Here is a 72,089-nt window from a genome sequence, read left to right as displayed (position 1 = left end):
TTATTCCGCTATGTATTTGATGAGTATGGATGTGTATGTGTATGTGTATAGGTCATTCGTATACCCTACGGGGTTGGACCCTCTTATTGTATTGTATCATATATGTATTAATTGATACAGAGATAGGTTAGGTTACTATATTCACACCTGGGACCCATCTGCGAGTTCGAGGCGTGACATCTGGTGCTCAGTTTTTATCTGCTGGCACGTCAAATACTGCTGCACGAATTCAACTATCTCCCTCTTCATTCTGCTCCACCAAAAGGTATCTTGAAGATCCCGATACAGTTTAGTGCTACCAAGATGAACTATGTACAGGGATCCATGAGCCTCCTCTAATATAGTCCTCCTCATCTCAGCATCTACAGAAACGCATAGTTTGGCATGGAACCTCAGGGATCCATCCTCTGAAATATTGAACTCCTCTTCCTGTCCATCTCACACTTTCTCTATTAACTCTACCAACTCTACATCATTCTTGTGTGCAACTTTAATTTTCTCCTGCAAGGTAGGTTATACCACCAAGTTGGCAATGAATGTCTAGTGATCACCCTCTATCAGCTCCATGTCTAACCTTTCCAAATCCATCTGGATAAGGTGTTGAATCTCCACTGTTGACACCGCTGCTCTTACTATTTTCTTGCTCAGTGCATCGGCCACCACGTTTGCTTTCGCTAGATGGTAGTTGATAGTGCAATTATAACCCTTGATGAGTTCCAACCATCTTCTCTGCTGCATATTCAAATCTTTCTGGGTGAAGAAATTCTTTAAGCTTTTATGATCAGTGAAGATCTCTCATTTCCCACCGTAAAGATAATGCCTCCAAATTTTCAGAGCATACACCACTGTAGCTAACTCTAGATCGTGCACATGGTAGTTCTTTTCATGCTCTTTAAGCTGTCTAGATACGTAGGCAATGACTCTCCCATGTTGCATCAACAAGCACCCGAGTCCATTTTGGGACGCGCCATTGTATATCACAAAACCATCTTCCTCTGATGGGATAGACAGTACCAGTGCAACGACCAACCGCCGGTTCAACTCTTGGAAACTCTGCTCACACTCATCGGTCCAATCAAATTTCACGTTTTTTCTTGTAAGTCATGTCAGTGGACCTGATAATTTGGAGAAGCCATCCACGAAACGCCGGTAGTACCCTGCCAAACCCAGGAAGCTTCTGACTTCCTAAACATTCACTAGTCTCACCCAACTCACTACTGTCTTTATTTCACTTAGATCAATCGATATACCATCCCTGGAGATCACATGCCCGAGAAAAGTAACCTATCTCAACCAAAATTCACATTTCTTGAATTTAGCGTACAATTTCTTTTCCCTCAGCACCTGCAAAACTAGTCTCAAATGACCCTCGTGCTCTTCAAAACTCTTCGAGTAGACCAGTATATCATCAATGAATACCACAAAAAATTGGTCTAAGTACCGACGAAACACCCAATTCATTAAATCCATGAACACCGCTGGTGCGTTTGTCAATCCGAACGACATTACCAAGAACTCATAGTGCCCGTACTTGGTTCGGAATGCTGTCTTTGATATGTTCTCTGCCTTGAATTTCACTTGGTGATAGCTTGACCGAAGGTCAATTTTAGAGTAGACTTGGGTCCCCTGGAGTTGGTCAAATAAATCATCAATTTTGGGAAGAGGATATTTATTCTCGACTGTTAGTATATTTATTTTCGTATAATCTATGCACATCCTCATGGTCCCATCTTTCTTTTTCACAAACAGAATTGGAGCTCCCTAAGGTGACACACTAAGCCTGATAAACCCTTTATCCAAAAACTCCCGCAACTGATCTTTCAATTCCTTCAATTCAACTGGAGCGATTCTGTACGACGCTTTAGATATTGGTGTCGACCCTGGTAGCAGATCCACAGTGAATTTGATCTCCTGATCTGGTGGTAAACCAGGTAATTACCCTAGAAAAATATCTGGACATTCTATGACCACTAGAATATCAGCCTTTTTCAATTCTTCGTTCAGAAGCTCTTTTATGTAACCTACATATCCCTGGCATCCACCCTAAATCAGTATCCTCGCCTGAATAGATAACACTAGCTATGGTAAAGCACACACACGTGAACCCACAAATTTGTATTCTTGCTCACCTGGGGGGGGGGGGGGTTTGAAAATCACTTCTTTCTAATAGCATTCTATGCTGGCGTGATTGGCTGCCAGCCAATCCATACCTAATATTACATTAAAGCCCTGCATATCTAATATCACGAGATTAGCTGGTAGTACTTTACCTTGAATGCCCACTAGAAAGTTCCTACATACTTTCCTACACCTCACAATAGATCCCCTCGGCGTGGCTATACAAAACTCAATGTCTAACAATTGTGCCTCTATCCCAGTTACTTTAACATACCCTGCCGATACAAGGGAATGAATGAAACCTATGTCAAATAAAACAACAACTTTATATAGTAAAACAGTAAGGATACTTGTCACGACATCTCCAGCAGTCTCAGCATTTCCCGACATCAAAGCATAAACCCTCGTCGGTGCTGTGTTCTTCTGCTGGCCCCTATGGGGCACCTGATAACCACCCCAAATTGGTCTATGAGCTGGCACGTGGATCGACGGTCCTCGACATGATCGTGCCATATGGCCAAATCTCCCGCATTGGTAGCAAACATTCTCTCCCAACCTAAATTCACTTGGGTGCCTCCAACCATATCTAGGACAGATAGGAATAATCTACCCACCCTAAACACCACTGTGCCCCATCATCTGCCTCTGGCCTCCTCCATATCAGTCTCCTCTCCATGGGCTTCGGCTGGAACTTGTCAAGAAACCTGGTGGCATAGGCCTCTTCCACTGGCTCGGTACTTCTACATCTATCTGCTCACTCTCTTATGCTAGTGTAGCTCTGTCAACCAACTCAGAGAAATCCTACATCTCCAATACTACCACCTGCTTATATATATCTCGTCTCAAACCCCGCTTAAACATTTTGGCTTTCCTAACTTCATCTAGTACTATATATGAGTGAATCGTGACAGCTCAATGAATTTTGTTGCATACTGCTGAACTGTCAATGATCCCTTGGTCAAACTCAAAAACTCATGTACTTTAGCCTCTATAACCATGACAAGATAGTATCATACAAAGAATATGACTCTGAATCAGGCCCAGGTCATCAGCGCTGGGATGGGTCTCTACTCTTCTAGCAATTTCGTGGCCATCCACCATCTTTCGGCCTGTCCTGACAACATATACGTGGCACAAAGGACCCTTTGCTCGTCAGTGCACTGGAGCACTGTTAGTATCTTTTCTATCTTCTGCATCCATTTCTCTGCAACTGCAGGATCAATTGTTCCCAAAAATGTTGGAGGGTTCATCTTCGTGATTTTTTTCTATCGTGCATCCCTATGTAGTAGATGGATCTCCTTGCTTCCTAGAGCTTCGGGCAATCTTAGCCATGACCTATTGAGCTACGCTGCGTAATATAACATCTAAGTCCTTATCTCTCATGCTAGACGGTCCTGCTCCATTATCACAACTAGCGTGGGCACTACTACCTCTTGGGTACCAAATTATTTTGAGAATCCGAACCTTACCATGCTACTCTAACTAAAATACCCCATACCTCTTATCACTAATTTAGGGTCTAGTTCTACCATATGTAAATAGAAATTGACGATAGTTTACTATGGTTTTCCTAAAATCGTCACCCGAGGAAAATCACAAAAACCACCCCAAAATTCCTGCTTTCAGACTGCAGATGTAATGACTCAAATAATAATAGTATTTAAATATTAAAGAGAAAGGAAAATGGAAATAGTAAAAGAGGGCAACAATAGATTTCGTCGAAGAACGCGATGTGGCACTTTGGGCTTGTCGACTACGGTGCACTTCGTCGACGAGAAGATATCGAGAGGATATTTGGGCGGCTCTGAATTTTGTCGATGAGGGAGAGAGTTCGTCGACGAGTTGCCTTCTAGACCTTATCGACAAGGCGACGTGGCTCATCAATGAAGGCTAGTGTATAAATAGGCCTAAACTTCATTTTTCGTTGAAATCTTCTACGCAAAACCTTCATTCTCTCTCCTCTTCAGTTATCCTTCCATCTTTCTCAATTTTTGGGTCCGTCTGCTGTCAGATTGAAGATCCGAAGCCACCACGACACTCCTAGGGAAGTTCTCTGCATATCTACTAGAGTGGATCATCGGTGGATGGAGTTCGGAATTCATCCCAAATTCAAGGTAAGGATTTCTACTCTATATTAGACTTCTTGACAGTTGTACAAAACATAGTATGCATAGAAATACTGAAATTTAATTATGGGAAATATCACTTTCAGGGTCTTAAACGAGAAACCCTATGGGTGCAGGACTGTTTTTCTTAGGGGCTCTTCAAGAATCAGGTAAGGGGATAAACTAAGCTAGTTGTTTTATGAAAATTATAAGTAAAATTGTATAGCATTTGATTTCATGAGAATATGTGTATATAAATATATATAAATATATATATATATATATATATGAGTATTATGTTAAACAATACTACTGAAAATGATGATATGTTTTGGATATACATATGATACCCATTTTTTGTGGCATAAGTAGATTTTATGATGAATTACCATTTTCTAGGAATATGATAATATTATGGATTTTTATAATGGAAAATCGGCGTACGGGCCGAGAGTTTTATATGTTTTGCCGGTGTACGGGTTAGGCTATGTGTGTGATTTGCCGGTGTATAGACTGAGCTATGGATATGTTTTGCCAGCGTATGGGCCGAGCTATGAATATGTTTTGCTGGCGTATGGGCCAAGATATGATAAAAATATGAAATGTTGGCGTACGGACCAATGATTTTCATGATGTATATATATATATATATGCAAAATGATGTGATGATATTAACTTAGTAAATATTAGTATGAAATATCCATGTATCATAGTTTGATTATATGTCATATGTTATCAGAACCTGGTTGGCTTGGTTTAGGCTAGTACTTGTACGGTACCGCTGCTATGTGTTCATGATCATCATGATATTATGTTAATGCTGCTGTATGAAGTAGCGTGAGGACGGATAGTCGATGTGGTTTTAAGAAGTGTGAGCGCCCCTGGTGTACGGACCAGGTTTGGCAGACCCATCAGACTAATAGACTGTACTTTTGACTTGGCAGTGGTCGGCCAACCATTGTCAGGTCTCGCCTTCAGGCCACACAGAGCAGTCATATGGGAGTAATACATGACAACAACCAGCTAATCTACTAGGGTTGCTTTTGTATTATTATTATTATATGAGATGAACTACACTATGAAAATCCAGCATGTTCTGCCATGTTATAATTATACATGTTTTCCCAGAAATAATACAGACATATTTACTTGATATGCTTATATATGCTTTTATGTATAACACGGATAAACTCATGTTGCCACACACTAGTATTAGTTTATTTCCCTTATTGAGAGGTGTCTCAGCCCAAATTATATGAACATTTCAGGATCCTTGATAGGAGAGTGGATAAAGCTCTGCTAAGGTAGCTACAGTTGGTTTGCTCTTTCTAAAGGGTAAGTGTTTTGGTAGGGTCAGATGGATTTTATGAAAAGTGACCCTAGGTTTCTTTTGGGTTGTGTATTATATATACATAAATACAATGAATGTAGTAACTCTGGTATTGTGAAGAGTGATGTTGGGTTATGATATTATATGATTTTATGTTTCCTATTGCTTAGGCTTACGTACTATATTTTCTAATGTATCCTTGGCACCCACGGGTTTAGGTTGATTATGATCTGTTGGGTTTGTTCTGTTGGTTTTATTATAAAAGGAAAAAGAATGTATGAAAATTAAGTAGGTTATTGCAGCAGAGCAGAACCCTAAATTCTTATCCTAATTTTCCAACATTATCTCACTGATATTCTATTTTATCCTAATTCATATCCTTCCTCAAAATCCATTTCTATATTCTGGTATTATTTTCTCCTACACTTTAGAGTCTATAGAACTGAGCAACCTAAGCTCTGATACCAAACTGTAACAACCCAAGAATCTATACAATTTTTTTAATTAAACCTTACTATATACTGAAGCTTAATTTACTCTGATACCCTTCAATTATCTACTATAACATCTCAGGTCCAACAAGAGCACTGAGGAAACCTTGCTCTTTTTGCACACCTACATAGCGAAAAACATAAAACTGTACATCCATATTTACAATACCAGAATTCAATAATTCCCCAAGATATAAATACATAAAAACACATCTCCTAGTAACATCCACCAAAATCTTGGAAAACTACACAAAAACACATCTCCCTAATAACACTTACCCCACAACCAAGGCAGTGCAATAATCCCTCTATTGGCGAGCCTGATTTACTCATCTAGCTCGATGACTTGAAAAATGTTAAATCACTGGAATAAGACAATATTCAGTAAGAGGAAATATGTTATTATTAGTGTGTGGCGACTGAGTTCCATAAATACTATACTCATAAATATCTAAAACTGTAAAAGCAGGTAAAACAATATACAATACAACTTGCATCTATTATAGTTTAAAATACAACTATAATATTTGAGTTTTCTACTTTTCCATACTTCTAATATCATAATATATTAGCCGTTATTCTGTAAATCTATATACAGATGCATAATTGTGATATTTACCCTGGAAAATTGTACGTCATGATTTAACCCCTCATAACACGGTTGTACAACCTATAGATGGGACTTAACTCTAGTTGGCCTACCAGGATAAGTCAACCATAACTGTACTAATTCTCAGCCCGACCATCTATAATCCCTCCAAGACACTGTACTAGTATCTACGTCGTCAAACAGGACACCACAACCCAATTCTCTAGGGAGCCTGCAATCTCTCCAAGCACGGTTGACAATATCCTCCACACACTATCAGAGATGTGTGGTTGCACTCTAATCTATAATAGCAACGGTACTGTGCTCTGCTAATATCTGTTGTAATCCATCATAGTATGCTACTATATAATACTATTTTCTATATATACATCTTACTATTTCATCATGATTCTAAAATAACCATAACACCGAAAATTGTTCTGAAAATACTGTAATATCTAAACTATAATAGTCGTAATAACTGATCTGTAATATCTGAACTTTATAAACTCTATATCATAGTGTTATAGCTTTAAAATTATGGGAATCATGGTAATCTGTAAATGCTATAATATATCTGTTTATAAATATCTGTTTGTACAATATCTGTCTGTAAAATATACCTAACTGTATATAAACTGTAATTCATAATTTTGTATAATCTGATAAAACATATTTCTACATAAATACTATAAATCATAATAATTTGAAAATTGTAAGATTTCTGTATTGATCTGATGTTGACTTTTTGAGTTCGATCTCTCGTTTTGATTATGACAAACTACATATTACTAATGTGTGTGCCTAGTACTTGAACATGTCATTAATTTTGTACACACACATGAGAAATGATTGTTGGAAGCCTGAAAGACTTAAAGATCATACTCCTAGCATACTCCATGGAGAATCCGAAGAGTAGAAGAAAGAAGAAGAACATTCTTATTGTAAATGCATTTATGTTTTAAATTTGGTCAGCAATAATCTATATCGATTTGTAATAATCACTGCATGTTATGCATGTAGGTAATTGTAAGCTCAACAAGATCGTAGTTTGATCATAGGGCGCCAAAGGACCTCAAGGCACCCTTGGTTGACCGACGCCGAATTTTTGGAACTATCTCAAAATGGCCTTAGAAAGGACCTTAGGTCCCTACACATACGCACAAATAGTCCCTATAATAACTTTCTCAATAAGGGGATCAAATTTAAATAAATTGAACATAATTGGCATATTTATGAGAGGTTGGGCGACCAAACCCTAGGTGTTCAAATCACCTCGGGCACCCGAACCATTGGGATGTCAACAGTTTAACCAGGTTTTAGGCGATCGAACCTAAAATGACCCTATCTTCCCTAGGCAACTGAACCCTTAGAAAGTGACTTTTCATCAACTTGGGCTACAAAAATTTTCAGTTCAAAATAGGCCTCAGGCGATCGAATCCCTCTGTTCGGTTAACCGAACGTATTCTCAGGCACCTGAACCGCGCACCAAAATTTTTTGACTTTTGTTCAGCCAACCAAGTTTGAATTCGAGCACCTGAACCATTTAAAAAGCCTTTTTGTGTTGGGACTATTCAAGCGACCGAACTAAAGTTCAGCCACCCGAATCTTCTCGGGTTAATTATTTACCGAGGTTAAAAGGGTTAGACCGGGCTAAAAGTCCTAATGTGCTTTAAAACTTTCCTAATAATACCCTACATGTCCTAAACGGTCATAATTTGACTTTTGTGGATGAATATGAGTTCATTTGTGAGGATTAGTATTAGATTAGCAAAAATCATTAGGAAAAATCCTCTCTATTTTCAAAATCCTATTTTGCCCAAATACTCTCATTTCTTCATTCTCTTGATACATTTTAGTATTGTGAGAGCATATTAATTGTGCTAGTGATTGTTAAATATTACTAATACTCCCATTGCCTTGATTGTTTATTGATATTGATTTTGGGGGAGTTTAGTTAAGTTTATCCCATAGATTTGAACATTATAAGTCTTGTGTTAAGATAAACTAACAAGCTTAAGGATCTTTGCATTGCCATTGAAAGATTCCTATAGTTTTGATTTTGTTGTGCAAATATTTTTCCAAGCTATAGTATTTTCAAAGTACTCTTGTGCTTATTTCATTGAAGGAAAATATTTTCAGTTAATTTTAATATTTGATTAGCATCTTTGAAACTCTAGTTTGTTATTGAGATTTGATATAACTTGTTTCAAAGATATAACTTGATTAGATCACTTTTGAGCATACTTGTTATCACATCTTGTTGAGTGTTGTTTGCACAAAGATACACATCACCGAGCTTACAATTTCCTATATTGTTGATGTATGGTTGATTGAGTAAATAGTGTGTATTGTAGTACATACCTGCTTAGTTGAGAAGCACATTTTTGTGTACGTAAATTCATATTTGTTGTATTCTAAGCGTGGTCTTGAAGAGGGAAACTAGCCCTGTTGAATAGTCTCAGACTAGCTTAGACCCGGTTAGGAAAGTTAGGTGCACCATCCTGGTAAGGTATAGGTTGAGGTCAGCCCCTCTAATTGACCTGGTTGTAACCGGTGCTGCTCCACTCGTTAAGTGAGAATTAGTGGAATCCTCGGGCTTGTGAGCTAGAGGTGGGGACGTAGGCAGTATTGGCCGAACCCCGATAACATATCATGCGTGTACTTTTTATTTTCGCAGTTTATATTCTGCACTTTCATTTAAAGCACATGTATGTATTTTGTTTAGTTCATTATATGTTATACATGTGTTAATTGGGTTTAAGATTAAATAGAAAGACCCTAGGTTTGTGTAATACTGCTATTGGATTGGTTGACCTGGGAATAAATTTTTTAAATACCCAATTCACCCCCCTTTTGGAAATACACCAAAGCTAACATCTGATAAGGTCTCATGCCACACAACTAAATGAAGAAATATTTCATATTCTGAAAATTGTATCTTCTAATATACAAATAATTTGCGTAGTGGATAATAGTCTAGAAAAATATATAATTTACTAATAAAATTTTAAATTTCCTAGCATAACATATTTCCCTTATCTATCTGAGTGGGAGACTTGCCTCCAATTCAACCCTCACACCCTCGATGTACCAACCTCAAAATCCTGTAATTACATATATACAAATTCTCTAATAAAACAATGAATTACCCAAAAAATCATCATACTCACATTTCCTAAATTTGCCTTTACGTAATTTCCTAAACTATAATTTACTTGAGTTTGTGGAAAAATAATCGCTGGGGTCCTCAACCCGTGCCTGCAGGGTCTCGAAAATACCCTAATCCTGAAATCATAACACCCTAATTTTATTCCACAAAACACTAGTATATTCTCATACAACCCAAATTTGGGCTCAAATAAACTTGGTAATACTGGAAATAACAAAATAATCTACTTACCTTGAAATTGGGATGATGCCCAAACTTCTCAAATCAACATTCTGCTCCAGTTAAGTTGCAAAGAATCTCCCCAAGATCACTGTGATAGCTTTTGATCGTCGAATTGGGGAGAAACGAAGCCGAAAATCTAAAGTGAAGGAGAGAGCACCAAATTTTAAAGAGAGAGAAAATAAAGGGGGGGGGGGAGAGAGAGAGAGAGAGAGAGAGAGAGAGAGAGAGAGAGAGAGAGAGAGAGATTTTTCATGCTGAATTCACGATTCTGCGTATTTATAGCTGTCTTGAAACATGGCTTTGCAGATGAGACGCGCCACCTCATCAACGAGTACAAGAAAGAGGTTCGTCGATAAACACATAACCATCATCAATGAATTTCAGGCCCTGAAATCAGCCCTCTCGGTAAGTTCTCGTCGACTCGACATGTGTCCCTATCGACGTGCCCAAGAAGACTGCTTGTTGACGAACACTCTGCATTCATCGACGAGACCTTGCTGAGTCTTCCTTTGAAATTCCCTTCTCTCTCCTTCCATTTATTATTTAATTGCTATAATTTTTCGGGTCTCTACACCCTATATTTAGGAATATTGGCTGGAAAAACTATGTAGTATACCAAGCTAAAGGCATGTTTCCCAATCTTATCAAAATTTTTTATGCCAACATGATTAATAGTGACAGTGTTTTAACTACCGAGGTTAGGGGCAAGAAATTTTTTTTAACTCTTTAGATTTTAGCTCCCATACTGCATATCACACCAGGAGAATTTGAATGTCCTGCATTTTCTCAATCCTAGATTTTAAAGCAAGACTTCACACTTGAAACATTTTTGCCTTTGATTATGGAAAATGAACTTGTGTATTTTGGACATCCACCGTTGTATAAACAATTGAATCTCCAAGCCCAAATCCTTCACAAAATCATTTCGTATAACATCTTACCCAAGACTGGTTCTTTCGATCATATTTCCTATGTTGAGTGCTTTGTCTTATGGTGTTTACTTAAAGGAAAGAAACTTGACCTATCCAGTCTTATTTTGAAGTGGATATGGATAAAGTTAGAAGCATCTATAGTGACCCTTCCATATGGAGGTGCATTAAACTTCATCTTTACTTAACTTGATATCACTACAACTTTTGAGTTGTTCATAAAACGTACTCATTATGATCTCTTCAACTCCACAACCCTTAAACAAATGGGCTATGACAAGAGTGATCAAGGTTGGTACTTTAAAGGAGGAAGACCTCAATGAGCACCAGTAGCAGCAGCTCCTCCTCCTCCTCTAGCTCATGACCAAGGACCTTTTGCAGAAACTCCTTCATGGTTCATGTCATTTCATAGTGAATTCTCCACCTTCAGCAAGGATATGAGGCTAGGACTTTAGACCCTTCAGGAGAAGGTATCCTCCCTTGATCAGCGCCTCACTTATATAAAGGAATATTAGGCTAGTTTTATCCTGAGGTGTTGATCCTATGGACACTAGTTCAGCCCCTCGCAGTGATGATGAAGATTCTGAGAAAGGGAGTGACGAAGGTGATGAAGAAGAGTAATGTGATGAAGAATAGGATGGTAATAAAGAAGAAGAAGGAGATGACGAAGAGAAAGGTGATGAAGAAACTGCAGAAGAAGATGATGATGCTGATAGCTGAGTTTTAGACTTTTTTATAGTGTACTCTTGATGTCAACACTTAGTTTTTATGTTGCCTTGCTTGACTTTCCTATGTTTGTAAAACATATGCTCTTTTAATGACTTTTTGCATTTTGCTCCTCGATTTTTTTTAATAATGTCAAAGGGGGAGAGAAGTTTTGAGCAAATATGATGGCAATTGTGATATGAATATAATATATTTTGAGCAAATATGATATGAGTATTGATATGGATTGTAAAGAAAATATGAATGTTAAAGGAATATAAATAAAGTAGTTAAAGCACACTACATGATGAAATGTACTTGATTGTATGTGCTCATATGCTTAATGTACTTGATTGTGTTCATATACTTAAGTGTGATTTTTTGAACTTACTCATACTAGATATCATCAATTTTCAAAATTATTAAAAAGTATGCTTATTGTAAGGGGGAGCCTTGTTTTGATGATAACAAATGAAGGATGATTTAATATGTGTTGTTCAAGTAATGATGTTTCAGGAATACTTAAAGACAAAGTTCAAAATAAAGAATAACAATGAAAGTCCAAGATCACTAAGGACTCAAAAGCAACATTCATTAGTGATGCAAAGGAAGTTCAAGCGACACCAAAATGAGTAAAATATATAGTAATGTAAAGCTGACTTAAAGCTCAAGTCAAAGGGGATTCAAAGCAAAAATACCATGGAAGACTTCAAGTTTAGAGTGTTTAAAGGCTTAATACAAATGATGTAAGTACTTCATAAAGAAATATCACATGGAAATATGTTGAAGCTCTTTAGGGATCATTGTAGACTTAGAGACATTATTTTACAAAACCCCAGATAAAGTTTTTATAAATTAAGGCAAGAGAGCAAAGAGTTTTTGAAAGCTAAAACTGAAAACCCAGAATTTTAACTGCCCAAACGACTAAAGTTTATCTTCAGAAGACTGAAGAATTTCCTTAGAAGACTGAAGAATTTCCTTAGAAGACTGAAGATTAAGTTCAGTCTACTGAAGAATTTTTGGATGAATTTCTGAAGAGGCAGTGTATCCTCAGAAGACTGAACTTGAAGTTCAGAAGACTAATCCATGTATGCCCAGTCAACTAACCTTGTTTCTAGTTAAAATTTAAGTGTTTTAAAGAATTTCAAAAGACTGAACCCGATACCTTAGTCTACTAAACACTGTTAACCCTTATAATTTTTAAATGTTTTAAAATTCAAACTCAGGTTTCTTGTGCCCCAAATTTCATAAAAACTTGGGAAATACTCCCAGTAATCTTGAGCAACACGAAAATACTTTTATGAGCCTATAAATACATGCTTTTAGCAAATCAAACACACTAAGAAATTGAAAATCTACTCTCAAGATGAAAGCTCCATTATTCTCTCAAAGCTCCCTCTTGCTCACTTTTTCAAATTTGAATTACTTAGAAAATCTGAAGTGCTGACCATCCTTCTCTGAGTTCTAGACTACTGAATCATTGATTCTCATCTAGAGAAGGACTTTGGTGAAATCACTCTTGAGCTTCAATCTATTTCTTTTGATATTTGATATTGAAGTATATAGTTCTTTCAATTGTACTAATCTACTCTTTTGAGAGTGTCATTGTACGCAGGATTTGTTTCTTGTCTTTTGTAGTTATTGATGATTCAAGGATTGTTTGGACTGTTGGACCAAGTGTGGGGGTATCGCTTGGAGAGGGGGCTCTACCCTTAAGGAGGGATTTGTAAAGGTTTGCTCCACTCGGAAAGGAGTGCTATAGTTGAATCCTTAGGTGGTATTGGCCTAAGGTGAGGACGTAGGCTGGGGATAAGCCGAACCTTGTAAAAATCTTGGTCTCACTCTTACCCTTCTCTTTATTTTTAGAAATATATATATATATATATATATATATATATATATATATATATTGTGTGGTGTGTATGCTAAGTGCAGGTTGCTGAAAATCAAAAATCGAGATTAAGAAGACTCTTAACTTAAGAAAGTACGTTTGATTAAACTTTTTCGGAAACCCAAAAGGGAGTACATTGTTTAATAGTTTGTGAAAATCTTAGTTGAGAGAGTGCAAACAATTTCATTCGCTACAAGGGTTGAAACAAACATATATTCACAGGGCTATAAACAAACTCTACCTTGAGTTCTTAATAGAGTTGAAAAGTACTACATCTTCTTTTTGATTGAGTATATTGTGTTTGATTATTGTTTATTTGTGTTGAGATTAAGTGTGATTGTGGATTGATTAAATAACTAAGCTTTTTCTGTGTGTTTGCTGAATTAACAAGAGGCTAAAAATTCTTAAAAAGAATTAAAAGAAAATTTTAATAAACTAATTCACCCCCCTCTTGGGACAACACCTTGTCTTTCAAAATATATGCTTTTCAAAGATCTCAAGAACCCTCAAATGATATCTCATAAATATGTTTTAAAGATAAAGTGCAGAAGATCTAGGGTTCAAACTCAAAAATAATTTTACAATAAAATACAAATGAGCTTATGAATCTTGCTATGAAAGTGCAAAAGATTCACAAGCAAGAATATGTTTCTTCAAAGATATTTATCAAGGAAATATGGTGAGAAACTCAAACTATACTCTCTAGGAATGATTTTGAAATATAAGAGTAAATGAGAGTGAATGATATTTATTGTGAAAAATAAATGCCCAAATGAATGCTCTCCAAATGAAAATTTTCAAATAATGAGTGTAGGAGAGTATAAAATGAATGAATCTTAAAAAAATATTTTCAAAGGATTTTCTCTCTAATCTCTCCTTAAAAATTTTATTATGAGGGGGTATATATAGAGTTTGGGAAAAAAATGACCTTTAGGGACACGCTCTTCATTTTAGAAAAGTTTAATTGAAAAATTGATGACGATTAGCGCTATAAAATTACACAAACCTGAGAGGTTCGGATGCTGGTCAGCTAACCACACACAACAATTTCAAATTTTAAAAAGGGTTCGGTCGGTTGTGGAAGGTGCCAGTCGGCCAAGCAAAGGGTGATTCCAAACCGTTATAGGTTCAGTCGACTAGTTTTAAGGCCGGTCTTCCGGTTCTTGAGGACCGGTCGGCTGAGGCGTTTTTGAACTAAAATGGTTGGTCCACTGAGGCTTCCTGAAAAGCCAAAAGTCAAGTCTAGGCATTAGAACATAGATGCTCGCAACTCAGATTTTTTTCCATTTTTAAAAAAATTCTCCCCCTTACAAAACATTTCAAATACTTTTCATTTTGCTAAGAAAAATTCTCCCCCTTTTGGCATCAGCAAAAAGGATATGCTAAGTAAAAATATGGCCTTTAAATACACTTAGCAAAGAGAACCCCTTTAAAAGATTAAATATAAAAAATTTAGCTCAAAATAACTCCCCCTTTATGTTTAAAATCTGTGCATTTTTAAGGACATCTTTAGCTTAAAAGAATTTCCCCGCTTGATCAAAAAATAAATTGGGTATAAAAGGATTATTACTATTTTGAAAAGTATGACAATTGAGCACACAAACACAGTATAACTAGTCATATGAGATTAAGAAAACATGTTAACATGATCTGACCAGAATTATCCTCAAACCATTTCAATTTATCCAATATTTAAGACCCACAAACGAATGGAGTTCAGAACATGCGGCATATGATAACTAAATGTAAGTTTGAGTATAAAATCGATCTAACTGGTTAGCAAGCATTTTTACATGTAATCACTAAACCAGTAATACAATTATATATATAAATGCTAAGGCAAGACATATAGGTTTGAAAAAAATTTCTTGCCCAAAAAAATATATATATCTCCTTCATGATTTTCAAAAATTACCAGGGACGATGCTTGTTGAAAAAGAAACTTTAATATAAAGCTCAAGCAAGCAAAGTTTTTCTAGTTAAGTAATATAAACACTTCATAATCTAACCAAAAAAGGACCACCATCTATATATCTTAAAAATTTAACAATCAAATACAAGATCATATGGCTACACAAGATGACTATGGCTAAACAAAATATTTCAACTTAAGATTTTCAATAAGATTATCACACTTAAACGCATGCCACAATGAATTCAAAGTAGATCTAAGCAAAAGAAATGTTGGTAAGCAAAACAAGATGGAAACTTAATTTTGGATGCTCCCCCTATCGATTTGAATATTTGCTTAGATGAAGTGAAATGCTTATACTTATCAAGGATTAATTTCATTTAGAGTGTGAACTAGTATAAGCAATCGTTCTGAAGCTTTCTACACAACTATATTGAATATTTATCAACTATATTTATCCCTGATCAGTATTGTCATCCCTATAGGCAACAAATGCATCAGAAATATACCTGAAACCTGGTTGTTTTCAATAAATAGTTCATATAAAGCATGCAACAACCAAGATCCACTACCTGCATGCAATTCACATCACCGCATCTACCATGTAGGTGGCATTCAATACAACTATGCATTTCAGTAGACAATCAACTCAAGATATTCAGTATAGCTCAAACAACAGTTCATATAAAAAATAAAATAAAACCATCCATCAAGGAAATTTAATCATTTAATGCATTATGGATAGTAATCTACAAAGCTATTTTTAATAAAGGCATGTGATTATGAGCATGAGAGCATTTAACAAAGTCATGAATACTTTAAAGAGAAATGCTCCCCATGAATTATGCACTATTTCAATCTTATGCCTTTCCCATTCTTCAAATTCTTAGCCAAGTACTCTAAGGTTTTCAATGATTGAGACTTGGCTTTACATTCTTAGGCTTAGAGGACCAAAAAGTCACAAATAATACCTATTCAGGACCATAAGCCTATTTCTGCCTCTTTTCTTGTGATTCTCAACACGTGAGAGGCTCAAATTCAACTGGCTTTTCATTTTTTAGGTTAGTGCATAGGTTTCTCAGTTATTTGCATTTCCATATATGTTGAAACCTATAGCAATCATTTTATCCATTCAATCAAATTCAAAAGCTCTAATTGATTTGATGTTAATTTGAGAGCTTATGAGAGGAGTAGGATAAATCCTATTAAATATTTAAATCACTATTGAGCTCTAAAGAGTATTTAGACGAGATTACAAGTGGACAATATTCAAGTTATTTTCGTGTTGGAAAAAATGTCCACATCTTTTAGGCATAAAGCATTTAGAAGTATGAAATTCTAAACATAACTCTTTTTCGATTGGAAGGTATCCTTTAGATATGATCACAATTTAGAGTAACGATATGAACCAAGGGGAAGGTAGAGTCTTTTCCGAATGTGATAGTGAGATGGAAAAGGTTTCCTATGGTGAATCAAAATTAGAGAATTGTTACATTTTAAGCATAAATGGAATATTTAATTATGACTAGATGAAACCTTGATTCCCTTAACAAATGCCCCCAATTTTGATTACAAGAAGGATGACTTTTAATGAGCACTTACTAGATTTGGAATTTATAATAACTAGTGCTAGAGTGATGACTAAACTTTGATTAAGGCTTTTATATTCAAAAATGAGTTTAGGATTAAATGATATATAGAGAGATAGATTCCCTAAAGCTCAAATATGTGCCAAGGACAAAGTATGCTTAACTTAAGATATTTATATTTAAGCATGGGTTAAGCGATAGGAATTATTTATCAGGCAAAAATGTCTTGTCCATTTGGAAGTGGAATTTCTTTAGCATGCTTTTAAGATTTTTATTTAGGAAAGTTTATGATTTATGTTACTATCTTAGAAATATAAGGTTTCAGAAAATTTTACCTGTTAAGCCCATAAACTTTACTTAGAATAATTTAGAGGAATGGCGTGGATTATGTGGAGACTAATGTCTCACTCAAGCAGAGATTACCACATTCCTTTTCAGTTCAAGCTTTGCATGTTGTAGCCAATAATTCCATATTTTAGCCCAACATTATGATATATATATATATATATATATATATATATATATGTATGTATGTATTAAGTTCTGATTGGATATCTTTCTTGAATTTTCATATTGGCTTGATTTACTGACATTCTTAGTATACAAAATAGTGTAAAGTCAATGCATATACTAAGTTTTTACATGTTAGGTTCGAACCACTTCCTAAGATTTTTAGTCATCACTTGCCCCTATAGCTAATATTATGCTCTAAGGAAGAATTTAATAATTATTTAATTCTATTGGAATCCTTTCTTCCTCAAGTCATAAGGGGTTTGCTTTCATGATCACCCATATCATCTCTTTGCCCAAGCATTTGGCACTTCTAGATAGGCAATTATGTTTAATGTGCACCTTCCTTTTGCAGTGTAAGCAAGTATTGTATATATGAGAATGTTTATGCTTACTAATTCTATGTTTGCACAAGGAGGCATGCCTAAGGGATTCACACGGTGAACCCTTTTTGAAAGAATTATTTCTTTTAGCTCCAAAAGATTTATTTGTTTTATTCTTTTCACTTGCAACCTTTGATAATATAACAGGATAATATATCATTGTTCTTTCCAAGAAAATGATTTTCAATATCTTCTTATCCTATTTCTTTTCTAAGATGGCATGATATGCTTTTAGACTTTCTAATTGTTTTGCCAGCCTTCTACTTTCATTTATCAAGAAGATTTTATGCTTAGATATTTCAACTAGAAAATTATGTATTCGAAGTGAAGCCTTTTCTAGTTCTCTATGTGAAGGAATGCTTACATTATTAAATTCAACACATGATTCATTACAAGATTTAACACAATACCTACTACATGAATCATTGCATGCAACATTAAAAGAATTATCAATAGAATCACTAGATGATTCAATGCATGAAATATTGCAGCATTCAGCACAAGAATTATCTATAGACGTAAAGAAAGAATCATATATCTCATCGTCTTCTAATTTTATAAGACCGCACCTTTCTCTTTTTAGATCATTCAAACTTGGAAATTCGGGAGTGGTGGTCTCTTTTTCCTTAGGTACTCCGTACCTCCTATCTAGCTCTTCCCATATTTTCCTTGCACATTTACATGCCATAATTTCACGAAAAATATTAGGATCTAAAGCACGATAAAGCATATCCATGGCATTTGAATTTGCATGCACTAAAGTAGTATCATTTTCATTTATATCCATACAAATTCCTTTAACAGTTATTTGTCAGGCCCTCAAATCCATTGATTTTATAAAATAAAAAAAAACGCTCATTTTTATTTTCCAGGCAGTGTAATTGATACCACAAAATATTAGAGACCTAGTAAATGACTGTCCCTCACCTAATGGGGATACACCAATATGAGTCATTGTGATCTTTTACAAAAACATTTAAGTCTAGTGCAATGAGACTCTGATACCAATTGATATAATTGGTGTAATCCCTACAGGGGGTGAATTGGAGATTTTAAAATTTTAGGTCAAGTCTATTCAATTTCTATCCACAACTAGTATAACTTAACCTAGGGTTTGTCTAAATAGGTATTAATATATCAGATATATGAACAACAAAATAATGTGTGCAAGTAATACAATTCTAGTATATTCCAACCAAACACAATTTAATATTTAAATTCACAAGAAATAATATCAACGGGAAAGATAAGCAAGCGACACCTGTGAAGTAAAGAGTGTAGGGATAGGGTGACACAAGATAAATTATTGAGGTTTGGCCAACTGTGCCTATGTCCCCACCTTTAGCTAACAAGCTTGAGGATTCCACTAATGCTCACTTAACAGGTGGAGCGACATCGAGTACACCCTCTCCTTATGGGGTGAGGAATACCCTAGCTCACATTCATAGGGTTGAGTCCAACCTATAGTTACACCTTACAAGATGGCGCTCCTAGTTCTCCTAACTAGGTCTAAACCAATCCGGTGCAAACTTTATAGGATGGTACAAATCCTAGCTTTCCTAACTAGGTCTGAGCCAATCCAAGACTCTTTACAGAGCGAGTCTCCCGCCTCAGACCATGCCTAGAATACAAAGATATTCAAATATTCTCTATACAAATAAACGCTTCTAAAAAAAATAGAGATGTACAAATTTTAGCACTAGATGCACTCTCACATGATATCAAATTAAAGCCCAAGTGAGTATACGATTTTTACTTAAAAATATTTTTGTAATCTTTGAATAAATATATATATAGTAAGCACTTCAAAGATTTTGTTGGAGTTGGTGTAATCCCAAGATGGGGGATAAATTGGGTATTTAAAAATTTTCTCCTATGTTCAATTTAACCAGTAGTTAGTAATACACAACCTAGGGTCTTTCTAAGTAAAACAAAAACATTCAAGTGGTAAACTTTAAATTGTGGAAATTAAAAGCAGACTCAATAAATGTTATCAGGGTTCGGCCAATACTGCCTATGTCCCCGCCTCAAGCTAACAAGTAAGAGGATTCCACTAGTTGCTCACTTGCAGGTGGAGCCACACTGTTCACAACCTCCCGGGTCAGATTAACAGGACTGACCCCAACCTTTACAACACCTTAACAGGATGGTGCACCTAGTTCTCCTAATCGGGTCTGAACTAGCCTGATGTTTTCCTAACTGAGTTTGAGTGATTCGGGACGATTCACAGGGCTAGTCTCCCTTTTTCGACAACCCATTGGGAATACAAAAAATAATCAATAATTTTTGTGTATAAGGAAATGCTTCTACTACAAGCAAATGTGTACAACAATAAGCACAAATACACTCACGTATGATATGCAAATAAGCTCAACGTGAGAATGTGATTTTCAAAAAAATAATCTTTGAATAGAAATGTGTATGACGAGTGCTCAAAGATTTTATGCCCAAATAAGAGACTTTTTCAAAAATATTTTTCAAAATAAGGTTGTTGATTTAGGTGTAATCCCAAGAGGGGGGTGAATTGGGTATTTTAAAATTTCTTTCAAACTTATTTACCAGTTAATCCCTATGTCTAAGATTTAACTAATTACTTATCATGTTCATGTGAAATCATTTAAAAAACATACATGCAAGCTAGATATTGAAATGTAATGCGGAAAATAAAGAGATAAGTGAAGAGAGAATGCAAATGCAGTTTTTACGAGGTTCGGCCAACCCGGCCTACGTCCTCGCCTTGAGCAACCTACTCAAGGATTCCACTATAATCCCTACTCCTTAAATTGGGACGGAGGTTCCCTTACAATCCGCTGCTTACAAGAGGCACAACTTCTTCCTACTCTGCTGCTTACAAGAGATACAACTCTCTCCTCACACCCGGTTCATAATTCGAACCGTGAATACAATGAAATTTGTAAAATACCCAAAGTTACTTCTAACAAAGCTCGTGAGTACAATTCAAATTCCTAATACATAATCATATGATAAAACTTGAAGCTTAGAATGTATGAAATGATACAATCGTTTATGAATAATTATGTTTCAGTACGCAATTTCCCTTCTAACCAATACTCCCAAGTAATGATATATTTAAATGCTTTAGAGAATATTAGAGTTCTAGTTCACTTGATAAAAATGCACAAATATATCTAATGTGAACTAATTAAAAAATAAATAAACTCTGTCTTGAATATTGGATCAATCAAAATCAATTACTTTCTTTCAAATATTCAATCACACAATGATCTTTGTAATAAGCTAATACATATATATAATGATTTTCAAAGATCACAAATGAATATATTGTTTTTTATAAAATATCCCTCAATAAAATGTATATTTATAAACACCAAGGATATTTAATCAAGCGTTAATTTATCTAAAATATAGATTCTTTAACAAAACACACACTTGAATCAAATCTTTTTAACCAATGATAGAAACCTTTATCAAGTAGTGAGATTATCTAAATAATACATATATATATATAAAGTTTACTCACTCTCTATCACTCAACCTATTTTAACAATAGATTTCGAAATGAGTAGTTCTTTGAAAAATATATATATCAATGGCAAAATAAACATTTTCAAGTAATGAGCTTGTCAAAAACAATCTATATATGGTTAAGAACACTCAAGATCAAATTCTTTAAAGATATTAAATAACAAGTGATGAGATGAGAAGCTTTTGAAAATAATAACTTGAATCACCAAACCACAATACCAAGTTGAAATCAAGATATATAAGTGAGATCCCTTTTTGTTTTATGAGTAGATTTGCCCAAAGAAGATGAATATAGGATGGAGTGCAGGCAATCGTGTAGCAATCAACTCAAGTTTCTCAATTCTCTTTCAATAATATGTTCTCTTCTCTTCTCATTTGTCTTAGCTCTCACACTAGGGTTTAGATATTTAGTGTATATATACTAATCTTGCCCTTAGAATAGGTCTTGACAGCTGTATCAAAAGATATCTTACGAGTTCTCTTAATAAAGATTAAAATTTTAAGTTTTCCCGCAAGTTCAAGCGACTAAGGTTGATGCCCAGGCGACTAAAGTTCCTTAGTGCTTCGAAAAAATCAACCTGAATACAGGTTTAGGTGACTGAAGTGGAGTTCGGGCTCCTGAAGTGACAACTTCGAGCGACCGAAGTCACAAGTTCAGGCGACCGAAGTGCCTCGATCAGATTCTATTTTTCACCCTTAATTCTTTAGGTGACTAAACTTAATCCTCAAGGTTCTAAAGAAATTCTTCAGGTGATTGAGGTTGAGTTCAGGCTACTAAAGTGGCCATTTCCTGAATTTTTCTTTTCTAATTTAAAATTCTACTTTCCTCTCTTTCTTGGCTCTGTTATGAAAGTATTTTCAGGGGTTTTGAAGATATTTCTAAGTCCATGAATGTCCCCCAATGATGTTCATGAAATGCATGAGTCCTAAAGTCATCTAGGGTATATGTTGAGCCTCAAATTAAATCATACGAAAATATAAATACATGAGTTCTAAGTACCCACTCCCATGACGTTCTTGAACTTGGTGAGTGCATCTTCATTTTTGTACTCTTTGAGTTCCATGGATTTGCGCAGTTGTGTATACTTTATTCTTTATGGCTTCCATGACTCATTATCCTTCAGTGCATGAGTAATATATTTCATGGTTTCAAACTCAATGCACAGATCAAATACGAAGTGATTTGTCATTATCAAAATAGGTTTGGACTCATAGAATCAAAAATTTCTCCCTTTTTTATGTTGACAAATACAAGAGCAAAAAATAGATAATGGGTTACGCCTAACAAGGCTCCCCCTCAAATAGTGCATTAAATATTCAATAAATGAAATATGCTCACGTTCGTATACACGTTGTTTAGCCCAATTCCAAACGATATATGCTCATGTTCATACACAAGTTGTTTAGCCTGATTCTTCTCCTATTTAGACAATTAGTTTTGCCAAAAAAAAATTTCTATTATCCTTCTCCCCCTTTGCTTCCAACCATATTTGCTCCTGATTTTTATCTAGTGATGCCAACAACATTTTTGCCCCTAATTTTCCCCCCCTTTTGACATCAACAAAAAAAGGAGTATAAGAATTAGTGAAGGAGTGTACATAACCTTGTGTTCTTCTTCCATTTGAAATCTTAAAGTTTTAAACTTGTTCAACAAGAGATTGGACCAAAAAAAAATTACTTCTCCCCTTTTTACATCAACCATCCCTCATGCTAATGCATAAATTTCAAAAATTATGTGAGGATATCAACCGAGTATTGATGTGATACCAAATCTTGACTAATGTTATATAAAATGAGAACAAACGTTGATTGATTTGATACCAAATGATTACATCTTATGTGACGTTGCTCCCCCTGAATTTTCGTCTAATATAATTTTAGGCAAACTATCTGTTGACTTTTTGAGTTCGATCCCTGTTTTGATGCTGCCAAAACACATGTTTCTTATGTGTGTATTTAGCATGTGAACATGTCCATTAATTTAACACACGCATAAGGAAACGGTGATGGAAGCTTGCAGGACTTAAAGACTATACGATCAACCGCATTCCATGAAGTCGGAAGAGCAAAAAGATGAAGACATTTGTTTTTAATTTGTAATTGCATTTAATTTTATATCTCTGGTCTGTAATAATGCATGCATCTGCATGATGTGTTTGAATGCTCAGAACAACCATAGATAGACCCTAGGGGCCAGTACATCTCACCAAAAACTTTTTTCTAAAAAATATAAAATCATAGAAAGTTTTTGGAATAGCTTTAGGGTCAAAATCAGGGTTAGAACGAAGTTTACGAAATGACCTAGGAATGACCCTAGGACACTCACTCTTGCACTTATATGTGTTAAGTCATTTGAATAGGGTGATTGTTGGCTGAAATAGGACTAAAATGCACAAAATGTGCACTTTCGATCAACCAACCCTTATAGTACATTTGTAGCCCGGTCGACCAAACCTAGGTCCAGGTCAACGGTTGACCATGTCCTAGTATACCGAACTCTTGTAGTTCAAATGGCCCCGGTCGACCTAAACCTCCTGAAGTCAACATTTTGACTTCCTGGTCGACCGAGTCCAAAATGAACTCCAACGCTTTGGTCGACCGAAGGTCCTCAGGAGATGCCCCAACAGTCTGATCGACCGAACCATCTAGTTCAAATATTCTCGGTCGACTGAACCTCACAAAATGGAAAATCACCCTTCAGACATACATGTCCGGTCGACCGAATGAACAGTTCATTTTTGGCCCGGTCGACCGAACCTATCCTGGTCGACCGGTGCTCTCGGGTTGGTCTGAATTTTTATCGCGGTTAACTTTTTAAAACAAGGTTAATTTTAATTCAACGTCATTAATCTTTTTCTAAAATGACCTTCGTGTCCCCAACGGTCATATTTCTCACAAACTCTATAAATACCCCCTCATTACTCCAAATTAGTAATTTTGATTAACTCTAAATTTCTCTCTAATCGTCTGTTAATCAAAGTTCTCCCAACTTGTTTTTATTGCAAAAATTTCTTCTTTGGAGAAAAATATTTTATTCAAATCTCTCCAACTCTCTTTCACTTGTTTTATCTTAAAATCACTTCCAAATAGAGTATTTTATTTTGGGCTTTATATTTGTATTTACATGTATATACTCTCACTTGTTACTTACCTTTTGAAAATCAATCTTTGAGAGTATTGCTTGCATTTCTCTCGGTTATTTCTTTGATAAATATTCTTGGGAGAAAAATTATTTATTGCACAAATTCTTTTGAGTTTGAAATTTCTAGTTTCTCCAAATATTATTTACTTGCATAAATCCTTGATTGGAGAACATAATACTCATTTTTCATATACAGTCTATTTGTACAAAAATCATTGAAAGAGCAAAACCCTAGGTTCTCCCATATCATTATTGAAATATATTTTTGAAGAAAACTTTTTATTAGGGTTTAAACATAGTTAAGCACCGTTACTCCCTTGAGCATTATTTCATATCATTGGAGTGCATGCTTTTACTGAGCTTATTGGGTACATCTCAGTTTGTATTTTCAAGAAGCATTTTCATGTACAAAATGGTTTTATTGTAATGGTTGGGTTCAGCTTGTTAATTGAACTGGGGAGTCTCAGCCCCGTAAGTGAGACCGATTCGGTTCAGCTTGGAATTGAACTGGAGAGTCTCAGTCCTGCAAGTAAGACTAGTTTGGCTCAGCCTAGTAATTGAGTTGGGGTTTTCCTCGCCCCATAAGGAGAGGATATAAAAAGCTTTTGCTCTGCTCGGTTAAGTGAGCAGGTATAGTAGAATCTTTGGGGGTAAGCCCAAGGTGGGGATGTAGGCTGATTTTTCCGAACCTTGATAACAAATCTGGTGTCACTCTTTCTATCTTATTTAAATTTCTGCACTTTAATTTCAGCATGTGTATGAATGTTTATTTAATGTCGAAATTATTCTCATGCAGAAATTTGATTTAAATAAGATACTGCACACGTGTATGTTTGCTTTTATTGTTAAACTTGCTTTACATACACGTTTACATGTTGAATGGGATATGATACCATGGTGAATCGGTGAATAGTTAAAATTAACCAAAAAGTTTTTAAAACCCAATTCACCCCCCCCCCCTCTTGGGATCACACCAATTCCAACACTATCGACTATGCATCAGGCCTAATTCATGCCTAATTTAGATAAACCTATCCTCCGTAAGTGGTTTCGTGAATATATCTGCCCATTGTTCATGCGTGCATATAAACTCAAGTGTCACATCCCCTTTTTCACATGGTCACGAAGAAAATGATGTCTTGTCTCTATGTGTTTAGTTTGTGAATGTAATATTGGATTCTTCGAGATGTTTATAGCACTTGTATTATCGCATCTTATGGGGATTGTTTCATAGGTTAATCCAAAATCTTTTAGTTGTTGCTTCATGTATAGCATTTGAGCACAACAACTACCCGCCGCTATGTATTCAGCCTCAATTGTGGATAGAGCGACTGAACTTTGCTTCTTGGAAAACCAAGAGACTAAGGACTGTCCTAAAAAATGACAAGTTCCACTCGTTCTCTTCCTATCCACTTTGCTACTCGCAAAATCAAAATCTGAATAGCTGATAATATCAAAAGATGTGTACTTAGGATACCATAATCCAATTTCCATGGTTCCTATTAGGTATCTAAGTATTCGTTTAACAGCTAGAAAATGTGACTCTTTTGGTGCAGACTGAAATCTTGCGCACAAACATACGCTAAACATTATATCAAGTCTACTGGCAGTCAAATATAATAAGCTACCAATCATTCCACGATAAAGTTTGACATCTATTGGTCTATCTTCTTCATCCTTGTCTAATTTCAATGAAGCACTCATAGGTGTACCTAGTATTTTTCCATCTTTCATATTAAACTTTTTTGTGTAGATCTCTAATATACTTCGATTGATTTATGAATATTCTATTTTTTTCTTGTTTGATCTGAAGTCCTAGGAAGAAATTTAGTTCACCCATCATGCTCATCTCAAATTCATTTTGCATAGTATTGGCAAATTTATTACAATTTTCTTTATTCGTAACGCCAAATATGATGTCATCTACATATACTTGAACTAGGAGAATGTCATCTTTCTTAGTCTTTATGAACAAAGTTGTATCTATATTTCGTCTTATAAATCCATTTTCTAATAGAAAACTACTTAGCCTTTCATACCAAGCTCTAGGAGCTTGCTTTAAACCGTACAAGGCTTTTGTCAGTCTATACACGTGATCTGGATTCTTAAAGTTTTCAAAAGCTAGGGGTTGTTCTACATACACTTCTTCGTTTATGTAGTCATTTAAGAATGCGCTCTTGACGTCCATTTGATATAGTTTGAAATCCTTAAAAGCTGTATATGCTAAAAGTATTTGAATGACTTCCATTCTAGATACAGGTGCAAAGGTTTCTTCAAAATCTATACTTTCTTCTTGGTTATATCCCTGAGCTACTAGTCTAGCTTTATTTCTCACAACTATCCCATGTTCATCCTTTTTATTCTTACATATCCATTTTGTTCCAATGATTGACTTATCCTCAGGTCTAGGAACTAATGTCCATACTTTGTTTCTCTCAAACTGGTTTGGCTCTTCTTGCATGGACAACACCCATGATTCATCCTCTATCACTTCACTCACATTCTTAGGTTCTTCTTGAGATAGAAATGCAAAACGACTCATCATATTCCTAAGTGAGGATCGAGTGGATACTCCGCGTAATGGTTCACCTATTATTTGATCAATGGGATGATTATTTATGTATTTCCATTCTCTAGGTGGTTCATTAACCTCATTTTCCATTTGATTAGTTTCAATGGATGGTTCTTTAAGTTCATTTTTCCTTTTTGAATCATTTTCAATGGATAGTTTCTCAAATTCCTTGTTTATCTCAACTTCATCTTCATCAACTCTTTTGGAGAAGGGATTTGAATTATTGAACACAACATGAATAGATTCTATAACTGTCAATGTTCATTTTTTATATACTTTATAGGCTTCACTATCTAAGGCATACCCTAGGAAGATACCTTCATCAGATTTCACATCAAACTTTCCTAGATACTCATTGTCTCTAAGCACAAAACATTTACAGCTAAAGACATGAAAATATGATATGTTTGGTCTATGGTCATTCCATAACTTGTAAGGGTTCTTATTTAGAGATGGTCTAATCAATACTCTGTTTAGAACATAGCAGGCGGTATTCACTGCCTCAGCCCATAAATACTTAGGTAATTAATGTTCGTTAAGCATAGTTCTGGCCATTTCTTGTATAGACCTATTCTTCCTCTTAACTACACCATTCTATTGTAGTGTTCTAGGGGCCAAAAAGTTATGGGCAATTCCTAATGAATTACAATAGTTTTTCATGCCTTGATTTTTAAATTCTCTACCCCTATCATTTCGAATTTTTGTGATAGTATATCCCTTTTCATTTTGGATTTTCTTGCACATGTTTATGAATTGTTCACATGCTTCATCTTTGTGACCTAAGAATAGTACCCATGTATATCTTAAAAAATCATCAACTATGACAAAGGCGTATGATTTTCCTCTTAAACTCTGAATTGGGTTTGGTCCAAATAAGTCTAAGTGTAGCATTTGGAGTGGCCTAGTAGTGTAGATTTCTTTCTTCTTCTTAAAGCTTGTTCTTGCTTGTTTTCCTAGTTCGCATGCATCACATATTTTATCTTTCACGAATTTAGTCTTAGGCAGTCCCTTAAGTAATTCTTTCTTAACGAGTTTTGAGATTAAATCCATGTTTGTGTGTCTTAGTCTCCTATGCGAAATCCAATTTATTTCATTCATATCAAAGAAGCATGTCACACTCTATGAGGTTAAGTTATCAAATCTTGTGGTATATACTTTTTCATGACATTCAACCGTGAATAGTATCTTATTATCAGTTTTGTTTTGTGTTCAACAGTGCACTTGTCATGTTCAAAAGACACTTTGTAACCTTTATCACATAGTTGACTTATGCTCAATAAGTTGTTCTTTAAACCATCAACCAATAAACGTCATCTATATTTAATGACGAATCATTACCAACTTTACCTACACTTGTGATCCTTCCCTTAGCATTATCTCCAAAAGTGACAAATCCTTCATCCTTGGGTGTGATGGATGTGAACTTTGCTTTATTCCTGGTCATGTGACGTGAACATCCACTATCCATATACCATCTGTCTTTTGAGGATGTTGATCTTAAGCATATCTGCAAGACACAATCAAACAACTAGCTTTGGTACCCAAATTTTCTTGGGTGCAGGGGGGTTAGTGTTAGATTCTCCTTTTACCTTCTATACTTTCTTAATTTTAACATTTTTATTTTTGAAAAGACAATCAAATTTTATGTGACCCAACCTTTTACATTTAAAACATGTAATGTGTCTATAATGATCCTTAGTTGGAACATATGATTTTGACTCTTTTACAAAATATCCCATGTGAAGAGGTCTTTGTTTTACATTTTCTTTCCCATTAAAACCAACACCTTCCTTTTCTAGGGAATTTCTTTGACTTCCTAGGAGTTTTTCAAACTTATTTTTTCCTTCAGTGAATTTGCAAATAATCTCATATTTATCTTTCAAATTCTTTTCTAATTCCACAACTTTCAAATCTTTGTTTTTATGAAAGATGCATGAGATTCATTTTATCGTTCAATTAAGCTTGAAAGTTCTTTGACATTACTTTTCAACTTAGAAATTTTCTTTGTTTTCTTCTCAAGCATTTTAATAGAGTACAGGTATTTTTGTTTTAGTTCATCATATGAAATCATGTCATTTTCATTTTCAGAATCACTAGAATAATACGAAGATAATAAAAATGATGATTGTGCCTCAAGGTCATCTTGTGCCATTAGACACAGATTGACAATCTCATCGTCGCTGGATTCAGATTCTGAACAGCTAGTGTTGTGCGTATTTCAACTGACTTTCAGCACCTTCTTCTTTTTCTTTGAGGCTTTCACTAGTTTGGAACACTCAGTCTTGATGTGTCCAACCTCTCTACAGTTGTAACATGTTGGAGGATCTTCCTTCTTTTTCTTCATGCTTGACTCTCCTCTTTCTAATTTTAAGTTCTAGAATTTTCTGTTGAACTTCTTATTCTTCTTCAAGAACTTTCCGAACTTCTTTGTTGGTAAGGCCATGTCATCATCTGATTCTAAGTCACTTCCCTCACTGGAGCTATGAGATGTCGCCTTAAGCGCCGTGGTTTTCTTTGCCTTATTCTACTCATTTTTCCTCTCATTTATTGTCAGCTCATAGGTGATGAGTGATCCAATGAGTTCGTCCACCGACATCTCCTTGAGATTTCTCCCTTTTGCTATTGTTGTAGCTTTTGCTTCCCACATTGGAGGTAATCCCCTGAGTATTTTCCCGATTTAACTCATAAGTAGGGCAAGTCTTTCCAAGAGCATTTAAAGAATTAATGATGTGTTTGAATCTAGTGTACATGGATTGTATAGATTCATCAGCTGTCATTTTAAATGCTTCATATTCACTGGTGAGCATGTCTATCCTACTATCTTTAACTTCCTTGGTGCCTTCATATGTAACTTCTAATTTTTCCCAAATTTCTTTAGCCGAGTTACATGCCACTACCCTATTAATTCATTTACATTTAATGAACAAAAAAACAAGTTCATTGCCATAGCATTTATTTGTACTGACTTCCGGTCTTCCTCAGTATATTCATCTTCAGCTTTAGGTACATTTATTTTATCAATTACTTTCTTGGGAACATGGTTTCCCTTAGTAACTATGTTCTATACCTTCCAGTCTACATTTAACAAGTAGATGCTCATCCTACGTTTCCAATTAGTGTAATTTACACCACAGAAAATTAGTGGTCTAGTGGATGAGTGTCCCTCGCCGAATGGAGTTATACCGATATGTGCCATGTGATCTTTTTACAAATTAACTATTAAGTCTAAGTAAACCCAATCTGATACCAAATTTTGATTTAGGTGTAATCCCAACAGGGGGTGAATTGGGTATTTTAAAACTTCTTTCAAACTTATTTACCAATTAATCCCTATGTCTAAGATTTAACCAATTACTTATCAGGTTCGTTTGAAATCATTCAACAAAGATACATGCAAGCTAGATATTCAAATGCAATGCGGAAAATAAAGAGATAAGTGAAGAGAGAATGCAAATGTAGTTTTTACGAGGTTCAGCCAACTTGGTCAACGTCCTCGTCTTGAGCAACCCATTCAAGGATTCCACTATAATCCCTGCTCCTTAAATTGGGACGGAGCTTCCCTTACAATCCGCTGCTTACAAGAGGTATAACCTCCTCCTACTCCGCTACTTACAAGAGATGCAACTCTCTCCTCACACTTGGTTCATAATTCGAACCGTGAATACAATGAAATTTGTAAAACACTCAAAGTTACTTCCAACAAAGCTCCTAAGTACAATTCAAATTCCTACTACATAATCATATGATAAAACTTGAAGCTCAAAATGTATGAAATGATCGAATCGTTTATGAATAATTATGTTTCAATACGCAATTTCCCTTCTAACCAATACTCCCAAGTAATGATATATTTAAATGCTTTGGAGAATATTAGGGTTCTAGTTCACTTGATAAAATGCACTAATATATCTACTGTGAACTTATTAAAAAAAAACACTTTGTCTTGAATATTGGATCAATCAAAATCAACTACTTTCTTTCAAATATTCAATCACACAATGATGATCTTTGTAATAAGCTAATACATATATATAATAATTTTCAAAGATCACAAACTGAATATTGTTTTTTAGAAAATATCCCTCAATAAAATGTATATTTAGAAATACCAAGGATATTTAATCAAGTGTTAATATATCTAAAATATAGATCCTTTAGCAAAACATACACTTGAATCAAATCTTTTTAACCAATGATAGAAACCTTTATCAAGTAGTGAGATTATCTATATATATAAAGTTTACTCACTCTCTATCACTCAACCTATCTTAACAATAGATTTCAAAATGAGTAGTTCTTTGAAAAATATATATATCAATGGAAAAATAAATTTTTTTAAGTAATGAGCTTGTCAAAAACAATCTCTATATGGTTAAGAACACTCAAGATCATATTCTCTAAAGATATTAAATAACAAGTGATGAGATGAGAAGCTCTTGAAAATAATAACTTGAATCACCAAACCTCAATACCAAGTTGAAATCAAGATGTATAAGTGAGATCCCTTTTTGTTTTCTGAGTAGATTTGCCTAAAGAAGATGAATATAGGATAGAGTGCAGGCAATCGTGTAGCAATCAGCTCAAGTTTCTCAATTCTCTTTCAATAATATGTTCTCTTCTCTTCTCATTTATCTTAGCTCTCACACTAGGGTTTAGATATTCAATATATATACTTATCTTGCCCTTAGAATAGGTCTTGAGCATTGGATCAAAAGATATCTCGTGAGTTCTCTTAATAAAAATTAAAATTTTAAGTTTTCCTGCAAGTTCAACTGACTAAGGTCGATGCCCATGCGACTGAAGTTCCTTAGTGCTTCGAAAAAATCAACCTGAATACAGGTTTAGGTGACTGAAGTGGAGTTCGGGCTCCTGAAGTGACAACTTCGGGCGACCGAAGTAACAAGTTCAGACGACCGAAGTGCCTCAATGAGATTCTATTTTTCACCCTTAATTCTTAGGAGACTAAACTTAATCTTCAGGTTTCTGAAGAAATTTTTCAGGAGACTGAGGTTGAGTTTAGGCTACTAAAGTGGCCATTTCCTGAATTTTTCTTTTCTAATTTAAAATTCTATTGTCCTATCTTTCTTGGCTCTTTTATAAAAGTATTTTTAGGGGTTTTGAAAATATTTCTAAGTCCATGAATGTCCCCCATTGATGTTCATGAAATGCATGGGTCCTAAAGTCATTCTAGGGTATATGTTGAGCCTCAAATTAAATCATATGAAAATATAAATACATGAGTTCTAAGTACCCATTCCATGACATTCTTGAACTTGGTGCGTGCATCTTCATTCTTGTACTCTTTGAGTTTCATGGATCTGCCTAGTTGTGTATACTTTATTTTTTATGGCTTCGATGACTTGTTACCATTCGGTGCATGCTTAATACAGTTCTTGTTCACAAACTCAATTCACAGATCAAATACTAAGTGATTTGTCATTATCAAAATAGGATTGGAGTCATAGAGTCAACAAAGGTACTAGAGAATCTAGGGTTTATGGCTAAAAAATGTTTTTGAAGATAAACACAAAGGAGCCCTTGAATCTTGCAATGGAAGTGCAAAATTCACAAGCAAAGAAAATATTTCTCCACAAAAATGTTTATCAAAGAATAATGTGGGGGAAACTTTAATAATACTCCCAAAATGTGATATGGAAAATGAATCATATATGAGAGTGAAAGATATTTGATTTGTAAAACCAATGCGCAAAGAATGTTTAAAAAAAAAAATGCTCTCTTGTAAGATATATCAATGGAATAATAAAAGAGAGTGAAAAATTAAGGATAAAATTTGAGAGAGCTTTTGGGCTAATCAAGTTCCTAATTATGAGTAATGAGGGGGTATATATAGAGTTGGCAAAAAATATAACCGTTGGGGACTCACTTGGTATTTTCAAAATGTTTAATTATGTTTAATGAAAAATAACCCTGTTTAACCATGGTAAAAATTTCACCAACCCGAGAGGTTTGGTCAACCATAGACAAGGTTTAGTCGACCATATTAACAAGTTTGGTTTATCGTGGCAATTTTGAACTATGGATTTGATCGACTGTCTCAGGGCAATTATGTTGACCTTATAGATCATACCCTATTTTGATTATAACAAATACTCTGGTATTTAATGTTTGCCAAGTTTGTGTACAGGTTCATATTAGTAAGATCACTTGAGGGCATATGAAGACTTAAAGACTAAAGATCCAGAAGATTCATTTTTGTTGTAATTTATATTATACTTTATTCGGGTCTATAATAGTAATATAGGAAAAGGTCTGTAATAATTAATGTGTATCATGCATGTAGGAACTACAAGCTCAAAGGCCTTAGAACGATCATAGGTCCCTACGCATCACTCCGAAATCGAGAGACCTTAGATAAGACTTGGTCGACCAAAGCCAGATTTTTTAGGCTAAGCTAAAATGCCTAAAATCTTAGGAAGACCTTAGGTCTTTGCACTTACACGTAAGAGAATCCCCAAAAAATCATATATACTATCAAGGGAATTAATTAAAATAAATCAGGACTTAAAGGGCTAATCTTGTGAGGTTTCAAGCAACCGAATTGTGGTGTTCAAAACACCTCAGTCGACCAAACTGTTGAAACGTCAAATAGTTGACCTGACTTTAGGCGACCGAACCAAGAAGGACTTTACCGTCCTCGATCAACCAAACTCGTATGCTAACCTTTTCCACCAACTTTGGCACCTGAACTCTATGTTCAATATACCCTCGGGCGACCGAACATGTGAGTTTGGTAAACCGAATTTAGGACCACCCAACCGAACCTCAGACAGAATGAAAATCGCCTTTGTTTAGCCACCCAAAGTTCTCACCAGGCACCCGAACTTCAAAATTGTCTTTTCTTATTGTGATTGTTCGGGCGACCAAACCTAGAGTCCGGGTGACCGAAACTCTCAGGTTGCTCAATTTTTAATCGCTGTAACTCAGGTTAATTAAGGGTAAATTGGTTTTAAAATTCATTAAACAAATTTAATAATACCTTTTGTGTCCTAACAGTTATATTTTTGTTGAAGACTATATATATACCTCTATTTGCAAAAATTAAAGAGAGATTAGAGATTTGATTAGCTAAAAATTTCCTCTGAAGTTTCCTAAACCCTATTTCTTCATACACATACTATACACTTATATACTACCATTCTCTTGTGAAATCAAAGCCTTGTGAGTGTTTATTAATTGCTCTAGTGTGCTAAAAACCCTCATTGATTTATTGCATAATTGATTTTTGGATTGAGAGTTTAGCTATGTTTTCCCACCGATTTTAATTCATAAATTTGTGTGTGGGAAAACCTTATAGCTAAGTTGTAGTGACCCGAATAATAGCATATTAATAATAATAAGAGGAAGAGAAAATAGATATTGAAATAGAAGGAGGTCGTAGACTTTGTTGACGAACGCAGAGCGTTCGTCGACGACATTGCATTTTGGAGATAATATTAAATAATAAAAAATACAGGAAATTGCCAAGCTTCGTCGACAAACACAGGGTTTTGTCGACGAAGGCCTTCAGAATTTCGTCGACGAACACAAGGCTTCGTCGACGAGAAAGTACCGAGAGGGATTTTGGGATAGCCTGAATTTCGTCAACGAACATAGGGCTTCGTTGACGAATTTAATGAAGAACTCGTCGATGAAGTGACGTGTCTCATCGATGAGCCGAGCTGTATAAATAGTGGAAAGATGGGATTTTTATTCATTCTCTCGCCGCTCTCTCTCTCCTCTCTCTCTCTCCTACGACTCTCTCTCCTTTCTCTCTTCATTTTCGGCCCCACCAGTCATCGGATCGACGATCTGAAGCTACCACGATGCTCCTGACGGAGTTCTCTACACATCTATCAGAGCAGATCGTCGAGAAATCAGAGTTGGAAATCATCCCAAATTCAGGGTAAGGCCTTTTAGTCTCCTTTTGGCCTTGTGGCAGTTAGAGAAAATGTTATAAACGGAAAAATACTGATGTTTAGTTCTGAAAAATATTGGTTTCAGGGTGTTTTGTAGGAGGCCCTGCGGGTATTAGGCTAGAATACAGTAGGGGCTTTTCAGAGTTAAGGTAAGGGAAATATGCTATGCTAGGATATTTCTGAATATTATGCAGTTTATGTATTTACGAAAATTATGTATTTTAGTATGGTGTGGCATGTGATTATGTATATGGTACGGGGATATGTTTATGAATTTAGTTTCATGATTTTATGTGTTTCAGTATTATGATTATACAAACTTCAGTATCATGATTTTATGCATTTCAGTACCATGATTTTACAATATTTCAGTACCATGATTATACGAATCTCAGTACCATGATTATACGAATACCAGTATTACGAATATGTAGTTCCATGTTATAATTATTCAGATTTCAGTACGTTACGCAGTATCATGGTTATTTCAGTACTTCAGAATCATGGTAAATCAAATAGACATGTATATAGAAATATATATTATACGATATCAGACCCTGTTGGACTTGCAGCTACAGAGCACGGTACCATTGCTACAGATACTATGTTACTTTATGAGTGCAACCACCTATTCAGATATACGTGGTACGGTCGACCACCTAGGCCCTTGAAGAGGTTAGGCCCCCCATCCAGATATGGGTTGAGGTGGGCAGGTCGACTGACGGAGTTCAGTGATTTATTCCTGGTTGGCCAGCCAAGGTAAATCCAGCCTACGGGTCGTACAACCTCATCATAAGGGGCATGTCATGCCACAGATAGCCACAGGGAATAGTTTCAGTTATTATTACTTACGTATTGATTTACAGAAATAGGGATCCTACTATATACACTAGAAGTATTTTGAATTATAACCATAATACTGATATTTTAAGCAATAGGGAAAAGGGGTGGTGTGTTATATTACTTATACTGTACTTCTGTACTCCATTATTCATGTTTATATGAAACAGATTTCATGATATGTAGTAACTCATTTGCCACACACTAGTAATAGCATATTTTCTCTTACTGAGCGTTGGCTCATCCTAGTGTTGAAATATTTTTCAGGTGATCTAGGTAGGTGAGCAGACTAGGCTCGCAAATAGAACGGGTTCAGTAATGCCCTGACAGAGACTGAGTATCATTTTTGGGAGCATTTTTGTATTGCCCTAGCTAGTTAAAGGCATTTTTGGGGATACAGTTATGTTGTATATATTGCAAAACATTTCAGAACTCTGGTATTGTATCTAATGGTTTAGGTTTTGCTTATATGATTATACTTCTCGTTGCTTAGGATAATGTTATGGTATCAGAGTATGATAATTATTACAATGGAAAAAAAAATCAATTTATTAAGCAGGTCGTTACATAAGTGGGTCTTTGCATTATATTATTGCAAGACTCATTGGCCTTGTATTTTTGGTTGTGCGAAAATATTTTTACAAGCTTATATTTGAATATCTCTTTGTGCCTATATATTGAGAAAAATAATTTTTGAGATATTCTAAATTTCTTTTGGTACAAATCTTTGAAAGCCTAAAATTATGATTGAGATTTATGTTTACATAGTTTCAAAGATTAGCTTATAGAAACACTCTTGTGCTTAAATTTGAGATAATCATTACCTTGAGTGTTGTTTGCACATATACACCATTGAGCTTATATTTCTTAGATTATTGGTGTGCATTGATTATACTGAGCTGAATCGGTACATATCTGCTTTGTTGAGAAGCATATTTTTGTGTACGCAAAAAATTATATTATTTGTTGTATTTTAGGTGTGGGCCTGAAGATGGAGACTGACCTTGTTTAATAGTCTCAGATTAGCTTAGTAACTCACTCGAAAAATGAGCAGCTCGAAAGCTATCCCAAGTATAGGAGTTATGTCGTGTAATATTAAGCCCAAGGGCTAGATCGTCTCCTCAGGGAATGCGTTTAATCTCAGATTTAACGTTCTTCCAATCAAAATTAAATTGCACTGAACTCGGTTCAGATTCGGAGTTTTTCAAAGTTGTTCAATTTTACTTTTGACGAATTAGATGGCACGTAATTTAAAAAAAATCCTAAAACTAACATGTACTAAATAAAAGAAACAAGAATAGAAATCCTAGTTTACTTAAAGAAACATTGGGACATGCACTAATTAAAAATTGAAACTACAAATAGGGAATTAAAACAGGCTAGAATGGAAACTCTAATCTACCTAAGGAAACATCGACACACGCACTAATTAAAGATGGTAACCTAGAACATGGAATTAAAAAAACACCCAATAGAAACCGAACAAAATTATGGAATTAAATCAAGAATCACAATTTAAACACAAACACGAACTCAATAAGAATTTAACACTCAAACAATAACGGAGCACGATAAATATATGAAGTTTAATAAAATGGACCCTAACTAAACGGAACGATAAATAAATAAAAGAAACTAAATTAAATTCTTCAAATCTAATGGTAACATTAATTAGGAGAAACATAAGCAAATAAAAATTAAACTTCACTAAAACAAATTAAAATTAATTAATACTCTTTCAAACAAGTTTTCAAAAAAAACTCTAATAAATAACTAAATCAAAAGAAAGGGAATATTCAATTGCAATTTTAAAAATAAAAGAAAGAAAAGAAAATAAAAGAGAGAGAAAGAGAGTAAAACAGAGCATGGCTCCTTGCAAGCCTTCGGTTGTGATCTGTTGTTCTGTGCAGTGGCTCGTGGCTGCTGTGTGGAGGTTGCAAAGGAGCTCTGTGCTCGGTTTGGAGGAGTTGCTGGTGCTGCCTACTGGAAGAGCCCTCGGGTGATTGGTTTTTGCCGCAAAGGTTATGCAGCGGTGGCCGGAGGTGCTTGGCTGCAAGGGTGCTGCTGGCCGGATTCTGGAGCTGCTCTAAAATGGAGAATTGCAGCAAGTTGTAGAGGATGGAGCTGTGGTGGCTCGACTAGAAGCACAGCAGGAAGTTCTCGGGGTAGGCTGCTGTGTTGCTGGGAGGCCGGGGACCTGTTGCTGCGGGTAGAGAAGAGGAGGCCGTGTACAGAGGGAGTTCAGCAGGAAAACAGAAGATGAAAAAAAAGGAAAGGAGAAGAAGAAACGAGAAGGATAAAAATAGAGAGAGAGCTTGAAAAGAAAGACAAGGCAGGGAAAGATTAAAGAAGAAGAAGAAGAATAATCAGGAGAAGAGAAGAAGAAGAAGAATAATCAGGAGAAGAGAAGAAGAAGAAGAAGAAGAAGAAGAAGAAGAAGAAGAATTGGTGCGCAGGGCACACACGGGAAAAGAGAAGAAGAATAGATTAAATAAGGGGAGGAGGAGGACAGCCCTAATGATCCAATCGCCTGACCCATCGGGCTGACCCGACCTGGCTGCATGGCCGAGTCAAATCAAAGCCCATTTGATATATATTCTTTTTTTCTTTTTCATGTTTTTGTTCTCTGTTCATTGCAAATTCTGCTCTTTTGGAGCCTGTATCTCACAAAACTAAAAACACAAAAGTTGTAGATAATCCTTTCCTCTTTCTCCAGAAATTTGAATCGTCTCGATCAGAGCTTAGACGAAAAAGTTATGCATGAAATACGAACAGGTGTCGATTTTGGTTCCCGGGAATTTTCCTGCGACAAAAAGTTACCAAAACTTCAAAAATAGTGCAATAAAGTTCAAGAATGATGATTTTGGCACTTTATTAAAATATTGGATAATTTTGGACATTTAATTAAAAATATAAACCGTAAAGCCCGGGTTAAACATCCAATTACGCAGTTTCGGCGTATAATCACTTAGACCCGCTTAAGAAAGCTAGGTGCACCATCTTGGTAAGGTGTAGTTGTAGGTTGAGGTTAGCCTCGTTAATTGGCCTGATTGTATACGGTGCCGCTCCACCCATTAAGTGAGCCATAGTGGAAACCCTCTAATTTGTGAGCTGAGGCAGGAACGTAGGCAGTATTGGCCGAGCCCCGATATCATATTGTGTGTGCATTATTTATATTTTCGCAGTTTATTTATTGCACATGAATGCTATATTTATTATATGGTGAATGTTGCACATGATTTAATTTACGTATATCATTATTTGCGCAAACGGTGTATGATTAGAAAGGCTCTAGGTTGTGTTATACTATTATCTGGTTTAACCTAGGAAGAAATTTTAAATTTTCAATTCATCCCCTCTTGGGAATACACCAAAGTCAACAGATTCTGAACCCTTCATAGGTTTGGTTGACCATGGCTTAGGTTCAGTTGACCACTCTTATGGTTCGATCGACCAAGGCTAATTTGAACTACACATTTGGTCAACTAAGTTGTTGGGGTGTTAGACACTTTATGGTTCGGTTGACCAAGAAAGATACGTTCAATTCAGAATGGTCAACTGAACAAAGTCAACATGTTGACTTCTAACCGGTTTTGTCGACCAAGGTCAAATGGCCTTGCGATGGTTGGTGGACCAAGGCAAGCGAAATTCTTATTTTGCCATTGATTTTGACCTTAACAAAATTTCCCTTTAAATGTATGAGTATGGTTTTTAAGTGAGGAATTTTTCCATTAAAGTTTTTGTGTCCTAAGATAAGCTTGTCCGATCCCCTATGGTTGATTCTTTTGAATTAAGCCAAAAAATCCAATGTTGGTCGATCAAAATCTTGTTTTTGCCCCAGTTTTAACCCTAAATTTATTTGAAAACCCTGCATGATTTTAGCATTTTTAGAAAAGGTTTTCTGTGAAAAATGTTGATCCCTAGGATCTGTCTATGGTAGGGTTGAGCTTATTAATCACATCATGAATGTCATGCAATTATTATAGACTACAAACTAAATACATATACAACTTAAAAACAATTAATGTCTTCAATCTTCTTTTGCTCTTTCTTGGTCTTCATGGAATCCACCAAGTAAATGTGTTATTTGTATTCTTCGGGCTTCCATTTCTTCTAAACCTCATGTGTGTATTGTATTGTAAATGTGTTCACAAACTTAAACACACATAAGATATTGGTGCTCTGTCACCATCAAAACAAAGATTGGACTCAAAAAGTCAACAGATTTAACCCTAAACGTATTTTTCCAACCATATAGTTTAATGAAAATGTAGGAGAACCTACGGTTTTGCTTCTAGGTAGGTGTTGGACTTACAAGGTTTCATATCTTATTTTGATGCTAACAAACAAGTGGATCTTAACATGGTATGTTAAATGATGTATTTTCAGGACTAAATGAAGCATGTAAGGTTAAAGAGCTCATGAGAGCTAGTACCTTAGATAAGGATGATTATGTCAAGCTTAAAGCATGGATTTAAAGTTTTAAAGCCTGAAGATCATGAGAGCATTGATATTAAAGAAATAGCTTCAAAGAATGAAAGCCCAAATGATCAACATGGAAAGTTCAAAGAAAGATCAAAACAAGTATAAAGGCCTCAAGGAATTCAAGGAATGGAAATTTGAAAAAGTCTGGGAAATTTCATGTAAGTACTTCAAAGAATTTCAATATGGATGCGTGAAACTCTTAGGTAAAATTATTAGACCTAGATACCTTTGAAAATACTTGGAAAATACTTTTATAAAGTTAAAAATTGTTTAAAAAAGGTTAGAATCAGTTTTGAAATGAAAAGCATCAAAAAGAGGATTTCTCAAATGTTGTCAATTTTTCTACATCTGTATTGATGTACATTTTCATCCATCAAAACATCTTTATTTTAAAATGTGTTCAACATAAAAGTTGTAGGATTTTATCTCATCTTTCATTTTACATCAAGATCATCAAATTTGGAGTTATACAAAAAACATTATGATCAAAATACTGAAGCGTACTCAAAGCTAACAGCTTGGCAGACGACTATCAAGAACTGGACAGTCGACTGCCAATGCACTTTGAGGCGTCTGTGCGTGCTTGCACAGATGACTAACACCCTACTGCCCCTTTGGTTTAACTAGACATATGACTACCGAAAATGGACAGTCATTTGCCATGCGGCTGTTTTGAATTTTCTCATAACGGTCAAATTTTTAAATGGGGTTGTTTGGGGCTCAAAACTTATGGAAACTTTGGGAATATTTCAAGCCACTTGGGGACCAAGTTACATACCTTTTAAAATATAATAATAATCCTCAAAGATCATTAAATCAATAAACCAAGAATTCAAATTCTGAAAAAATTCAAAGTCTCTCTCAAATTGCTCTCAAATTCTCAAGGCTCTCTCTTTCTCTCAAGCTCACATATTGTGCACGAATTCAACTGAGTTTTAGCTGATCTTCTTCTACCGAAATTGTGCTACAAATTCTAAATCTTTCAATCATTGAAAGAATTAATCGATGATATACTCCCTTGAGCTTCAAGCTATATTCCATATTGTGATTTACTCTGAAGTATATTAGTTGTGCTGTAATTGTTGTACTAACTAGCCCTTTGAGGAGCAAGTTCTTTGTATGCATCTATTTGATCTTTATCTTGTAGATTGACTATTCCAAGGGTTGTTTAGATCGTTGGCTAAGTAAGGGGATATTACTTAGAGGCACGGGCTCTATCCTAGTTAAGAAGTGATTGGACGAGGGGATATCGTTTGGATACGGCAGGCTCTAACCTTAACCAAGGAGTGTTGTAAAGGTTTGTTCAGCTTGTTAAAGGAACAGGTTTAGTGAATCCTTTGGTGGTTTACCAAAGGCGAGAACGTAGGCTGAGTATAAGCTGAACCTCGTAAAAATCTCCATCTTACTCTCTCTTTCTCTACTCTTTATTTTCAGTACATACTTAAATTGCGTGGATGGTTTAAATTGAAAATCAAATATACTACGCATATTTGGAAATCAAGTAAACTTAAAGTTTAATTCTGATTTAAGTTGTGGAAACCGAAAGGGAGTACCTTGGTTAAACCATATCTTGCGGAAACCATACGGGAGTACGTTACTTGGTTAAACATCCCAACGAGAAATTAGCTACGAGTTTATCTGAATTTTAAATATTTGGAAAGAGTGATTGGATTTTATATTGCACATCATATTGAAGAAGCAAATTCATTTATACAAGGTTTGGCTCAAATTTGGCTAATATAAAGAAACAACCATCTTGAGTTTTTATATTACATAAGTGCTGTGTATTGGCTTGGTTGTTTTCTTTCTAACTATAGTTGATTGGTTTGGTTGAATGATTGGATGTTTGTATAGTTAAGGATTCAATAAAGAAACTAAGTTCTTTAGTGCTTAACAAATTAAACAAACAAGTCACGAATTGGTTAAAATAAATAAAATAAGTTTAAGAATTCTAAAAAGGAATTGAAAGAAATTTTTTAAAAGCCAATTCACCCCCCCTCTTAGGAAGCTATTCCTAATTTCAATTGATATCAGATCAGGGTTATATCAACTCTTAACTAGAAGCTATAAAAAGATCTAAATGGGTAACTTTGGCGTAGCTCCCTTTGGAGAGGGACAATCTTCAATTAGGTCACCAATCTTTTGTGGACACAACTATACATTTTGGAAAAAGAGAATGCAAATATACCTTCAAACCATGGATTGGAAAGCTTGGGAAGTTGTCCCAGATGGTGATCTAATTCCTACCACATTAGTAGATGGAAAACAAATACCTAAGGAAAAGAAAGACATGACTGAAAGAGATTATAAAATGTTGCGAATAAACTCTAGTGCTATGAATGTTCTATATTGTGCTTTAGATGCCAATGAATTTAATAGAGTAATGGCTTGCAAATCAGCTAAGGAGATATGGAACAAGCTAGAAGTAACATATGAAGGCACTATAGATATTAGGGATAATAGGATCGATATGCTCACAAGTGAATATGAAGCCTTTAAGATGAACCCGGATGAATCCATAACTGATATGTAGGTTCACTCACATAATCCATTCCCTAAATGCTCTAGGAAAAACCTACACTACTTATGAGATGATTAGGAAAGTTCTTAAAGGGTTGCCACCTAAATGGGAACCAAAAGCCATTGCTATAACGGAAGGAAGAAATTTGAAAAACACTTCCTTAGATGAACTTATAGGTTCTCTCCTTACATATGAAATGGCAATGAATGAAAATAATGAAAAAATCAAAGCCCAAGAATCAATAGCCTTTAAAGCCTTAAAAGAAAACTCAAGTAGTAAAATCAATGAAGATGAAGAAGCCTACATATCTAAAAAGCTAGCAAGGATACTAAGAAAGAGAAACAAATTCAAGAGAAGAAATCAAAAATCTGAATCAAATGAATCAGAAGAAGAAGTTAGCAAGAAATCAAAGAATAAAACTCCTATGTGTTACAATTGCAACAAAGTTGAACATATAAAATCGGAATGTCCACTACTAAAGAAAGAGTCTAAGAAGAAAAAGAAAACGGCCATGAAAGCCACTACTTGGGACATGATGAGTATAAGTAGTTCTGAAATTGAATCAAGTGACCAAGAGGTTGCTTATACGTGCTTTATGGCTTGGGACGATGAAGAAAGTTCTTTAGCCAAATCCTTAAATAATTCTTGTAGTAATTCTTCAAATGAATCTAATGATGAGGGTATGTCATCTTATGAAGATCTACAAAATAATCTATTCAAAGATCATAAGATGTTGATCAAAGTAAATAAACAAAATACTTCATTGAAGAATAAGAATGAAGGTAAAATGAAAGAATTAGAATCTCTTATGAATGCTAAAAGGGAAAAGGATTCAAGGATCTAGAAAATTGAAAATAAGTATGATGCTGCAATGAAAGAATTAGAAGCTAAAACTCTCGCTGAAAAAGAAAACGACTTGAAAATTAAAGAATTAGAATGCAAGAATGAAAAAATAAAAAGGAATCTTTACATGGGTTATTTCTCAAAAGCCTCCAAAGATAATGCAAGCACATCCTTTAATGCTTACACTAACACCATATGCTATCAATGTAAGAAAAAGGGGCATATCAAGTTTGATTGTCCACTTAAAAGAAAGGATGTAAAAACTAAACAAGTATGGAAAGTAGAAGAAACATCCTTTATCAAACCAACTGGACCCAAGAAAGTTTGGGTACCGAGTTGATAGACTAGCTCATAAACGAAAAACTCCATGGATTAAATCATTCCCCTTTAAAAATTGAGAAAGTAACTTAATTCATGATCAAAAAATGAACTAGTTGAAATAAAAAAACATAAAGATGAGTTTAAGAGCTTATTATAACAAATTCAAAATGACATTGTTGGCCAAAATCATAGAATGATTTTTTACAAAGCTTAACTTAAGAAAATATCAAATTGAGCTTATTACATAAGTACTTCAAGTTGATTCAAGAATGATTTTTTTTTAAGCTCACTAGGCAAAGAGACTTAGAAACCTTAGTATAAAACTTGGAACAAGTTTTTCAAAGTTAAACAAGTTCATATTCCAAGTCTAAATGAGCAAAGAAGAGAGAATTCAAAAATATGTTAAAATGAGGAAAATCTACTAACAACGATTGTCTGTCTAGTGACAGATGACTGACATGTTTTTGAAGTGTTTTTAACACAAGTCAGAAGATTAACAAACAACTATTAAGTAATGGACAGAAAAATGCCAGTGACCAGTAAGCCGTCTGTGAGTGTTCTGCCATACGACTGTCAACCTTCTATTTATATTGAAAAACTGGTTTGTTCATGGACAAACGACTGCCATCGTATGGACAGACGACTATCACCCTTCTGTTCATTTTTAAAAACCTGGTTATTTAGTGACAGACGACTGCCCCCTGTTGATAGGCGACAGTATAAATTTTTTAAAGATATTTGATAATGAAATGCTATATGCTACATGCTTGCATGCCTATATGATATGCTATCTGCTACATGCTTATATACCTATGCTTCATATGTATGATTTGACTTGACTTGACTTATATTGATATTTTATGGCTCACTATGTTGAAAATTTGACCATGAGATTATTGAGCAAAAGCATGAATTTTGATATGAGACCATGCATGCTATTAATGAATTACATGGATAGACTTACTGCTTTTTAATGTCGATATCCATAAGTTATGAGAGATATAATGGTTATAGTGGTATCCATGAGCTGTGTATAATGTGATAATGACTTTGGTATCTATAAAGTCTTTAGTATCCACGAATGTTTTTGGTATCACATTTTAAAAATTTTAATTGGTATCACAATTTTACAAAGCTCACTTGGTATCTCAATCTAAAATTAAATTTAAGCATGACCAGTAAGATTATATCTATGAGCATGATATGAAATTAATGATTTTAGCATAATATTGACATTTGACGTTTTGAAACATGGGATGATGAAAGCAAAATTGATTACAATACTGAATGTATTGAATTCAGGGGGAGTGTTATGTCAAATTGCTTATATTATGATTGTTTCCCTATTAATCAATTCAGAGAATTTTCAATCGGTATCATGAATTAAATTTTCAATTGGTTCAATTCTTAATTTGGTATCATGGATTTTAAATAGATATCATGAATTCAATTTTAAATCGGTATCATAAAATCAACAATTGAAATCTTGAATAATGTCAAAGGAAGAAAAAGCTGTTAGTAAAGATATGACTATTAAAACACACTACACATGCTATATTGAAAAATAAATTGAGTATGTTCACATATTTGATACGCATGTTTGATGATATGCTCAACATATGATTTTACTTGAAGTTAATCATTTTTTTTTTCTCTTTTTGATTGATGTCCAAAGGGGGAGAAGTTTTAAAGCAAAAATTGAGCATTGTATTGCAAATTTCAAAAATTGAGCATGAACATAATATATCAAAAGGAGGAGAAGTACTTGATGTTGATTGATAAACTTGAACTTGAATAAAGTGATGAGCATGATTGTAAAATGAAGTTATGAGCATGATTATAAAAGAGTTTTTGAAATTGATATTGAACTTGCAAATATTGTTAAGATGATGCTTATTGAAAGGGGGAGTCTTTTTAAGGCTCACTCCAATTTTTGCTTCTTGTTTGTCATTATCAAAAAGGGGAGATTGTTGGCCTTATAAGGCTTAATATCTTATTTTGATGCTAACAAACAAGTGTATCTTAACATGCTATGTTAGGTGATGTATTTTCAGGGCTAAATGAAGAATGTAAGGTTAAAGAGTTCATGAGAGCTTGTACCTCAGATAATGATGATTATATCAAACTAAAAGCATGAATTTAAATTTTTAAAGCTTGAAGATCATGAGAGCATTGATATTAAAGAAATAGCTTCAAATAATGAAAGCCCAAATGATCAACATGGAAAGCTCAAAGAAAGATGAAACAAGTATAAAGGCCTCAAGGAATTCAAGGATTGGAAATTTGAAAGAGTCTAGGAAATTTCATGTAAGCACTTCAAAGAATTTCAATATGGATGAATGAAGCTCTTAGGTAAATTTATTGGACCTAGATACCTTTGAACATACCAGTAAAATATTTTTATAAGGTTAAAAATTGTTTCAAAAAGGTTAGAATCAGTTTTGGAATGAAAATCACTAAAAAGAGGATTTCTCAAATGCTGTCAATTTTTCTACATTTGCATTGATGTACATTTTTATCCATCAAAATATCATTATTTTAAAATGTGTTCAACATAAAATTTGTATGATTTTCTTTTAGATTTCATTTGACACCAAGATCATCAAATTTGGAGTTATAAAAAAAAGATTATGATTAAAAGACTGAAGGGTACTTAAAGTTGACAGCTTGACAGACGACTGTCAAGAATAGGACAGTCGACTGCCAATGCACTTTGAGGCATCTGTGAGTGTTTGGACAGACGACTGACACCCTACTACCCCTTTAGAATAACTAGATAGACAACTACCCAAAATGGACAGTCATATGCCGTGTAACTGTTTTGAATTTTCTCATAACGGTCAAATTTTTAAATGGGGTTGTTTGGGGCTCAAAACTTATGGAAACTTGGGAAATACTTCAAGCCACTAGGGGACCAAGTTACATACCTTTTAAAGTATATAAATAAGCCTAAAAAATCATTGAATCAATAAACCAAGAATTCAAATTCTGAAAAAATTCAAAGTCTCTCTCAAATTGCTCTCAAATTCTCAAGGCTCTCTCTTGCTCTCATGCGCACATATTGTGTACGAATTCAACTGAGTTTTAGCTGATATTCTTCCACCAGAATTGTGCTACAAATTCTAAATCTTTCAAACATTGAAAGAATTAATCGGTGATATACTCCCTTGAGCTGCAAGCTATATTTCATATTGTGATTTACTTTGAAGTATATTAGTTGTACTGTAATTGTTGTACTAACTAGCTCTTTGAGGAGCAAGTTCTTTGTACGCATCTATTTGATCTTTATCTTGTAGATTGACGATTCCAAGGGTTATTTGGATCGTTGGCTAAGCAAGGGGATATTACTTAGCGAGGCGGGCTCTAACCTAGTTAAGGAGTGACCGGACGAGGGGATATCGTTTGGAGAAGGCAGGCTCTAGCCTTAACCAAGGAGTGTTGTAAAGGTTTGTTCCGCCCCTTAAAGGAATATTTTTAGTGAATCCTTTGGTGGTTTACTAAAGGCGAGAACGTAGGCTGGGTATAAGTCGAATCTCATAAAAATCTCTATCTCACTTTCTCTTTCTCTACTCTTTATTTTCAGTACATACTTAAATTACGTGGATGGTTTAAATTGAAAATCAAATATACTACTCATATTTGGAAATCAAGTAAACTTAAAATTTAATTCTGATTTGGGTTGTGGAAACCAAAAGGGAGTACCTTAATTAAACCATATCTTACGGAAACCATACGGGAGTACGTTACTTGGTTAAACATCCCAAAGAGAAATTCACTAAGAGTTTATCTGAATTTTAAATATTTGGAAAGAGTGATTGGATTTTATATTGCACATCATATTGAAGAAGCAAATTCATTTATACAAGGCTTGGTTCAAATTTGACTAATATAAACAAACAACCATCTTGAGTTTTTATATTACATAAGTGTTGTGTATTGGTTTGGTTGTTTTCTTTCTAATTATAGTTGATTGGTTTGGTTGAATGATTGGATGTTTGTATGGTTAAGGATTCAATAAAGAAACTAAGTTCTTGACTGCTTAACAAATTAAACAAACAAGTCACGAATTGGTCAAAAGAAATTAAATAAGTTTAAAATTCTAAAAAGGAATTAAAAGAAATTTTTTAAAAGCCAATTCACCCCCCCCCCCAACTTGAGAAGCTATTCCTAATTTCAATAGGTTTTGCTCAAATAAAATATATATGATCTTTGATGAAAATGACATATTAAATATATGCTTTTCAAAGATCTTAAGAACCCTCAAATGATATCTTATACATATGTTTTAAAGATAAAGTGTAGGAGATCCAGGGTTCAAACTCAAAAAGAATTTTGCAATAAAACACAAATGATCTTATGAATTTTGTAATGGAAGTGCAAAAGATTCACAAGTAAGAATATGTTTCTCTAAAGATATTTATCAAGGAAATATGTGGAGAAACTCAAACTATACTCTGAACGAATGATTTTGAAATACAAGAGTAAATGAGAGTGAATGATATTTGTTATGAAAAATAAATGCCCAAATGAATGCTCTCCAAAAGAAAATTTTCAAATAATGAGTATAAAATGAATGAATTTGAAAAAATATTTTCAAAGGATTTTCTCTCTAATCTCTCCTTAAAAATTTTGTTAAGCCATATATAGAGTCTAGAAAAAAAAAAGGACCGTTAAGGACATGCTCGTCATTTTAGAAAAGTTAAATTGTAAAATTAATGACGATTAGCGCTGTAAAATTACACCAACCTAAGAGGTTTGATCGCCGGTCAGCTAACCACACACAGCAATTTCAAATTTTAAAAAGGGTTCAGTTGGCTGTGGAGGGTGCCGATCGGCCGAGCCAAGGGGGATTCTGAACCTTCGTAGGTTCAGTTAGCTAGCCTTAAGGCTAGTCTGCTAATTCTTGAGGGCTGGTCGGCCAAGGCGTTTTTTAACTAAAATGCTACGTCGGTGGAGGGTCGGTCGGATGGTCATTTTAGTTCATTTTGGGAATGGTCACCTGAGCTTGGCCAAAACTACAATCTTGCCCTCAAGGCATGGTCGGTTGACTGATGTGCTTAAAATGTGACTTGGTCAGTTGGTCAAGGACTTTGTAAAACCCAAGTTTGGCCTTGTTTTTGTCCCTAAGTTCATTTTAAAACGTTGTATGATTTTGGTATTTTTAGAAAATGTTTTTCATGAGCATGTTGGGTGCCTAAGGTCAGTCTACAGTCATTACAGAGCTTACATCCACATCAGGAAAAACCTGTATTATTACAGACCAAATAAAGAAACTAAGTGCAATTACAATTTAATTACATTTGTCTTCTTCTTCTTTCTGCTCTTTACGTCGTCATGGGATACGCCGGATAAAGTGAGCTTTAAGTTCTGTTCTGCCTTCCATTTCCCCTATGTTTGTGATGAATTAAAACATGTTTATAATTTGAATACATACATAAGTAACTTGTGCTTTGTAAACATCAAAACAAGGATCAAACTCAAAAAGATAATAGTCGTTTTCTTAAAAATACGCAATTAAAGCCTAAAAAAAAAAATATGAAAAATAATTGTAGACCTCACAAAGTTAAAAGAGGCAACCCTAATCAAATGAATTAGAAGGCCCCTTATTGTCAAAACAAGCAAGCAATAATGTTTTTTTCATTTGTGGCAAATGTGAGCATATTGCTCAAATTTGCAAATTTTAAAAATATTGACCTAATCCTCAAGACAATATAGTTAAGGAACCATTTGTGGCAATGATTACAAACACAAATATTGCTCATAGTATTGAAGTATGGTGGGTAGACTTAGGTGCTAATAGACATGTCTACTATGATAAAACTTCGTTAAAGGTGTGTACTCTTAAGGAAACTAAAACCATTATGCTTGGTGATTCTTACTCCACACAAGTGCTTGGTAGTGGTGAGTTTTAATTGATATTTACATTTGCAAGGGTATTAGTGTTAAAAGGTGTGTATTATACACCTTCTATTAAAAGGAAATTGGTGTTAGGTTTTCTTCTTAATAAGGTTGGGTTTAAACAAACCATGGAATCTGTCCAATATGTAATTATTAATAATGTGATATTTGTGATAGGATGTCTAAATTAGGTATTGAAAATGACAATAAAGCATCCTCAAGTACTATTTACTTGCTTTCTTTCTTAAAATTTTGGCATGTTTGATGATATCATGTTAATAGTAGATATGGGAATCATGAGTAATTTGGGATTAATTCTGAATGCTGAAAAGGATTTAAAAAAATTTGAATCATGTACTATAACTAAAATAACAAAAGGGCTTCATAAAAGTGTTGAGAGAAATACCAAATTATTAAATTTAATTCACATGAATTTATGTGAATTTAAAGGAATTTTAACTCATGGAGGAAATAGATATTTTATCACTTTTATTGATGATTTTTAAAAAAAATATGCATGTTTATTTATTGAAAAATAAAAGTGATTCTTTTGAAAAGTTTAAAACCTTCCTCTTTGAAGTTGAAAATCAATTAGCTAGTTAGAAAATTAAGAGAACTAGCCGTGATAGAGGTTGTGAGTATGAATCTTTAGAATTCAACTTATTTGTACAATCCTTGGGAATAATCCATGAAATTACTCCACTTTATTCACCTGCTTCTATTGGCATAACTGAAAGAAATAATAGAGTTTTAATAAATTTGACTAATACCAGGTGTACCTCCGAATCTTTGGGGAGAAATAGTTTTAATTGCTTGTTATGTTCTCAATAGAGTGTCGCGCAAAAAGACCAAAGTTGCACCTTTTGAACTTTTAAGAGGGCATAAGCCTAATTTTGGCTACCTTAGAGTTCGGGGTTGTTTAGCCTTTGTAAGGCTTATAAACCCTAAAAGACCTATATTAGGTGCTAGAACTTTTACTTGTGTTTTTCTTGGATATGCTACTAATAGTTCAACCTCTAGTTTTTTAGATATTGAGAATAATGTTATTTTAAAATCAGGTGATGCAATTTTTCATGAAGAGAAAATTCCTTTTAAAACTAAAATAGTCGGACGGGGTGGGGGGCGTGGGGGGGGGGGGGGGGGGGGGGGAGGGGGAAGAGAGTCTTTAGTGATAATATTGCTTTAAAACCTAACTCATCAACTCCTAGTTTAAAGAACAAAAGAGTTGAAAAATATTTTGGTATTGACTATTTTGTTTATATTTTAGAGGAAAGTCAAATTACCTTACAAAATACGTTAACATTGATGAGAATCGACAAGCACCATAAAAGGATCATTGCATGTTTCAATTGGGCCTATTACTAGAGCAAGATCCAAGAATGGCATGAAAAGTTTGATTCCTACATGATTGAGCATATAAAATGTGAATGCAGTGCATGACAAAATTGATAAATTTACTTTTTCATTGCACCCGATTTTATTTTTCAATGTACCAAAATTTAGTAAATAATTAGAGAAGGAATTGAATAGATCTCCTAACTCAATCTCAATAGTCCTAATTAGTATATACTCAAATCTGCCTTGGAAAATCATCAAACCACATTCTTGATCCAGTGCTCTAACAACAAAGAGGGAATATTATTTAATCACTAAGATTTCATCTTAATTTCCTTCATAGCTACAAGATGACCACAATGATGATTATGATCAAATCTACTGCAATTATGATGCAACTTGAGTTCAGTTTAACTAATTTAAAAGAGCAATTGCAAATGTAGGATGAAGATAGGGATGATGGTTATGACCTCGTCCTTCTACTGTACCCATCTATGTGCCTTCTTCGTCATACTTGTCGATCCTCAACCACAGGAAGCTCGTTCAAATCAAAATCCAAAATTTCAGGACCGTGCGCCACCCTCTGACAGGCTTCTTTGTAAATGTAGGAAGAAGATGCATGATCACGGCCTTCCTCCTCGCCATCCTCAACTGCAGGTTTCTTGTTCAAATCTAAATCAAAAACTTTAGCAACTGTCTTATTGGCTTTTCCCGGCGACCCTACTGAGTGGTTGTAGCAGCTGATGGGCGGCGCTGCTGCAGCTACCGCTTCCATTGCTGGGATAGTAGCCCAGTCGTGACCCCCCAGCGCCTGGCCTGTCAGAAATGTCTTGTTGCAAATGTTGCAGACATGGGTCATTACCCCGGGCGCCACTGTTGTCTTCATGCATTCTTGAGCCTCGTAGCCATTGGCTTTATGGCCTGTAAACCCGACAAACTTTGGGACATCATCAGCAGTGGTAGGAGGTGATATTAGAAGTATTGGTGGTGGTGGCGGCGGCGGCGGCGGCGGCGGTCTGTCTGGTATGGCAGAAGAAGGGTGGGGGTTCTTGAGTTTGTTGTGGCTAGAGCAGTGGCCACCTAAGGCCTGGTGCGTTAGGAAAGATTTGTTGCAGGTAGTGCACTTGTATTTTTCCGTTAGGCTATCAACTGCTATCAAAGCAGAATTGTTATGATATTCTCCCACTTTTTCCAAATCCCTCAGCTTCATCTTTCTTCTCCTTTTATTCTTCTTCTTTTTCTTCTTCTTCTTCTTCCTTTTATCCATCCTTGATATCTTCCTCCCAATTACGCCGCTGGTGAACAAATGTTTGAGCACGTCTTCTGATGCGGGTATAATGCAGTCAATCCCATCAGCAGTATCATTCTTGCTCTCTGATTCCTCTAGATCAACCTCCCCAATGTTAATATCGATTTTGTTCTTCCCATTATCATGATGATGGTGGAGATGATCCGCCTCGGCTCTTTCCTTCAGAAGCAGTATCGCCTTCTTCCTTGCACTGCCAAGGGGTGTCGATGATGGATGATCAATTCTTCTCTTTTTTGACGACAGAGCAACAGCAGCTTTTTCAGAAACTGCATGGTGGTTCTTGTTCGGATGATCATGATCATCATCAATTTCGGCCTTGTTAGTTAGAGAGCTGCTGTTTGACCAGTGTCCCTCGATTCCATGAGCTAACAACATAAGATCATACACGGCGTTTGGTATCTGCTCTCGATCTAAACTGCCCGCAGAAGAGGAAGCAGAAGCCGTAGGAGTGCAGGAAGCAGCATGATTAATGAATTTGCGGCCTCTCTTGCTAGTCTTGGACCAACCCGTAAGCGACCGCGACAAATCAACAACTGATATTGGTCTCCCGACCACAGCTGCTGCAGTGTTAGCAGTAGAATCAATCTGCTCGTCGGACAGAGTGGAGGAAGAACAGTTCTTGATGGCTGCAACGAACGGGGGAGGACGTATTCCCCTCCATTCCCTCTCAGGGTGGCATCTCATGTGCCCAAACAATGACTTATTAGAGGGGAAATTCTTAGGGCAGAGGGAGCAAGGGATGGGTTTGGTGCTGCTATTAACACTGCTGCTGCTGCTTCCGCTGCCGCCACTACTGCTGGGGAGCTGGCGGTGGCGGTGTTGTATTTCCTTCTTCAACTCGTGAGAAATAGTTGTAGTCTTCTTGAGATGAAGCCGACGACGAGCTGAGTTCTTGAAGGACTGAACATGAACCCTCATGTGACCCCCAAGAGCTTTTGAGTTCTTAAACTCTTTCTTGCAGGCACCGCAGACCCTGGTGAGCGGCTCATCTGCCCCAGCCTCCGTCTCTTCTTTCTTTTCTGGTGGGCTCTCCACGTCTTTGTGGTTTTCGTCGCCGGGCATCGGAATCTTGAACTTGATCCTCAACCGCCCGTCGATCGTACTGGTGGTCGTCGTGGGCTTTATCCCTTTGCCCTCACCGCTGTCGCAAACGGAGGCGGCCTCCAAAGATCCAGACCACCGGCGGAGATCCCCACTGTCTCGTTGCTGAGTTTGTCTGTATCTCATATCTATGAACTTGAATAGAAAAGAGAGGATCTTGATCAAAGATGAAGAGGAAGAAGGAGAAACGTAGTAGGGACGTGATTCTAATACATTTTTGGAGAGGAAACACGGCACAAGAAACAGAGAGAGAGAGAGAGAATAGGAAAAAGATTGAGATCAAGAGGGGTAACCATCGTATCCAAGAAGAAGATATGATCAGACGGCTACAAGGGAGTTTGAACGAAATTAGAAAGTAATTAATATTTTGACTCTTCGTTTCCCTCTCAATTCCGTTTTTTCCAATTCTCTCTCTCTTTCTCTTTCCCACCTTCCAAAACTACAATCTCATTTAAAATCTCTGAACGAAAATCTCTCATGCTCGAAGTCAGGACCCTTTGATGCCATAATTTTCCCAAAAAGAAACAAGAAAATAAAAGAATGTAAACAGGGTGACGATTAAGAAATTAAATAGAAAACCAAATTATTTTACAACCCATAAATTAATCAATAATTAATGGTAAATATAAATGAAATGAAATTTTTAGGAAATAATAAAGCTAATTCACACCTTCACATTTATAAAATATTTTTCTAGAACTAGAAGACCACAAAAAAATCAACTTCCAACAAAAGGTAACTTAACAAGAATGCATATAATTGACCATAATATGTGCGAGCTTGTAATGACACTGAGTAGAGCAATGTGGGTCATTTAACATTTCCCTCTCTCTCTCTTTCTCTCTTATATATATATATATATATATATATATATATATATATATATATATATATATATATATATCTATGTGTGTATGTGATCAGAGGTATGCTAAGATGATGATTTGATCACATCATATATATCACTATCGTATGAAAGATGCAAAAAGAATATGGCCTACAATTTAATTTTCCTACCTGAACAAACTTTGAACGTGGCCATGGTATATGCATGGGACATATTGTTATGGTCCCACATCATATGTGTACTAGGGAAATCTTGAACTTGTATGAATGGTTTGGACTCCAACTAAGTGAGACTCCTTTTATAGGACAAATATGTGAGACCAATAGGTTAAAGTAGACAAAACCTCATCGGAATTAGGCCTAAGATTATTACATTTGGTATTAGAGTCACCATAGGGGTACTATCATGTAAGTGGATTCATCATAGGGGTACTATCATTTGGCATGTTAGAGATTAGATTGGAGAGCCTATCATGGTCTCACATTGTATGTGTATTAAGGAGTCACTTTGATGAGGACATTAGAGATCAAACAAGAGAGCCTGTCACAGTCCTACATCAGATGTGTACTAGGGAAAACTTGAGCTTATAAAGATGGTTTGAGCTCCAACTAGGTGAGACACCTTTTAGAGAACAAACCCGTGAGACTAGTGGATCACAGCGAACAATATCTCACTAGAATTGGGCCTAAAAATGTTACACATAGTGAAATACAAGATATTAGTTAACGAAACAAAAATTAATCAAATATATATTATGTCTCTGAAATAATGAATTATTTTGACTAATGTTTTTGGAAGGAAAATAAAATTATTTAGCGTATACCTATATTTATAGACACACACACACACCCACACTAGCAATACTACGCAAGAAAATATTAGTCTTAATTAATTAATTTTTGTGCTATTTGAATAAAAATCAAGGCTACTCTTGGTAGCAAACACAACCTTATATCATTTTCACAAAATAAAATCATATTATATTTCAAATTTTATTGTTATTTGATTAAACTAAAACTCGAATTACAATCACAATTGAGCTGAGAAGGCAAAATTAAGTTGTAATTTTTTAATTAAAAAATATCAAATTGAAATTTCATATTTTTTAAAATCTTATGATCTAGCTAAGATCCTTGCAATGCACAGGGCCATCAGTTATAAGTTTCATTGTTGTCTTGAGCACATCAGCTTTTTTTATTATCTATGTTCGGGCATATGAAAAAAGTAAAATGATTTGAATCTTTTTCACTCAAAGTATTGCTTTAGTACATGTAATGACTCCTAACTTCAAACATTTTCATGTGTGTCTTGCCTTAGCACATGTAATTGCTTCCAATTTCACACACTATGTTCACTTTTAATTGGTTATGCCTTAACACTTGTAATGATTGCTGACTTCAATATTTTTCACTTAAAGTGTTACCGTAGTGCTTGTAATGGCTCCTAGGATCAAACATTTTCATGCAGATCTTGCCTTAGTGCATGCAATCGCTCTCGATTTCACACTTTTTGCATTTCGGGTCTTGCCTTAGTTTATGTAATGGCTCTGGACTTCAATCTTTTTCACTCCATGTCCCGCCCTAACGTATGTAATGACTCCTTGCTTCAAACCATTTTGACACAAGTCTTGCCTTAGCACATGTAACGATTCCTTACTTTAATCTTTTTTCATGTCGGGTCTTGCCCTAACACCTGTAGTGGCTCCTAACTTTAAACATTTTCTACGCAGGTCTTGCCTTAGTGCATGTAATTAATGGCTCTCAACTTCATCTTTTTAAGTTCAGGTCTTGCCCTAGAGCATGTAATGGATCCTAGATTCAAAAATTTTCCATGCGAGTTTTGCTAGCGCATGTAATAGCTTCCAATTTCACACACATTTTGCACTTCGAGTTTTGCATTAGCGCATGTAATGACTCCCATCTTCAATCTTTTTTAGTCCATGAGCCCTAGTGCATCTAGTAGCTCCTGGCTTCAAACAGTTTTCACGTTGGTCTTGCCTTAGCTCCTCATGTAATGACTCCCAATTTCACACACTTTCTGCACTTCGAGTTTTGCCTTAGTGCATGTAATGGCTCCCGAATTCAATCTTTTTCACTCTAGGTCTTACCGTAGCGCATGTAATTGCTCCTAGCTTTAAACATTTTTTATGCGAGTCTTGCCTTAGCGAGTGTAATGACTCCTGATTTCAATTTTATTCACTTGAGGTCTTGGCTTAGCACATGCAATGGCTCCTTGCTTCAAGCATTTTTCCATGCAAGTCTTGCCTTAGCATATGTAATGGCTCCCAATTTCATATGCTTTTTTTTTTACTTCCAATCTTGCCTTAGTGCATGTAATGGCTCTCAACTTCAATCTTTTTCACTCTAAGTCCCTAGCACATGTAATGGCTCCTGGCTTCATACATGCCAATCTTGCCTTAGCACTTGTAATGGCTCTCAATTTAACCCACTTTTTGCACTTCGAGTCTTTCCTTACTGCATGTAATGGCTCCCGACTTCAAACTTTTTCACTCAATCTTGCCCAAGTGCATGTAATGACTCCTGGCTTAAAACATTTTCACATGGATCTAGCCTTAGTGCCAGTAATGGCTCCCGATTTCACACACTTTTTGCACCTTGGGTCCTACCCAAGTGCGTGTAATGGTTCACGACTTCAATCTTTTTCACTCCAAGTCTTGCCCTTGCACTTCAGGTATTGTGTTAGCACATGTAATGACTTCTAGTTGCATTAATCTTAGAATTTGGTCATGCACATCAAAAGCTTCCACATAGTCATTCAATTTGAGTTTCTAAATATAGCTGAGGTAGAGTAGGAGTGAAGCCTTTAAATCAGCCTGAAAACTAAAACGTAGTCCCAAGCCGGGGGGTGAATTGGATTTAAAAAATTTCTTTTTATTCTTTTCAAGAATCCTTATCTTTTAATGAATTCTTGACTTCCTATTGATTTATCGAATACACAACAAATACTTAAAACAATATTCAATCCACAACCATATACCAAAAAAGTAAATCAAAACTTAAACATTCACCCAAACAATCAACCAAAGTGTTCAACCCACAAAATTCAATATTTAGCACATTACCAATTCTCGGCTTTTGAAGCTTTGTGTATATGAAATTGATTTAAGCCCTATGGTTAATTGATTTCTCAATATGAAGCACAACACTCTTTTCAAGAATTTATACTTTAAACAAACTCTTAGTTAAAAAGTCTTGGGTGTTGAATCAATCAACATACTCCCTTATGGTTTCGGCAACTTATTGATCAACCAACGTACTCCCTTTTGGTTTCCGCAATCCCAAAAATAGATTAATCTTAAGTTTATTTAATATCTAATCCACATAGTGCATATGATTAAGGAATTTAAAACATCCATGCAGTTTATATATGCTAAAAGTAAAGAGAGTAAGGGAAAGAGAGTGGCACCAGGTTTTTACAAGGTTCGGCTTATCCCTAGCTTACGTCCTCGCCTTTGGCAAACCACCAAAGGATTCCATTATACCAGTTCCTTTCTAGGCAGAACAACACCATTACACACTCCTTCAATAGGCTAGAGCTTGCCTCTCCAAGTGATACCTCTCACTCGGTCACTCCTTTAATTAGGCTAGAGCTACACCTCTCCAAGCGATACCCTACGCTTAGTCAATGATCTGAACACCTGGAATCATCCAAGAAATACAAAAAATATAAAGTAAACACTGCGTACAAGAACACTCTCAAAACAGAGCAAATTAGTACAAATTCAGCACTATGTACTTCAAGAATTTAAATATCAATATGAAATAGAATTGAAGCTCAAGTAAAGAGATCACCAAGGGTTCTTAAGTGATTGAGAAAACTCGGTATTAGAACTGTAGATTGATGTTTCAGCAACAATTCATATGAATTCCCTTAGCAAGAGTATGGGTAATAGAGAACTTTGAGAGAGATTGAGAGTTTGAATGCAAGAATGTTGTGTGATTGCTTGGTTGTTAATTTCTTGGGGTTAAGGGATTATTTATAGATTTATTAGGATTAGTTTCCTTGTTCCCCAAGTTACTTGGAGTGTCCACCAAATTTTTATAACATTCACATTTAAAAAACAAATTTTTAAAATTTTCTTGTTGAAGTTTAAAATTTAAAATCCCGTGGAATTAGTCGGCTGGACAGGCGACTCAATAGTTCATTTTTTAGAATCAATTAGCTGGAGAGGCAGTTGACAATATTCTGTTTGCCAGAAATAAGTTCCATTAATTTGTCAGTCGGCTGGCTCAACCATGTTCAAAATGATCAGTTGGCTGAGCGTGTTAGTCGGCTGAACAGATTTATTCATTTTGGTGTTTGTCAGTCGATTGGCCAATCTTAATGTGCTCTTGTCAGTCGGCTGACCAGTCCATTTTTTGAAAAACGTTCATTTTTTATTTTTAAACTCTTTTTTTATTTAAAATACTTAAATGTAACTTGTCAAAAATGTTATCCAAGATTTTAAAAATCTGGTCTCATAGTCCATATTCAACCCTAAAAGAGTTTCAAAAATATTTCAAAAGATATTTAAAATATGAAGCACTTACATAAAGACTTCTAAGACTTTGAACATTCTTGACCCTTGAGTCTTCATCCTTGTCTTTTCTTTGAGCTTTCTTTTGCCTCTCTTACTTTTCTTCAAACTTTAAAATATCATCTTGAAGTCTATACTTTAAGCATCATATATCATCATTCTTTGAAGTATAAGCTTGCAATGGATCCTTGGCCTTGCATTTACATGCATGATCCTTGTGAGTCCTAGATTATCATTACTCAACCAAATATGTTAAGTTTCTCTTTTTTGTTAGCATCAAAACCGGATGTTAAGCCTTGTAAGGCCAACACAACCTTCTTCTTCACTATTCTATTATTTTTTTTCTAGAGTTTCATTTAAGAAAAGGTAGTAACCTCTATGAGTGACCCATCCTCACTTGATTGTAGTTTAGTTTAGCTTTGGGCACATGGTTAAAAATGGGGCATCTCTTTCTTTGTTTAATGCCTTCAAGACATTAATCAAAAAGGAGTACTTGTCGATGCTCATTTTTTATCCAGGGTAGATATAGAAGAAAAAAAAATAGCAACAAGCTATTGTTTTGTAGCCACAAAATAAGAGTTGGTAGCTATAGAAGTTGTTGGTTGCAACAATAAGAAAGGGAAACAACTAGTAGGGCCAGTAGTAGCACCAAAAGAAGGCAAACTAGTAGGGGGCAGCAACCAATATGGGAAGAAGGCAGGCAAGAGGGGCAGTAGCAACACAGGAAGAAGGAAGCCAACGGGGGTAGTAGTAGTACATGAAGAAAGCCAGCAGGGCCAATAGCAGTATGGGAAGAAAGCAGCTAGCTAGGGTAGCAATAGCACAAAAAGAAGGCAAAAAACATAGGCAGCAACAGAAGGGTGGGTGGCAGCCACGGAGGCTTCTTGTTGTGGTAATATCTTGCAAAGATGCTAAGGTGTGGTAAATATCTAGGGTTTCAAATGAAACCCTAGCATGAGGAGAAGATGAGAGTGTATTTCCTTATCTTGTATGTAGCCTTTTTCTCTTTTTTATTCATTCCATTATGATATCTTTTATGTGTGTAGTTTGTTGAAGCCCAAATAAGCAACATAAAGAATAAAAAGGAATAAGAACATCAAATAGGAAAGAATTAGGAAGACGTTTGATTTTATTTTTTTTTTTAAAAACCCTTAATGCTCCATTTGGAACTTGGAAAAAACTAAGGAAATGAAAGGAAAATATCAAGGAATCACATTTTTATATTTAGTTATCAAGGAAAATGAGAAAGAAAGTAAAAAATACACCAAACCTATGAAAAATATTTTGATTTTTATATCATTATTATTTGAATTTTCATATTTTTAATCATATTAAAATAAATTTTAATTTTCAATAGTATTTGATATACAAGGAAAATACAATAGAAAATGAGTTTTCTCCTCATTTTCCTTTCCTTTCCCCAAAGTAAAATCCTTTATCCAAACACACCTCAACAAAAAGGGGAATTCTCTTTGGTATGATTTTAAGTAAATTTATGTCCTTCCTTTTTATGGTGTGGATCTCTCTTTATTCTTGTTGAGGGTAAGTTTTTTCCTTTCCTTTTCTTGATGTTTATTATTTGACTTTTATTTTTTTAGCAAAAGTAGAAGCTTTATTTGTCTTCTTGATTATTTGAATTTGCATTAAAAAGTTACAATTGATATTTTATTGTGATTTGATTGGCTATGTGTGATATATTTTTAACAATGAGTGCATCAAGGTTTGTCCATATGATTTTTTAGCCTGGTTTATGGTGGGATGAAAAGAGAATTCAACTATATGGTGCTTTTCCTTTCCTTACCCCTAGCCAGGGACAAGTACTCTCTCTTAAGCTCATATGGGCGAATGGGAAGAGGTGCTTGTGCCATGAGATTGAAGCATAAGAACAAACCTAGAATTATTCTCTTTCCAAAGGTGTCATTTTTCTAAAAAAGGCTTTTTGATCTTTCCTTTATGGTCGAAGATGTCCTGATTTCCAATTATAAGATTTTTTTAACTCTCTCATTAACTTCAATCATCATTGAACCCTGATTTCCAATCAAGAGATTTTTCATCTCCCTTATTAATTGGTTTACTTCAATAATCATTAAACCCTAATTTATAACCAAAATAATTTTCAACTCTCTCATTAAATGCTTGACTTCAATCCTCATTAAACCTTGTTTTCCAATCAGAAGATCTTTCAACTCTCTCATTAAATGGTTGATTTCAATCACCATTAAACCTTAATTGCCAATTAGTAGATTTTCAACTCTCCCATCAAATTGCTGATTTCAATCAAAGTTTCAATCTTAATCATTAAGGGATCTTTTAATCCTCTCTCATTAAATGGTTAATTCCATCTTTATTAAACCATAATTGACAATCAAGATATTTTTTTAACTTAGTCCACATATAATGATTGATTTCAATAAGAGACTTCACTTCCATCTAATATCAAACCCTGATTGCCAATCAAGAGATTTTTCAATCCCCTCCCCATTCAATGCCTAATTTCACTTGGGGATTCAATCTTCATCTCCATTAAAACCTTGAGTTTCAATCATGGAGTTAGGGCTATAACCTCCATTCACTACAAAAAAAAAAAAAAAAAAGTTTTAGTGATGAAACTATTAGTGACGAATTTGAAACCGTCACTAATAGTTTCGTCACTAAAAATCGAAAAATATCACATGAAAACATTTTTCACGCTGAAATTATCCTGGAAAATAACAGCGATGATTTTTGCGGTATTAGTGACTAATTAAATCCGTCACTAAAAGACTCTTATTAGTGACGATTAAATAACCGTCACTACTATTATTTAAAAAAAATTAAAAAAAATTTATTTCACAATATTAGTAATGAATTTGAAGATTTGTCACTATTAGCCCCTTATTAGTGACGGATTTGGGAACCGTCACTAATACTTTTTTTATTTAAAAAAATAAAAAAAATTTATTTCACAATATTAGTGATGAATTTGAAGATTCATCACTATTAGCCCCTTATTAGTGACGAATTTGGGAACCGTCACTAATACTTCTTTTATTTAAAATAAATAAAAAAATTATATTTTACAATAATAGTGACGAATTTAAAGAGTCGCCACTATTAGCCCCTTATTAGTGATGGATTTGGGAACCGTCATTAATGCTTCTTTATTTTAAAAATATGAAAATAATTTATTAAACACTATTAGTGACGGTTTTAAAAATTCGTCACTAATAGTCTCAGATTGAAAAAACCACATGGGTTCCCCCAATCCTCCTCCTTTCCCCTCAATCCTCCTCCTTTCACTCCATCTCTCAATCTCTTTAGTCTCTCTCTCTTTTGGTCTCTCCATCTCTCAATCTCTCCAGTGTCTCTCTTTCAGTCTCCCCATCTCTCAAACTCTCTATTAATTCAGGTGTATTCCCAATAGGGGGTAGAATTGGGTATTTTAAAAATCTTTAAGATTATTTACCACTTAGTCCATATTTCTATATTTAAAAAATTCATTGCAGGGGTTTGAAATTGATTCAAATTATTATCTCAATAAATTTTATTTTACCTAATTAATTATCAAGTGCGTGTGGGGTTATTCAACATACACACATGTGAGATAGGTAATTAAATGTGTTGTAGAAATTAAAAGGAGTAAAGGGAGAGAGAAGGAAAACACAATTTTTATGAGGTTCAGCCAACCCGGCCTATGTCCTCCCCTTGAGCAACCCACTCAAGGATTCCACTAAATCCCTACTCCTTTAACCGGGACAGAGCTTCCCTTTTATCCGCTACTTATAAAAGGCACAACTTCCTCCTCACCCGGTTCACAACTCGAACCGTGATTATAATATAGAATTTCAAATCTACAAAACAACTCAATATTACTTTTAACAAAGCTAGTGAGTATAATGAAAAACCTAACCCATATCCATATGATAAAACTTGATGCTCAGTATGTAGATAACGATATAATAGTTATATGAATGATATGCTTCACAAAATTTCCCTTTGATCAAATTTCCCAAAATAATTATATAAGTAAATGCTTTGGAGAACTTAGGGTTTTAGTTCAACTTACTAGATACAAGAATACCGAATGTGATTTTATTAAAAAAATGGTCTTGAATATTATGAAAATATAAGTTCTTACTATCAAATAATTTGTGAAGTTAAATCTTTGAATAAATAAAATACTTTGAGTATTGCAAAGATTTAAACACTACTTGTCACAACAATATTTCTCATATATATATATTAAGAACCTTTAGACTTTTCAATCAAGTAGATTTTGCAATAACCAAAATATTGAGTCTTTGAATGAAAATAAGAACTTGAAGATCACCAAATATTCAATGTTTAGAAAATCCTTTCACAAATAGATTTATATGTAACAACACAAGGATTTTTCTTTTTCAATAAGAGTAATAGATGTATGAGTATAAGATATGAAATATCTTCAAGATATCTATATATTGAAAACACAAACCAATCCCTTATTTACCAAACCTCAATCCTTAAAGCTTGCTTTCAAGATGTGTAAATGAAATATTTTCGAACAGCTGAGATGATTTGCCTAAACTTGATAAATATCTGTGGAATGCAGGCAATCGTATTGTAATATGTTACAGTTTCTCAATATTATTCCAAAAATTGGGGTACTAGGGTTTAGAGGTTGATTATATAGGAAAACTTGGCCTTAGGACAAGTCTTGACCGTTGGATCAAATTGATCAAGTATATAACCAACGTGTTCTCTTGCTAAAGATTAAATTTTTAAACTTCCCGCATGTTCATACGACTGACGTCTAAGGTTATACGTCTGAAGTTGAGGTTCAGACTTCTGAAGTCCCTGCTTCAAATGACTGAACTTAAGGTTCAGACATCTGAAAGTGTTCTTCCTGTTCTGTGTTTCAACAATTAATTCTTCAAACGACTGAACTAATTCTTCAGTCTTCTGAGGAAATTCTTCAGACGTCTGAAGTAAAACATCAGTTGTCTAAAGTTGCATCTTCAGATGTCTGAGGGTAATCCTTAGTCGTCTAGGCAGTCCAACTTCAGTTTTTTTTTTTTTTTCAAAAATCATTTTTTATTTCTTGCTTTGCTTTTTCATAAAATATTTTTTAGGGTTTTAAATATAGTATTTAAGTCAATGAAGAACCCTTAAAAGATTTTCATGAGATGCATGAGTCCTTAGATCAGTCTAGGGTATATTTTGAGTTTCGAATTAAATCATATGGAATATGTGAATACATTCTGTATTAACCCAAGGAATTTAATTAGGGTCTCATCGACGAACACAGGGATTCGTCGACGAGGGTACGAGAGGGTCTCATTAATGAGGACATGTTTCGTTGACGAGGAGATACTGAGAGATTGTTTTCCAAGTTCTGAATTTCGTTCACGAGGAGTTTGTATTTGTCGACGAACCTTCTTCTTGACTTCGTCGACGAGGTGACGTGGCTCGTCGATGAAGCCCATGATATAAATAGTACATATCTTGGATTTTTATGTAGAAAAATCAGCAAAAATTCTCTCTCTCTCTCTCTCTCTCTCTCTCTCTCTCTCTCTCTCTCTCTCTCTCTCCTCTCTATGGTTTCTCTCTCCTCTCTCTTCGATTTCAGCTCCGTTGTTCGCCGGTTCGACGATCTGAGGCCACCAAGACGCTCGTGGGGAAGTTCTCTCTAAGTCTGCCGGAGCGGATAGTCAGTGGGATTGAGTTTAATTGCATTCCAGATTCAAAGTAAAGCCTTTTATTCAAAATTTAGGCTTTCCAGCAATTGTAGGAAATGTAGTAGATGTTGAGATAATGATATTTTATTCTGGGATATATGGTTTTCAGGGTGTTGAACGGGGAACACGCAGGTGTTGAGTTGATTGTTTTAGAGGTTCTTTTAGGGGGCAAGTAAGGGGATTAACTAAGTTAGATGTTTAAGAAAATATAAGTATAATTTTATAGCATTTGATTTCAGAAAAATGTATGTATATAAATATGTTATATGTTGGAAAATGCTGTTGAAACTGATGAGATATTCTGATTATTTGTAAAACCCATTTTGTGTGGCATGAGAAGAATTTATGATAAATTACTATTTTTTAGGAACATGATAATATTATGGATTTTTATAATGAAAAACTTGCGTACGGGCCGAGAATTTTATATGATTTTTCGGCGTACGGACCGAGCTATGGATATGTTTTGCCAGCTTACGGGCCGAGTTATAGATATGTTTTGCTGGCATACAGGCTGAGCTATGGATATGTTTTGTCGGCGTACGGGCCGAGCTATGGATTTTTTTTGCTGTCATATGGGCCGAGCTATGGATATGTTTTTCTGGCATATCGGCCGAGCTATGGATATGATTTGTCGGTGTACGGGCTGAGCTATGATAAAAATATGAAATGTCAGTGTAGGGGCCAATGATTTTCATGATGTATATATATGCAAAATGATGTGATGATATTAACTTGGCAAATATTAGAATGAAATATCCATGTATCACAATTTGATTATATGATATATGTTATGAGAACCTAGTTGGCTTGGTTTAGGCTAGCACTTGTACGGTACCGCTGCTATGTGTTCGTGATCATCAAGATATTGTGTTAAGGCTGCTATACTGAGTAGCGTGAGAACGGATAGTCGATGTGATTTTAAGAAGTGTGGACGCCCTTAGTGTACGGACCAGGTTTGGCAGACCCATCGGACTTACAGATTATACTTTTAACTTGACAGTAGTCGGCCAACCATTGTCAAGTCTTGCCTTCGGCCACACAACCCAGTCATGTGGAGGTAATACGTCACAATAGCCAGCTAACCTACCAGGGTTGTTTTCTTATTTATTATTGTATGAGATAGATTATGCTTAAATAAATCCTATATGTTCTGCTATGCTACGATTATACATGTTTTTCCCAGAAATGATATATACAGTTTTACTAGTTATGTTTATGTATATGGTTTTATGTATATTACAGAAAAGCTCATGTTACCACACACTAGTATTAGTTTATTTTCCTTACTAAGAGGTGTCTCATCCCAAACTATATGAACTTTTCAGGAGCCCTTGATAGGAGAGTGGATAAAGCTCCATTGAGATAGATACAACTGACCTGCCCTTTTTGAAGGGTGAGTATTTTGTTAGGGACAGTTGGATTTGGTGAGAAGTGGCTCTAGGATACTTTCTGGGATGCATATATTAATGTAATGGATGTAGTAACTCTGGTACTAAGGTGGATAGTATTATGTTTATAGTGATTATGGTTTTATGTTTTTTGCTGCTTAGGCTTCGTGCTATTTTCTGATGTATCCCTGGTACCCACGGGTTCAGGTTGATTATGATCTGCTGGATTTACTATATTTGTTTTATTATAAAAGGGGAAAAAAGTGTGAAAATTAAGCAGATTGTTACAGTTTGGTATCAGAGCCTAGGTTGCTAGGTTCTATAGACTTTAGAGTGTAATGGAAACAATACCAGAGTATAGGAAAGTGATTTAAGGATTTGTTCTACAGTCTAGAAGCAGGACTTCCGTGGTGGTTTCTGTGTTTTTCTTGGGGTGACGATTTCAGGAAAACCATAGTAAACTATTATCGGGTTATGTTCCTAGAATGTAGGACTGGGGTTAGAAATAAGTTGAGAAGGTTAAGACAAGAGGTGAGGTTAGTGGGTAAATTATAAGGATAGGATTACTGAGTTGCATTTGCTGCTTTTCAGGATGGATCAAGGAGGAGGCAGTGATGAAGCAGGGCCCTCGAGTGCAGCTGGGACCGATTCTGACGTAGTCTTACGTAGCATGGCTCAGCAGGTTATGGCTGAGATCTCTAGGAATTCTAAGGAGTGGTGATCCATCTGTAGGCCATGGGTGTATCATAAAGAAGTTTACGAAGATGAATCCTCTTGTATTCTCAGGAGGAGTCGATCCTGCAGCCGTTGAGAACTAAATGCAGGAGACCGAGAAAGTTTTGGCGGTGCTACGATGTACAGAAGAACAGAGGGTCCTCTTCACCATCTATAAACTGATAGGAGAGGCTGAGAGATGTTGGAATGCTGTGAGGCTTCTGGAGTAGCAGTGAGTTGGGATTGGTTTAAGGAATTGTTCTTCGAGAGATATTTTCCAACTACTGTCAGGGAGGCTAAAATGGAGGAGTTCCTTAGTCTGAAGCAGGGGCAGTTATCATTCCAGCAGTATGCGCTCGTTTTATAGAGCTCTCTCACTTCTCTTCGTATATTGTCCCTGATGAGGTGAGAAAAGTAAGGCATTTTGAAAAAGGCTTGAAGTGGAGTATATTCAAGCAGGTGGTAGTGCTACGAATTTAGGATTTTGCTGAGTTAGTTGATAGAGCAGCCTTCGCAGAGGTTGGTGAGCATTTGGATGCAGAGGAGCAGGGATAGAGGAAGAGATCCACATCTTCAAACTAAAAGTAAGGTCCTAGACAAAATCAGTGGAGGAGAGGAAACCCTGGTAGAGAACGGAGGCAAGAGACTAGAGGACAAAAGGTACAGGAATTGCAAGGTCGTCCTGTCTATAAGACTTATGGGAGGAGACACTAAGGAGAGTGTCAAGAAGGTGGAGCTATCTGCTATCGCTGTGGTAGACTGGGGCATATGGTACGAGACTGTCCCACACCACCAGATGCAGCTCCTGCTCCTAGACCATACTGAAAAGGTTACCAAGTGCCACATAGGGCCCAGCAGAGGAATATGGCTCTAGCGAGAGTGTTCGCTCTAACGCTGGGTGATGCTGAGACAACCAATGACGTGGTGACAGGTATGGTTGGTATGCTTTCTTTTAAAGTTATTGCATTGTTTGATTCAGGAGATACACACTCGTTTGTGTCCTTGGAATACACTAGACTGTGTGGGGTAGAAATACAGTTTTTAGATACTGAGTTGTTGGTATCTACACCGATTGGGTTAGTAATGAGGTGTAGTAGGATGCTCCGGGGTTGTTCAGTTGATATTCAGGGGAAAATCCTGTCTGCCGATTTAATAGTGGTAGACATGCATAGGTTCGATGTAATATTTGGTATGGATTGGCTAGCAGCTAATTTTTCCAGCATAAATTGTCATGCATGAGAAGTGATATTCAAACCTCTAGGAAGAGTAGAATTCAAGTTCGTAGGGTTACGAGTGCAATCCCCGTCTTAGCTAGTTTCAGCTCTTCAGGCGAGGAGACTACTAATGAGTGGTTGTCAGGGGTTTGTGGCTTTTGTAAAGGAGATTTCAGAGAATGAATTGAAACTTGCTAACACGCCTGTAGTAAAGGAGTTTATATATGTTTTTCCATATAAGTTACTAGGATTGCCACTTGATAATGAGGTAGATTTTCCTATTAATCTACTTTAGGTATAGCGCTGATTTCTAAAGTACCTTACCGAATGGTGCTAGAAAAGTTGGCAGAATTGAAGAATCAGCTGCAAGATTTGCTTGATAAGGGCTTTATACAACCTAGTGTATCTATGTGGGGAGCTCCAGTTCTATTTGTGAAGAAGAAAGACGGGTCTGTGAGGATGTGTATAGATTATAGGGAGATTAATAAAGTGACAATCAAGAACAAGTATTCTCTACGTCGTATAGATGTTTTATTAGATCAGGATATCATCAAGTGAAAGTGAAAGCTGAAGATGTCTCTAAGACAGCCTTTAGAACCAAGTATGGGCATTACAAGTTCCTTGTTATGCCGTTTGACCTAACGAATGCTCCTGCAATATTTATGGATTTGATGTATATTATTTTTCATCCATAACTAGATCAGTTTATTGTTGTTTTTATTGATGATGTACTGGTATATTCGAGGAGCTATGAGGAGCATGAGGCACACTTGAGACAGGTTCTGCAGATGCTACGGAAAAAGAAGTTGTACGCTAAGTTCAGTAAATATGACATCTGGCTTAAGAAGGTCGTGTTTTTGGGGCATGCTATATCTGGAGATGGTATTTCCATGGATCCTAGTAAGATTGAGGCGGTCGTAAATTGGGCTAGACTGAGGAACGTCCAGGAGATTAGGAGTTTCTTGGGGCTAGCCGAGTATTATCGTCGTTTTGTTATGGAGTTCTCAACACTATCAGGACCATTGGCATGACTGACTAGGAAGAATGTTAGATTTGAGTGGGACAACAGCTATGAGCAGAGTTTTTAGGAATTAAAGTAGAGGTTAGTCACAGCACCAGTGTTGACCATCTTGTTAGTGGGTAAGGGTTATGTCATTTACAATGATGCGTCCTTGAAAGGGCTTGGTTGTGTATTAATGCAGCTTGGCAGAGTGGTGGCATATGCTTCTAGACAGTTGAAAGAGTATGATAAGAACTACCCTACTCATGATCTTGAATTGACTGCAGTAGTACATGCACTGAAGATTTGGAGGCATTACCTATACAGCGAGCGATGTGAGATCTTCTCTAACCACAAGAGTTTAAAGTACTTCTTCACTCAGAAGGAATTGAATATGAGACAAAGGAGGTGGTTAGATTTAATTAAGAATTTTGATTGTACTATTAGTTACCACCCATGGAAAGCAAATGTGGTAGCTGATGCTTTGAGCAGGAAGTCTGGGGAATCAGTGTTGGCAGCTATGGAGATTTAGTATCCGATCATGATGGATCTGGAGAGACTCGTCATCGAATTAGTCAAAGGTGATTCTTAGGTATATATTTCCAGTTTAGTAGTGCAACCTACTCTGCAGGAAAGGATTAAAGTTGCTCAGAAGGAAGACCCTGAGCTAGTAGAGGTGATGGACAGAGTTCATAGTGGTTAAGGGGAGGAATTTAGCATTGCAGATGATGGAGCTTGCAGTTCCGTTTCAGGATATGTGTTCCTGCCGATACTAATATTAGGAAGACTATTTTAGAGGAGGCTCACAGATCTTTGTACACAGTTTATCCAGGCAGTACGAAGATGTATAGAGGTCTGCGATAGTCTTATTGGTGGATTGATATGAAGAGAGAAATTGCTAAGTATGTAGCCCAGTTTCTAACGTGTCAGCAAGTAAAAGCTAAGCACCAAAGGCCAGCAAGGCAATTGCAGCTGTTATTTATCCCAGAGTGGAAGTGGAATCATATATCCATGGACTTTATTTCAAGGCTACCATCGGCAATGCATGGCCAAAATGCCATTTGGGTGATTATTGACCAATTGACTAAGACCGCCCATTTCTTACCTATTAAGATCAGCTACTCCCTCAACAAGTTGGTGGAGATTTACATTCAGGAGATAGTTTGTTCACATGGGGTGCCAGTATCTATTGTGTCAGATCGAGACTTGTGTTTCACGTCACGTTTTTGGAAAAGTTTGCAAGAAGCACTAGGGTCTCAGTTGTCTTTTAACACAACATTCCATCCTCATTCATATGGGCAAACTGAGAGGGCGATACAAATATTAGAGGATATGCTCTAAGCATGCATAATAGATTTTGGGGGTAGTTGGACTCAATTCATGTCGCTGGTGGAATTTGCGTATAATAACAGTTATCAGACCAACATTGGCATGGCACCATTTGAAGACTTGTATGGCAGGAGATGTCGTTCTCCTTTATTTTGGGATGAGATGGGTAAGCGGCATGTTGTGGAGCCAGAGCTAGCACAGCAAGCGTGTGATAAAGTTCAACTTATCATAGATAGAATTAGTGTAGCTCAATGCCGACAGAAGAGTTATGCAAACAACCATCGTAGGGAATTGGAATTCAATAGAAGAGGCTTCTTGGGAATTCGATAAAAGTTTTATGGAGAAATCATGCGATAGAAGAGGCTTCTTAGGAATCCAAGGAACGGATAAGGCGGAAGTATCCACAATTATTCCAGGAAGTTTAGCCGAGTAAATGTAAGTAATTAGGTAGTATTTCTTTTGCAGGTACATGTAATAGTTTAGCTAGTAAGTAATATTTTAGTTTTGGGAGAATTTTTTTTATATATCTAATCTCCCAGAACTCGAAATGTAACCACGGTATTCCTCTGTCATAAGTGAGGGCAGGTAATAAAATAAGTAGACCTTTTATCTTAAAGGATGGGGAATCATAAGGATAAGTAAATTTTGAGGATGAAATTTTTATAAGGGGGAGAGAATGTAATAACCCAAGGAATTTAATCAGGGTCTCATTGACGAACATAGGGATTCATCGACAAGGATACCAGAGGGTCTCGTCGGCGAGGACATGTTTCATCGACGAGGAGATACCAAGAGACTATTTTTCAAGTTCTAAATTTCATCGACGAGGAGTTGGTATCCATCAACAAACCTTCTTCTTGACCTCGTCGATGAGGTGACTTGGCTCGTTGACGAAACCCATCATATAAATAGTACATATCTTGGATTTTTACGTAGAAAAATCAGCAGAAATTCTCTCTCTCTCTCTCTCTCTCTCTCTCTCTCTCTCTCTCTCTCTCTCCTCTCTACAATTTCTCTCATATCTCTCTTCGATTTCGGTTCCATTGTTCGCCGGATCGACGATCCAAGGCAACCACAACACTCATGGGGAAGTTCTCTCTAAGCCTCCTAGAGCGGATTGTCGGTGGGATTGAGTTGAATTTCATTCCAGATTCAGGGTAAGGCCTTTTATTCAAAATTAGGCTTTCCAACAATTGCAGGAAATGTAGTAGACGTAGAGATAATGATATTTCATTATGGGATATATGGTTTTCAAGGTGTTGAACGGGGAACCAGCGGGTGTTGAGTTGATTGTTTCAGGGGCTCTTTCAGGAGGCAAGTAAGGGGATAACTAAGCTAGATGTTTATGAAAATATAAGTAGAATTTTATAGCATTTGATTTTAGAAAAAATGTATGTATATAAATATGTATCATGTTGGAAAATACTGCTGAAACTGATGAGATATTCTGATTATTTGTAAAACTCTTTTTGTGTGGCATGAGTAGAATTTATGATAAATTACTATTTTCTGGGAACATGGTAATATTATTGATTTTTATAATGAAAAATCAGCGTACGGGCCGAGAATTTTATATGATTTGCCGGCGTATGGGCTGAATTATGGAGACGTTTTGCTGACATACG

This window comes from Malania oleifera, chromosome 2 (assembly GCF_029873635.1).
Source record: "Malania oleifera isolate guangnan ecotype guangnan chromosome 2, ASM2987363v1, whole genome shotgun sequence".
Taxonomy (NCBI): Eukaryota; Viridiplantae; Streptophyta; class Magnoliopsida; order Santalales; family Ximeniaceae; genus Malania; species Malania oleifera.
The sequence above is the reverse complement of the archived record's forward strand: the minus strand, read 5'-3'. Positions refer to the sequence as shown.